Source organism: Cygnus olor, chromosome 1, assembly GCF_009769625.2.
Source record: "Cygnus olor isolate bCygOlo1 chromosome 1, bCygOlo1.pri.v2, whole genome shotgun sequence".
Taxonomy (NCBI): domain Eukaryota; kingdom Metazoa; phylum Chordata; class Aves; order Anseriformes; family Anatidae; genus Cygnus; species Cygnus olor.
The window spans coordinates 142,866,061-142,937,540 of record NC_049169.1 but is presented as its reverse complement, the minus strand read 5'-3'; the positions used below and the strand labels follow the sequence as shown (position 1 = coordinate 142,937,540).

The following is a 71,480-nucleotide window of genomic DNA, read 5'->3' as shown; positions in this document are numbered from 1 at the left end:
CCCCCCCCTTATCTCCCTGTCCCCCCCTTGTCCCCCTGCCCCCCCTTGTCCCCCTTGCCTTGCCCGGCCCCGTCCGGCGGGTGCTGCTCGGTGAAAGCCCCGCAGGCTGCGAGGCAGCCGGTGGCCGGGGTCCGATTTGGGGCCGCCGCTCTTGTGCCGGCGGTGTCCCGAGTGTCCCGGTCCCCGCTGCCTTAGGATGGGGTTAGGGCCGCCGAGGGGGAAAAGCAGAGCAAAGCCCTCCCGCCCCCCCGAGCTTGGCGCTTGGCTGTGAACTTTCCGCCGGGGTAAGTTCTCCTTTAAGAAAAGGAACTGCTCCTTATGCATATTTAACGCCGGGTGTCTGCAGTGCCCAGATGACGCGGGGCTGGAGGCTCGCAGGCAGGACCTGAGTTGTAGGGGAAGTAAAGGAGCCACCCTTCACCCGCACCCTCTCGCTGGGAGCCCCTTGCTCTGAACCCATGTAAGTCAGAACCGCGGGGCTGGGGGTGGGGGGGGCTCCCTGCAGGGCGATAAGGGGGCTCTTTGGTCATCCCCATCACAAACCTGACAATGCGCTGGAAGGCAGGACACCTCGGACTTTATTATTATTATCTACTAGCATCGTTATTCTTATTTTCCTGGGGGCGCGGAGCCGAGCGCAGGCGGGAGGAGCCCCCAGGAGCATCCCCCCCGGAGCATCCCCCCGGGACCGAGAGTGCGGGATGAGGCCGGGCAGCCTCCCCCCGGTGGCCACGTGCACTCCTGTATCCATCCGGAATGCCAAAATTGTAGGGGAAGGTCAGCCGGGAGCTCTTCCCCCTCAGATCGAGTGGGATGGAGAAAAACTTTGGGTGCTGCGCTCTCGGCGGTTTCCTGCCTTTTAAAGTGAACTTGTTCGAGTGTGTCGCTCCCAATGCGGTTCAGTAGTTGTGCCTTCAAATTAAGTTGCTTTCTCGGTCCTCACTGGGAAAAGCAGACATGTGTCCTCAATTGTATAGTATAAAAAAAAAAATAAAAATCTACTAGGTACTTTATGATTCCATCTGGAGAAATTAAAAGCCCAGAGCCGTAATGTTTATTCTTACATAGTTTACAAAAAAAAAAATTAAAAAAAAAAGGGGGGGGGGGGGGGGATGGAATGTGTGAGACACATGTCTCCAAATATAACCAAAGTGCTTTCCCTTCTGGTTAAAAAGTTGCATGTGAATGTTTTCATTTTAACACTCCCCGCCACCTGTACTTCGCAGGGAAACTTTTCCTGGCGTTAGCGGCGGAGCACCAATAGTACTTATTAATGGATTAATTATTATTATGGCTGCTGAATTGACTTAAAGTGCTTCGGAGGCCAAACTAATCCATGTTAATCAGTTACAATTAATTGTGTTTCGGCTGCTGTTTTAAACACAGTTTCCCAGAGAGGGGAGAGGAGGCTGCTCGTAGAAGGGGGGATGCTCCTGGGTTCCCCCCCTGCCCCCGGGGGTCTCTGAGACCGGCGCAGCCCATGCCCGGTGCCCGCATAGGGGTTGCGGGAAGGTGCGGGGGCAGCTTTGGTGCCAGGCTCCGGGTGGCGAAATCCGCTCAGAGCAGAGGCTGCCGAGCGAGGGGCACCTCCCGGAGGAGATTCCCCCACCCCCGCACAACCCCCCAAGAGCTCGCATTGTGCAGAGGGCAGCAGAGGTGGGGGCTTGTCGTGCTCTGTTTGCTTGGCCGCTTCGGCCTGGGGCTTTTGCTTTGTCCGCGGAGAAAAGGAGGCAGCGGTGGGCAGGAGAGTCAAGGGGGGGGAGAGGAGGGAGGAAAAAAAAAAAATCCCACAGGGGACAGCGGTGGCTGGGCTGGCCCTGCCGGGCAGGGAGCGAGCCGGGCCGGCTGGTGGCAGAGTTGGGCAAAGTTTGGGAAAGCCCCCCCCGGGGGTAGGGGGGCACGCACCGGTTGCCTGCACCCCGGGGGAACCGGCAGGCGGGGGGGGGGGCTTCCCCTCCGCTGCCAGGGAACGTGTTTTTCCCTAGGAATAACGCTCCCCCACCCCCAACCCCCCCCCCAAGCTCCCTACCAAACTTTGGGACGGGGGAAGGAGGAGGGATGGAGAGGGGCCGGCGGCAGCCGGGGGGCCCAGCCCGTCCAGGGGGTACACGAGGGGTCACCGAGGCCAGCTCGCACTCCCTAAAGCAAAATCTGCCCCCCTCCCAGCCCTAGCCTTCAATACGATTGTTTTTGTTTTTTTTTTTTTCTTTTATGGGAGTCCACAAACTGAGAAACTACACTCCTCCCATCCCTCTCCATTCCCTCTGGAATGAGGTTGTTGGAATTTATTTTTTTTTTTTTTTTGCGGTTTGATTTTTTTTCGTCTCCCACTCCGACTCTTTCTCAGGGATTCGCCCTCTTCTTCTTCTTCTTTTTTTATTTTTTTTTTCCCACCCCATTGACTCTGCTCAGCTTTTGCATAACACGGGCAAGCAAAGCACCAGCCAGCCCTCCCCTTCTACGTGCAGACGGACCTTTCTTGGAGAGCAGCAGACCAAAGAAGCAAAACAACTTTTACCTGCAAGGGAAAACAGTGTGCACCGCCAGCCCCCACAGCTGTAATTCAATGGAAATGTGGGGAAGGGATGCATTTCTCCCGGGGGAAGGGGACAGACAAGGTGGCAGCGGGCGGCCGGGTGGGGAGGGCACCTCTCCCCTGCTCGTCACGCGTGGAATCGTTTTGTCCAGCTGGAGCGGCTCTTGGTCTTCTCCCAGGGGTGCAGGAAGCACAAAAGCAGGCTGCTTTTGATGAAGCACGCGTCTTAAGCAACTTTCTCCCTCCCTGTTTTTATTTCTTTCCTTCGGCTGCAGGGACGTTGGCGGCCCGAAAAAAAAAAAAAAAAAAAAAAAAACACCCTTTTGCGTTTGTGCAGGCACTTTGTCGTCGGGGCAGCTCACCCGCATTAGATTATCGCCGGGGAATTTATTTGCATGCAGCTGCAAAGCCGCAACCCGGCTGCTGACCGCTGAGCATAAAGGGCTGCCGGGGCCGGCCCCTGCCCCGCCGCCGCGGCTCCCAGCGGGAGGGGGGCAGGATCCGGACCCCCCCCCCTCCCTTCACCTCTTCCCGTGCTTTTTTTACTCCTGGCACAGCCCCGAGGGGTCCCGAGGCTGCAGGTGTGTGCGCCCCAGGGCCAAAAGGGGCGCTCGGCGGCCTTTTTGGAGAGCCCCCCGAGAAAAGCTCCCCCAACGCGTGTATCCCAGGGAAAAGGATCTCCGAGGGCTGTTTACGGTGTCTTGAGACCTCCAGTCGTCCTGCTGGTCGTTTTTCCCCCTTACCCCCTCTCTGAAGCTCAGACAAGCAAGCTGGTAACCTTTAAAGCAAGGACTTTAGCCTCCGGCCACCCCCAGCCCCTTTCCCCACGCACACAGCCGAGTGGCGAGTGTGGGTTTGGCAGCATCCAGCGTCTCTGCGTGTCTTCTCGGGCCTCCACCCACCAGGTTTCCTTCACCTCCTCCTGGAGAACCAAGAGGTCCCCCGGACTCGGACCCCAAGGGGGAAAAAAGCCCCGAGAGGGGTCGGGGGGTCCCCTTTCTGCGTTGCAGGATGGGGTCAGGGCAGCCCCCTCTCCATCCCCCTGCCCCGATCACAAGCAGGGGGCTCCAGGGGCGGAGACCCCACTGTCACTGTGGTTTCGGCGGCCGGGAGGCAGCCTCCGGGGCTCGCCCCGTCCCGCAAGGCCCCCGTCCTCGCGTGGGAGCTGCGCGGAGCCCCCGCGTGGGGCGGCCGCGGCGAGCCCCGGGGGCTGAAGGCGTGGGCGCTGGCAGGGGAGCAGAGAGCAGAGAAATGCGAGCAGGAGTGCGGGAGCGAAGCCTTTTGGCAGCCTCCGTGCGGAGAGGGGTGCGTGGGCATCTCTGCGGAGGGTGCCTGGATTTGTTTGCCGGGGGGTTTGGGACAGCTGCCGGAGGGCATCGTTCCTTCCCAGGAGATGCTTCCCTGTAGGGGCGTCGGGATGCAGCTGGAGGCCGAGGAACAAAGCGGGCATCTCCCGTCAAGGTGACTGACTGGTCCCCTTCCTTTGTTCCTGCCATTGTTAATGACGGGGCTCGCTCGGCTCCGGCCTCGGCCCTGCTGTGCGCGGCGTTAACATCGCCTTGGCAGGGCAATTGAAAACCCCAAACCAAACCCCACTGCAACGTCAAGGGCGTCAAGCCCAAGCCTAGCTCTTCAGGTAAAAGCTGCCTCTTCTGGGCCGCTGAGGATGGTGCTGTCACCTCGCCTGGGAGCCACAGAAATCCACCTACCATTCGTAAGGTTAGGCACATTCATATCCATCGGTAACACCTAAGGGAGACGCTAACCCCGTCCTTTAGCCCAAAAGAGCATTATTTGCAAATGCGCACTGCTAGAGCACGAGGAAACTCACCACGTTTAAAAAAAAAAAAAAAAAAAAAAAAAAAATAATTATTCCTTTAATTTCGGTCATCTAAACGTAGCAGAAAACCTGAGCGTTTATTGACTCATTTTCTTCTTCTCGAGGTAGCGGATGGTATTTAAAGTTCAACATTTCACACAGCTCCTTGTTTAGTTTAATTTCCCCGACAATCTAGGCGATTTCGGCAAACTGAGTTAAGAATTTTTGTACACATTTGGGTATGGATCTGCATAAAATAGAGAAGGCAGCAGAACTGGGGAGTGGATAATTTATTATTTTAGGAAGAGAAGGAAATGCATGTTTGCATGTGTGTGGGGGTGTGTGAGAGAGAGAGAGGGAGGGAGAAACAAATGGAGAGCCTTGCACCTTACATTTGGTCTGTGGCTTTAGCGTGGTCTGTGGAGCAAATATCTATTATATTTCTTTGAGAAATGTCCCACTCGGGCAGATGGGCCCCTGTTTTGAATGAGAGATCTAGAAGATGAAAGAAATGTATGTTACTCCAGCACAATTCTTCACGGAGCCATTTTTTCCCCCCTCTTAGAAAGATTAGTTTCAGCTCTGCTTTCCTGGCCCCATTTTCTGTCGGGGCAGGGATATAATAATGATCAATGCCCAGCAGTTCTCATTTCTCCTGTACTTGGTAAATATTCAGGATGCCTTGAGCTTGGCGGGGAGGTGGAGAGGTGGACCCAAACTCAACCTCTGGTGTCCCCATCATCTGGCTCTCACCTGCAGCCACACAGAGGGGGAAAACCCCAAGGAAACAAAGAAAAACAGCCAAAAGAAACCCCAATCTGAAGCCTCCTACCACCAGGCACTTGCTTTTGGTATTTCAGCCTCGTGCTGGGCGAAGTGCTCTACCTGGCTTTATACGAGTAGCCCCGAGTGTACAGCGGTAGTGCTCCAGTTGGAAACGGAGCCTGGAGTTGTTGAGCAAACAGCCCCTGCTCGGCTGTAGCGTGCGCTCAATGCTCTACAGTCAGCTCGATGGAGCACTGGCAGGGAAGCATCACCAAGCATTTCCAAAACTAATAACAAAAAGGTTACTATATATAAAACGTTTCTACATCCCACACTGCCTCAAGTTGTTTAAATTTTGGTTTTCTGCACATAAATATAGCAGCCATGCGGTCCCCCATTAGCCAGCCCCTGCTTTTTTAAATCAATTCATTTCAATTTGAAAGGATGGCCCCGAACGCAAGACAGTCAACAATCCTTTGGCTTTCTACACTCAACATGGACCTGGGCAAGAAATAGCGTCTGTCTTTGTCATTTCACACGCCTATCGCGGTGCCTTGATGTTGGGTTTAAGAGCAGGCCTACTCCCGACGAGGGCAGCAATCCCCAGCTGTTTTCCCCTTTCTAATCCATTTCCCCCCATCTCATCTTAGGCTCCCTCTGAGGAAAGACCAATTCTGCTGGCACCCCGTGTCTGGGCTTTGGAAGGCATGGCAGAGCAGCTGGATCTGAAAGCACCATCCCCATAGGCAGAAATCCTCCTCTACACCACGCGCCTTGCAAGGAAGGCAACGAGGGGACACGTGGAGAGCCCAAACGTCTGGCATCGAGGAGCAGAGATCCACCTCGCACTGCCCTGAAGGAAAGTTTGTTCCCAAACTGATTACGCTGTGGCGTTCGGTGCTGGTGTCAAATCGGTTCAAGCCATCCCAAGTGTAAAATAAAGATCTCCGCTTGGGTACGCCCGTCGTGCCAGTGAGCGTGTCTTGCTAACCCTCCTGTGTTTGCCTTGAAGGTATTGAGCTGATGCAGCGCTGTCTTTTCACCCCACCGACGTGCGCAATAGGAACAATTCAGGAAAGTTATGTTTAGCTTTTTTTTTTTTTTTTTTTTTTTGCCCTTGCAGCTGAAGAAATGCAAGCTATCAGAAACAAGCCTATGTTTGAAGGTACAGTTTTCAACACGTGAGTGGGAAACATATGTACTGGCACAATCCTGCTGCTCTGCAAGGGCTGCGTTCAGATTTTGGCTTTTAATCTCAACTCTGTTAGGGAGAGAGAGATGCAAAATGGAAGGGAGCGTGATTATTTGTGCTGTAGCCTTGTGATAGTCATCCTATAACCGTTGGGAAGAGAAGCAAAACACTCTGCTAGAGCTCTGGATAAGCCTGAGATTCAGGGGGACTCCAGTCTTCGCAGGTTCTCACTTCACTGCCTTTCTTCCCTCAGTGTTTGTTATATGGGGTTCTTTTTTTTTGTCTGCTGTTCTATGTTTTAAAGTGAGTGGAGGCTAAACCCTGCTGAGAGAGCGAGCTCCCTCCATCACAAACTCACGTTTGAAAACGTCTACCCCCCTTGACCACCCCCCTTCAAGCCATCCTCCCCCTTTCAGGGGAGAAAAGAAAACCTCAAAAGAGAGTGAGAGAGAAGGGGGTTGGGAGGGGAGAGGGAGGGGAGACCCCCTGATTCCTCGGTGACCTGCACAGCTCGGACAGCCCTCCGAGTTCCCCTTCCCCTCCTGTGGACAAACCCCATCAGAAAAACACATGCCTGGACCTAAGCAACTTTTAATGTGGTTTGGGTTTTTACAATTCAGGTTGTGTTTTAGCACTTTCAAGGGGTAAAAGTAAAATAAAATAAAATAAAGGTGGGGATGGGGATGGGGAGGGGAGAAAGTTTGGATTTAGCCTTTTGCTGCTGAAAAAGCACCATAAAATAAAAAAACACAGCCAAGAAGAAACTAAGCGAGCCCATCCCGCAGCCAGCCTTCCCCACGAGGGAGCTGAAGGCACACACAATAGCACACAAAAAGCAGCAGCTCCAACTCTTAATACCAGCACCCTGCGCTCACCGCCGTGCCGAAACGCCCTGGCCTGTTCTTGGTGGTGCCCTTCAGAGCGGCCACCTTCTTTCCCCGCGCTGCGGCCTCCGTCCCCCCTGCCTGGGGACTTGAGGCTTGGCAGGAAAGTTTCTGCGCTGCTGCAGGCGTATATACACACACAGGGATCTATGTTATCCACACACATGCACACACAGCTTTATATATAGATACGCATGTAGGTGTAGAGTCTATGTTTAAATACTCCTATATATACACACACAGTCCTCCTAGGATGAGGTCATTCCACAAGATCTGGCTGCATCGAACGCCAAGATCTTATCTCCGCCGATCTAAGGAGCAACACAGACGACAAGCTAGCAGAAGTGGAAAGAAATTTGGGAGACAAACATTCAACAAGGTGCCCCCGGAGGCCCCTCTGCCGCCCTCCCCAGCCCAAGCACCCACTCGCTCCTTGCACGAGCTGCACCCCGCAGCGTGGGGCTGAGCCCTCCTGCTGCACCTTGAAGTTTTTCCCCCCTTTTTCTTCCTTTTTGCACCGATGCTCGCCTCCCTAACGCGCTGGTGGGCTGCAGCTTAATACATATATGCATTTTTCCCCCGTGGCTCCGAAAGTCTTGATGTTTTTTTGATTTCAGCAAACCGAAAACGGAAGGGGGGGGGAGAGATGATGCTCGGCTGAGGGACTCCGAAAGGTTTCGCTTTCCAGCTATCAGCAGCACCAGGAGACAGCTCCATTAAAAAAAAAGTAGTTTTCCACTGCTCTTGAAAAGCCGTTATTTTTTACATCGCTTTTAGGGAGATAGATTAACAAAACATCACATTTCAAGCCACTCTGATCTGTAATTAAACGGGGGAGCCGGTTTGTATTCTCCTATGGCTTTTACAGAAGTTGCAGTGATCCAAAGTCAGGTTGCTGTGTCAGAGTGGCATTTTTATTAATGAGAATACAAAAAGCTTGCATATTCTTAGCCCGGCTTGAATTTAGTTGCTAAGCAACCGCTGTATGGTAATTCATCCGCGAAATTTAAATCGGGGAGAAAGGATCGTGCGGTTTTTTGCTCAATGGGCGCCACGAGGAACACAACTTGTGGGACCCGCAGCAGCCGCAGCCGCCACCGAGCCGCCCGCCCGCCGCACCCCGGCACGGCCCCGGACCCACCGGAGCCCCCCCAAGGTCCTCAGGGGACGAGGACGGGGTTTGGGGTCGGGGTTGGGGTCGGGGTTGGGGCCGGGGAAGGGAGGGGCGACCGCCCCGTCGGGGCTGCCCACGCGTGGGGCGCCCGCGAGCGGCCCCGGCCCCGAGGGGTTCCGGAGCGCCCCGGTGCCGCTGCTCGTTTGGCGGCGGGGAGGCCGGGAGGGAGGCTAGCCTCCCCTCGCTCAGGCCTTAACCCCTCCGCTTTTTGTCTCGCCAAAGCCTCTGTCGGGCAAAGGAGAAGGAAAAAAAAAAAAAAAAGAAAGGAGGAAAAAAAAAAAAAAAAAAGAAAAAAGCAAAGCTCCCTACTGCTGTGTCATTGATACCACGGGGTCGCTCGCTCCCTTTCTTTTCGCCTTTCTCAAGCCTCCCATTGAAGGCTGCACCCGCTCAATTATCGCAAACTGCAACTGAAAATCCTGGTGGGCTCGCTGGCCATGTGCCTCCGCTGCCCTGAGCCATCCTCCTCGCCCCAGAAAGAGCGCTCCCCTCGCCCTACCTGGGCTCCTGGGGGCCTTGCCACCGCCTCCTCGCCTTAAATCCTTCCTTCCTCGCCCGCATCCGAGGCCAGGACTTGTTGCATCCCTTTTAGAGTTTGATTAATTACCCTGGAACTTAAGCAAACTACACTGCATGTGGCGAAGGAGCTCATGCCTACAGTGCTGTCCCGCAGCTGCCAGCCCCAGACGCGATTTTACGCTCTCGTGCGAACTGGAACAAATAGGACTGTGCCTCTAACGGGCTACCTGTGTAAATATATACAAGTAGCAGCTTGAAGGCGTCGATCATTTATTACAAAAATAAACGAATAAATACGACAACATGTTGTTGCTTTCAACAGGATAAATATTTTACAAATATATAATTAAAAAAAATCGAATTGTTAGGATTATTTAAAATGTTACACTCATTGATAATGAAATTATCAGAACCGATCATTCCCTAAGCGTTCCATTTAAACCCGGCCGTACAAAACGAGTTGGGAGCATTGCAATGTGCAAACACGAGTCACTACATTAAAGCAGGAGGATTCTTTAGAGATCACTTCCGAGAGGAACCGCTGCGTTTTTCAACCAAGGCAGAGCTCTTGGCTGAATCCCGGGAAACACGCGGCCCGGCAGCGGTGAGATGACTATTTAAATACACCTGAAAATGATTTATTGTACACAGACGAGACGGGGGAAGGATGGGATGGGAGCGAGAAGACCAGGGCGTAGCAGAGGACCGCAGGAGATGAGAATGTAAACTATAAATAATCACATCTCGGGATTACCCAGACTGAGCAAACATAACTTTGTAAAAGCATTTGGCTCTCCTTTAGGTAGGAAGAAAAAGATAAAAATAAAAAAAGGAAGGAGAAGAAGGAAAATGATGCCGACTCAGTCACCAAGCACAGAACACTGATATTATAAATGAACACAATTACGAAATTCATTAGGAGATCTGGCGATCTATAACAATATTTTCATTATTTACACGTGTAACAATATCACCCTGAACGCCAAACCTCTCCGTGATTATCTGCCCCTGGTCATCTCGCAGGCTCACAACCCTGAAATGCCCAAATACATCCAGAGGATTCAGTTTCGGGGAGGGGAGGAGGAGGATGGGGGGGTGATGGGGGGGGAGCGGAGGGGGGACACGAGCGCGGCCTCACTTTTTTTGTGCATGATGAGCAGACGGAACCGGGCACATTTTACAAGTCCCTACAACCGCAAGCTACCAAACCCTTTAAATCCCAGCTCCCCGTACGCAGCAAAACCGCAAAGGTTGCCTTCTAATGGCAACCAGCGCCAAGCCTTGGATGTTAGCTCTTTGTTGCCATCCAAATCCCAGGAACCGAACCCCGCCGAGAAATGTCACCAGCCCTTCGCAGTGCCCCACGGCCCCCTGGTGTCCCCCCCACAAGGTGCCAGCACCGAGTCCCTCCTCGCGTGTCCCGAGCGCCCGCAGCCGGGGCCCCGGGGCCGGTCCCCATAAGCGCGACACCGGCCGGGCTCCTGCTACAGCGAACAAAGAAGCAGCGTCCTTTACCCTTTCAGGCTTTTTTTTTTTTTCCTTTCTTTCCTTTTTCCCTTTGTGTTTTATTTTTTTAATCGCCATTATCACCATTATTATTTTTCCTTCCGTGTTAGCAGGGCCTTTCGGGTCTCACGGGCCGAACCGGCGGTGCTGTTTGAGCGGCGTTCGCATACCGCATCCCGGCACGCTCGGCTCGCCCGTGATTTATGGACTGACACCGGGCCTATCTGCGAGGAATAAATGTTTTGTTGTTTCTACGGCGGTTTTCTGGGGTTTTAACCCCTGCGTCCATAGCACGTAGAGAAGCGAGGGATAAGGGGGGGGGGGAGGGGGGGGAGCGGTCGAGGGGGAGGGAGAGGAAGGCGAGGAAGGAGCCACGGACTGGATGGATCATAAAAGCAAACCTTATTCTCCCGTACAGCGTTAGTGGGGGCGGGCTGAGGCGTTAGATGCAGCAGCTATCTGCTTCCCACCACGTCCCCGGCTCAGAATGAAGCGAGCCGAAACGGTCAGTCACTTGTCCGCACATTGCCATAAATTCAGCGGATCAATTTGACAGGCTTACCCACCGCATCCAGCGGCAGCTTCAACGCCACTAACACGCACGCTTGCTCGCGAAGAAGGTATGGCAGCACTACCGCAGAGAGAAAAACAAAAAAACTCTTGCTACACCACTTCACACCCCATTGAAAAAGCCTAAACCAACCACAAACAACAGCAGCAGCAGCAGCAACAGAAACGGTGAACCGTGCGGAGGATGCTGGAAGCATTATTCTGTATATCCTTCTGGGGAAAAATAATTAAAAAAAGCACCTTCTCCTTCGATAAATTAAATCCCAATCTTTGCACAGACACGAAATGCGTCAAAGTAATTGATAGCTCGCCCCCCTCCCCTCCCCGAGCCTTAGTTTGAGAAGAGAGAAAACAAGAGTGAACTTTAGGAAACATCCCTGCTTTCAGCATCGGCCATTGATTATCGGCGGATACACTCGGGCATCCCCTGCCCCTGAAGTGCGATCCTAAATCCAAACGCTACCATCCCCTCTCGGAGAAACGTGGACCTTTATCACCTCTAATCTCGCCTCACTTTCCCATGCCACGGGGTCCCTGTGCGGGTGGAGGACGATATTAATAATTTTGACTGAGAAAGAGCGAGGATTGTGCTGAGCACCCGGAGGGGATGCTGCCAGGCTGCAGCCCCAGGGACCCCGAGCGGTGTGCGGAGAGCAGGCTGGGCTTGGGGGAGCACCTCACATCAGCTTTTGCAGCATTTGCCTTCCGAGAACTTTTTTTTTTTTTTTTTTTTTTCGACACAGTGGTTTATGCATCAGACACAGACTCTTTCATTCTAACAAATTTATTTTCTCAATCAGCTCTTACGGAATCACTACTCAAATTAAATTACAATCAAATTATCACATCAAAAGATACCCTTATTACCTAACAACTGTCCATATTTTCATTTCATTTTGATTTGTGCTCGTCTGAAAAAAACACGTAATACAAGATCTGGGGAAAAAATAAATTACCGTTTTGCAGCAGTTCATAGGTATTCTGAATAAAATATTAAAAGAAGTCATTTAATGAAAATATAAAGCAAATTTTTTTTTTTTTTTTAGATCAACAACGGATCTAACAATTCTATATTGCCGTCTTTTTGAAAAGTCTGTTTATTAAAACCTACCAAAAACACTGCTTGGAAATGGCAGTATTATATAATCACATCCACAGCACCCATTCAATCAAAGTTGGCAACGGATTTAGGAGAGGAGAAGTTCAGATAAGTGCAGCTGCAGATGCTCAGTCCTTCTAAATCCCTTTATCTGAATCAGTCCAGAAATAAAAAATAAAAATATTAATAAAAAAAATATTAGCAGTGGATTTTTTTTTTTTTATGACTCTTCCATGGTGATTGGCAGCCGTCAGGAGCAGGACTTTGACAGCCCTGAATTATTTCCCTTTCTCTTGCTGGTTCCCTTAATTCATGCAAAGTCCTTCTACAGAGCTCGAACTTTAGGGACCAACAACCTCTCCTTCTCCCACCCTCCCCCCGGTGTCTGTCCCTCCCCCCTCTCTCCTCGGGGTCAGTTTTCGGTGTGCGGGCATTTATTTCCATATTTTTGTTCTATAGCTATACCTATATATATAGATAAATATATATATATGTATTTGCTTCCCTACGCAGTCTGCTTGTTTTTAGTGCTGTGTGCATATTTTTTTTCCTGGAAAAAGTGGCCCTTTTCATTTTTGCAGAATATATAGCTATATAGATATATATGTTTTCAGAGTGGATGTCTGCCTTGCACCAAAATTCTCCGGTTTGGCCAAGAAAAACAGGGTGCTGGAATGCAGCAGGCCCCCTCTGATTAATCAGATTATTTTGCTTCTGCTTCCCTTTTTTTTTTTTGGATTGCTCCCATTTAAGAAAAAAAATAAAGAAAAGGAAAAAAAAAAGAAAGAAAAAAGGGGGAAAGAAAACTAAAGGAGAAAAAAAATAAAGGGAAAAAAAAGAGAGGGAGAAAGGGGGGAAAAAAGTTTCTGTGATTCAGAGAAGAGAGCCCTTTTGGGGATAGGGGGGAGAGTACGGGGGGGAGGAGGGGAGAGAAGAGGTGCAGACATCAGTGGCATTCCTCGCTGCGAGAGAGGGGTAACTGGGGGAGTAAAAAAGCAAAACCCTAAAGAAACCAAACGAAAACCCACCCGGCCAACCCCTGTTCCCACAAGCAACCCCCCGACACATCTGCAGTTTTGGTGCATTACCGCATCTCCGCCCCGTTTTACCCAGCACAGTCTAAACGCTCTCGCTCGGATCCTTCCTCCACCGCTCCCTCTTGGTCTCGCTCTTATATATATATATATATATGTAGATGCACGCCTCTATCCATATATATATAAACACAAGCAGTCTGAACGAGCCTGGACCGTGTGTGTGTGTGTGTGTGTACGTGTGTGTGAGTGCGTGCGTGCGGGTGTGAGTGTGTGTGCGTGTGTGTGTGTGTGTGAGCGAGCGGGTGTGCGCGGCGCTGCCGCTGCCGGTACCGCTGCCGGGGCCGGTGCCGGTGCTGGGGCCGGGGCCGGTGCGGCGGTGCCCGGCCCGGCCCGGCCCGCGGTGCCCCGAGCTCCCCCCCCGTCCCCCTCCCCGGCCCTGTCGGTGCCCCTCACTGCACGCTCGTCTGCAGTCCGTGGTGAGGGGGCGGCGTGTCGGAGTTGACGGTGCCGACCTGCGAGTAGACATCGTCGGGGGTCTGCTGCTGGATCCCCGGGGGGGTCATCCGTTTCTCTTTCTGCCTCCGATTGCAAAACCAAACCCTGACCACCTCCTTCTCCAGCTGCAGGCTGTCCGCTAGGTTCGTAATCTCCTGGGCGGAGGGCTTGGGGCATTTCAGAAAGTGGCTCTCCAAGGCCCCCTTGACACTCACCTCGATGGAGGTCCGCTTCTTCCTCTTCCTGCCCTGCGCCGCGATCTTGTCGATGCTGGTGGGGCTGCCCGTGGAGGAGTCGGCTTCCTCCAGCCACTTGTTCAACAAAGGCTTCAGCTTGCACATGTTCTTGAAGCTGAGCTGCAGGGCCTCGAAGCGGCAGATGGTGGTCTGCGAGAAGACGTTGCCGTAGAGGGTGCCCAGCGCCAGCCCCACGTCGGCCTGCGTGAAGCCCAGCTTTATCCGCCGCTGCTTGAACTGCTTGGCGAACTGCTCCAGGTCGTCGGAGGTCGGCGTGTCCTCGTCCGAGTGCGGGTCGTGGCTGTTGACGCCGCCGTGGTGCGCCGGGTGGTGCCCGGGGTGCTGGTGGTGGTGGTGGTGGTGGTGCCCGGGGTGCTCGCCCAGCTCCGGCGTCTCGCCGCGCACCAGCCCGGGGTGCACCAGGCTCTGCCCGCCGGGGGGGGGGCTCAGCATGCCGTTCACCGTGAAGCCCCCGGGCTGCGAGTAGAGGAGCGACTGCTGCTGCTGCTGCCCGCCGGCCATGGAGGGCAGGTGGGCGGCCGCCGCCGCCGCGCCCCAGGCCGCCGGGTGCCCCTGGTGCGGGGGGCCCAGGTGGGGCGCCCGGTGGTGCAGCGCCGCGCCCGAGTGCAGGTCGTCGCGCCCGCCGCCGCCCTTCACGTCGGGCGGCGGCGGCGGCTGCTGGGGGCTGCCCGTCATGCCCACGGGGCTGCCGGACCACGGCGAGCCGGCCTCGGCGGCGGCGGCGGCGGCGGCGGCGGCGGCGGCGGCGGCGTGGGGCAGGGCTGTCACCCACTGGTGGGCATGGCTCAGCATATGGCCGCCGTTGCTGGCGGCCATGGCGCCCGGCATGAAGTCGCTCTGGACCATCTTGGCCGCCGGGTCGCCGCGGTAGCCGCCCGCCGCCACCGAGGTGACGGCCACGCCGCCCGGCTGCATGCCGCCGCCGCCGCCGCCGCCGCCGCCGCCCGAGTCCGCGTGGACGATGGAGCCGGCCGCCAGGATGCCGGTGCCGGGGAGGTAGGGGTTAGACGTGGCCGCGGCCATCCCGCGCCCGCCGCCGCCGCCCGCCGCTCGCCCCCGCCGCGCCGCCGCCGCCGCCGCCGCGCCGCCGGCTGCCGGCCGAGCGCCCTTGCCCGCCGCTGCCGGGGCCGCTGCCGGGGCCGCCGCCCGCGCCGCCGCCGCCGCCGCCGCCGCCGCCTTCCCAGCCTCGCCGGGGCGCCGGGGCGCGGGGTTCACCTGCTAGCGCTCCGCGGCGCGCTGCCGGCCGCCCGTCCGCCGCCCGTCCTGCCTCGGCTCCGCTCTGCCTTCGCCTTGCCTTCTTCTCCTCCTTCCCCTTCTGCGGTCGTGTTTTTTTTTTTTTTTTGGCTTTTTTCTCTCTCTCTTTTTTTTCTCTCCGGGAAAAAAAAAAAAAAAAAAAAAAACACACACAAATTGTATACAGAACGTGGAGGGGGGGGGCTTGTCCTCCGCCGCCTGCTCGCTGCTCGCTGGGAGGAAACCAAACAAAGGCTAAAAAGCGAAAAAGAAGCGGGGGGGGGGGGATCGAAAAGCCCCCGTGCCTTCTCCCCTCCGCTCCCCTAGGAGTACATCTCCACCTCGCAGCCTTCCCCTCTCCGAGCGAAACTTTTCCTTTTCTTCTTTCCTTGAAGGCTCGGGGCGGCGGGGGGCTCTTTTCCTCCTCTGTCTCTCTGTCTCTCTCTCCGCCTCTCGCCTCGGCTCCTCGGTCTCCTCTTTGCTCTTTTATCTGCAAGTTTTTGCTCGGTGTCCTACGAAAACTTCCCGTGACGATGATGATGGTGGCGGTGGCGGCGATGATGCATTGCTCAAAGTTGTGCTGCCGCCGGAGCACTTTGTCCCCTTTGAAACAAGAGTCCTGCCGGAGCCTTCTTGCTAGAGTCACAGGCTGGATAAGACATCTTTTTGTTTTATATATATATTTTTATATATATATTTCTCTCTACCTTTCCTTTAGGCGGTTGGAAAAAAAAAAAAAAAAAAAGAAAAAGTGGAAAAAAAATCAGAAAAAGTTGAATTTTCTCGGTACCTCGCGGATTGTTTCTCTCTCTCTCCCTCTCTCTCTCCTCTCTCTCTCTCTCTCTCCTTTTTTTTTTTTTTTTTGGTGTTTGTTTTGCTTTTTTATTTTAATTCCAGCGGCCGCTCGAGGGAGGAGGCGGAGGAGGAGTGCCTTGCCGGAGAGGTGTGCGTTATGTGCGTGTGCATATATGGTATCCTTTATACACTAACTCCGGCGGGCAACTTGGGCTGCCGGGCTCGCGGCGCGCACTGGCGGGGCCGGAGTCCCGCCGCTCGCCTCTCCCCGCCTCCCTCCCTCCCTCCTCCCTTCCCTCCCTCCCTCCCTCCCTTCCTTCCCTTCCCCTCCCCTCCCTTCCCTCCCTCTCCCGGGCCGTGCCCGCGCCGCCCCCTCCCCTCCGCCCTCCCCGTCCCCTCGCCCGCCGCCGTCTGCCCGCCGCCCCCCCCCCCTCCCCCCGGACCCCCCCCAAAGCCCCCCGGTCCCCGTCCCCTCGCCCGCCGCCGCCCCCCATTGGCCGCCGGGCCCCCTTCCGGCCGTTCCGATTGGCTGCCCGTTAATTTAGGCAAAGCGCAGTCGGGGCTGGAAGTCGCCCCCCCCCCCTCCCCGGCCTCCCTCCGCCGGCCTCTTCCCCCCCTTCCTCCTCCTCCTCCTCCTCCTCCCCGCCTCCTTCCCTCCAGCCGGCCCTCCCCTCCTCCCCTTAACTCTTCGTGCACAGAGAGAGAGGGGAGGGGGGGGGGGCACACACACCGGGGGGGGGGGGATTTATTTTTTGGGGGGGGGGGTCCTCATTAACAACGAGCAGCGCCGAGAACGGCCTCCGCGCAGCCTCCCCTCCCGTCTCTCTGCCTCCCCCCCTCCTCCTTTTGTCCTCCCCCCGTGTCCCGAGCCCCCCCCCCCCCCTCCAGCCGCCGTCCCGCCGTCGGGGGGGGGGGGGGGAGCCCGGGGGGTCCTCGTTCTCCCGGCGAGCAGCCTCGCTCCGCCGCAGGCAGCCGGCCTGAACCCCCGGGCCCGCACCCCCCGCGGTTATTTCTTTTCCCATCCAGCGGAAAGAGTTAAGGGGGGCGGGGGGAACGGAGATGGGGGGGGGGGGGGGGGGGGGAGATGCGACCGAGCGGAAATGCTGCCGCACACGGGCAACCTCAGTGAACCGAGGGGGAAAAAAAAAAAAGAAAAAAAAAAAAAAGAAAGTGGCAACAAAAACAAGGGCGAATTGAACGCTCCTCGGGGATTTCCAGCGCAATAACACAAGTCGGACGTTCAGGGGCCGCGCCGCCGCGCACACGCTCCCGAGGTGCGGGGCATCCCTCCCCCGACCCCCGCCGTCCCCCCCCCGAGCTCTTGGGGCCGAGCTCCGGGCCCCCCCCGCAGCGCCCCCCCGGCGCGGCGAGCCCCCGACGGGCGCCCGCTGGGCTGAGCCCGGCCCCGGCTGGCGAGATCCCATCTTAGGTAGGTCTCGGAAAAGAAAAAAATCCCCATCAGAGCCAAGCTCCGAAGGGCTCTGGGAACTAAAACCCTAAGCAGACCCTTTTTTAAAATTATTATTTTTTTCTATTATTTTTTTGTTCCCATGCGTCCTCCAAAGGTTTCTTTTATATATATATATAAAAGATCCAACACAGATTTCATTGAATAAATCTGAGATCTCCAGGTGCAGACGTTTGAATAGTCGGTGCCAGAACCCCATGTTTTCCTTTCCAGCCGATTTTGCTTGGATCAGGCTCAAAAACCGAGCGAGTCTCGTGGTTTTGTTTACACTGAATGGGGAGGATAGGAACGGTGCCATGGGGCCGTCTTTCATTAATATACAGTGAGGATTTTGTCTAAATTACTGCTATGAATTTCACAGTACACGCTTTCAAAAGCCGTCTCAGGTGGCCTGATGAAACGTGATAGCGCCTCTGCAAACAGATCTACTTTCTTAATAAAAAAGGAAGGGGGGGGGGGGGAGCGAGAAATCCCCCCCCCAAATAATAATAATAAAAAAATGTACACCCTCATAACAGCGGCAACAACAACAAAAAAATAAAGCTTGAACCGGAGTAATGTCTTTTATTTAAAAAAAAAAAAACAAAACAAAACACACAAAAAAACTTAGTTCTCCAACTCTTCCCACCCCCTCCCTTGCCGAGTGTGATTGTTTTGTCTGGAAAAAAATCCAAAGTATAACAAGGGGAGAACAGTTAGTGCTGATTTTCATTTGCATAAATTTTCATATATTTTGGTGAAAATAATAGACTAGTGGAGAGCGGGGCTTAGTGGAGTCAGTGCAAAGGAAAATCTTAACATGGATCGTTTCGCTGGAGTTGAGAACATGATTTTCCCCCCTGTCACCTTATTAAAATCAAAAATTAAAAAAAAATCTCTAAATCCTCGAAGTATGATCGGTAAGTGTTTTACATTTTTTTTTTCTTCTACTTTTGTTTGCTTTAAAGTCTTCTGGATATGGGGTTTCAAAAGCCTAGGACAAGACAGGGAAACCCATGGCAACTGCCTGGAAGGAAACAGGCTTAGGGAAAGGGAAAGGAAAAAGAAAAAAAAAAATCCCACCAGCAACAAAAACCACCTTAGTGAAATATTACATAAAAAGCGTGGATTCATTCCAAAGCTCGAGGCAGCAAAGCAATTCTTCAGACTTTTCTGGGTCCCTGCTTCACTTTCCTGGGCACTCTTAATTATCGTAACGCCGGGGCTCGGGGCAGGGGGTGCGTGGGATGGGGGGGGGGGTGGCGGGGTGGGGGAGAAAGCTCTCGAAAACCTTTCGGGGATGGAAAGGGGGCTCGGGGGCAGGGGAGGGGGCCGCTCCTGGAGGGGGGGAGCCGGGTGCGGGGAGCCGGGCACCTGCTGGCGGCGGCGGCGCGGGGGGGGCCGGGCGCGGTGCGGAGCGGTGCGGAGCGGTGCGGAGCGCGCACAGGGTTAACGCTGTAGCTAGGGAACAGCCGGCTGGGCTCAATATCCCGGGCTGGAGCGGCGCAGGTCCGTCGGAAAGAGGATAATCAATCAAAACTAAGCAGGGCATCCCTCCGGCTTCTCCGAGGGGAGAGGGGCCGGAGGATTTACAGGGCAGGTTGCACTTTGTTTCTCCCTCCTGCCCCCTCGCTCCGCTTTTTCCTCCCCGATTCCGGCTAATTGAGAGGTGGAGGCTTACGAGCCGCAACTCTTTTTTTTTTTTTTTTTTTTTTTTTCCTTTTTTTCTAGCGGTGGGGTCAGCGCGATAAATAATGTGATAAATAATGTAGGCTGAAATTAGTAGGCCAGCTCCCTCTCCTGCAAACTTTACCGAGGCTTCAATATCCCATGCCGCGACTTTCATTTATTTTCATTTCGCCGTCCCATTTGCATAATATACATATATATATATATTTTTTTTTCCCCCCTCTGTCGCTGCTCTTTTGGGCACACAATAGCTGGCGATCATTGTGATTTCCTAGAATTAGTTACTTCTTTGCAAACGGTCGATCGTCGAATCAATAAAACGGCTTGTAAAACTAGGGAGGGATAGGTTTCAATTTGGGGGGGGAGAAGAATCGCTCATTTTCCACTTCTTGTTGACGTGCCCGGCGTCTCTTTTGACTGGGGTTAACTCTGTGTGCTCCATTGGAACAGATGCCGTATAGAGCTGCTCCCTCAAGATCATTTGTTTCCTTGATGGGGGAACATTTCTGAGCAGAACATATTGGTTGCCATAGAGAAAGAAATAAAAGGAAGAACACTAGTCACATTAAGCTATATGTTTGTGCACTGGGCTTTAGATAAAAGGGCCCTAGTTCAGCCAAAGAGAGCGCGGCCAAAGCCGAGCTCCTTAGCCTCACCAAAACTAGCTTTATTTTGTTTTGGACTTTTACAGTTGAAACATGTAAGCTAATTTTATTGGCTCTCGTTAATTTTATACGAGGCGGCTTGCTGAACAAAATAAACTTTTTAGAGGCTGCCGGAGGACGGCAGGGGGCGCCCGGGTGCCCTTCCCGGCACCGCTCGGCCCGGCACGGCCCGGCGGGGGATGCTCGGGACCCCCGGGCATCGCCGCCCCCTCCCGCAGCGGGCACAGCCCCGTGGCCGGGAACCCCGGGCCGGGGGAGCCCCAAATCTTCAGGGGGGGATGCTGGAGGCTGGAGGGCAGGGGTCCGACGGGGCGGGAGGGGGGCGGCGGGGAAAGGGGTGCGGGCTCCCGGGCCGCCCCCAAAGTGTCCCTGGCGGTGCGGTGCCTCCAGTGGAGCCGAGGCCTGCGGGGGAGCCAAATCAGCTAATTAAACTCAGGGCATCCTGAGGTGCCACGCAGGTTTTTTTTTATTCTTTTCTTTTCTTTCCTTTTTTTATTTTTTTTATTTTTTTTTTTTTTAATTTTTGGTCAAACAACGCGCTTAAGCCTCTGGAGGTGCAATAAAACGACTCTTTTTTTTTTTTTTTTTAGATCATTTAATATTTAATTTCTGTGTTAAAGCTGGAAAAGTAGCTCTTTTTTTTTTTTTTTCTTTTTTTTTTTTTTTTTTTCCCCACTGGCCCCTCCCTCTCTCCCCTCACGCCTTTTCCCCACTGGCGAAGCCCCCGCAGCCCCCCTTCTATCTAGCCCCCCCATCCCGGCCACAAGTTGTCGCCAGCCGGGACGGGACACTGGCAGGAGTTAACCCGAGCTAAAACCAAGCACATCGACGGCCGGCACGGCTTAGCCCAGCACAGCTCGGCCCTCCGGCCCTTTGCAAAGGCGCAGTGTCAGCTTTCTGCCCCAAATGCCCTCCGTCTCCCACCAAGCCCCCCAGCTGTCGCGATAGCGGACAGCAGCGACAACCGCGTCGCTGTCGCTCCCCCCATGTCGGGGAACAGGCTGGCCAGCGGGGCTGCAGCAGCAGCAGAGACACCTGCGAGGGGATGTCCCCACGGTCCCGGGGGAGACACACACGAGGGCACATTGTTCCCCCCCTCCGGGCTGCAGCCCCAGCGGTTTCCGTGTGGCTGGGAAAGTTTGATTCCTCGCCTCCATAAAGGAAAGACCAATTGGAGCCCTGGAAATCACACAGCCCATAAATATGATAGATGCTGGCAAGATGAACTCCCCGCCTAAAAACCTAACGCATACCTAAAAAGAAAAGAAAAGAAAAAAAAAAAGCAGAGAGAAAGAAAAGTAGGCAAAGAGGGAAAACGACCTACGAGAATACATCCACTTTTGATTTAAAGTGGTGCTGGGTCTTCCTTGGGAAAACGGAGTCAAGCCTCGGCGTGCGTTGACCGTGCGGGAAAATGCTCGAGATATTTGCGTGGACAAAACTTTCCACCTACCGCATTTGGCCAAACAAGCAAGAGCAATATTCCAGCCCAGCGAAACACATTTCCAGAGCGCAATTCCCACCAGAAAGGCGGTCGCTTGCTGGAGCTTTGCCGCACTTTTAGTGAACATTTCCCTTGCCTCCGAGCGGGCGGGTTGGAGTTGAGGAGCCCAGCAAAGTTCAGAGCCTCGGGCTGGGGGTTCAGAGGCTTCCCCCTCCCAAAAATCTCCTCTCCCTCCCGCTTGCCCCAAACCTTCCCCGTGTACGAAGCAAACCCCGAGTTAGCAGCCGAGCTCCTCTGCTTTCTGCCCGCGGTGGGCAGCAACAGCAAGACTTCGGGGCAACGCAAGCAGCAAAGCCACCGCTAAAACGAGCAACAAGTTAGCTCGGCGACAACTTGCTGTCCCGGCTGCGATTCTGGGGCTTGTGCCTCAAGTGGCCCCGATAAGCGCCTATTCGGGACTCCTTTGTAAAGTGGGTGTGTAAACGGAACGGGCACCGAAGTGTGGAAAAGAAAGTGCCTGGCGACTGTCTTGAGTAGTCATTTACTCAGAGTGGGAAACGCTTAGGTATCTCCTAATATAACGGCGGAGACCGACTGCCTCATTAGCATTTACAAATGAAAATGTTAAACATCGAGACATATTCCGTATACAGCGTGCTATATGTAAAACACAGCCGTGCATAATCCAGCAGTCAGCTGAAAACGCCGAGTTGACTGGGTTCCAGCTATGTGGCATTCTTGGCTAATGTGATTTGCTCTGTGTTTTTCAAGCTTACCCATGCTGTAGTTCAGAGTTCTTATGACCACGTTGATAGCTGCACTAGGGATATTAGACTAACCAATCTGGAGAAAACAGGAAAATACACATATTACTTTTAAAGGCTTACAATAATAACGATAAACACAATAAGCAGGCGGCTCATTTATCCATACCTTTTATTACGAAGGCTTCGCTCCCAACCTTATTTATTGTTTTGAGCATAACAAAGCGTTTCTGGTTCTGTAATAAATTAGAACAATAACACAGGACCGCACATGCAAAGCTGGATAGGTTTTAAAATAGAGGTCCTTTCTCTCCCAGCTGCATAATTCCGATATTACCCAACGTGTCGTGCTTAGGGCTCACCTCGTACGCACTGTAATGAAAGTTGCCAAATGAATGGAACAATCTATCTGTTGACTTGAGCTCAACGCAGACGCATTACATATGATAGAAACCTAATGCTCCCACCGACGTTAAAATCACAGGGATGTATAGTTACAATCCGGCTCCTTGAACATGTAGATTTTTATTTATAAGAATAATCGTGCATGTAGCAACATAAAAAGGGGATTTACAAGTTGGAGTCCTTTGTAAAAGACTGTGAAAACCTTAGCCCCGCTTTTATTAGACATGATATCATTCTGATTTGCGTGCTTGCCATCTCAATAGCGTTTCACACGTGAAAAAAAAAAAAGAATGAAAGAAAGAAAAAAGAAAGAAAGAAAGATCCATATGCATTACATAGATTTTCTTTTACGCGCATAAGGACTGGCAGTCTCTTAGTGGATAAGAGGGTGAATAATTGTGCTACACCAGAAAACACTTCGTGCAGTTTGGCAGCTCTGTTTTTTATTATTAGATTTTTTGACATTTGAACTTGTCTATTGTCTGAGGAGCTCAGTGCAGATTGCAGCAGGTCAACCTTAAGGCTGCTCTTTTTGGCATTGCACACAAACATGCACTCGCTGTCTGTTCTCCTTGCGTGAATGCAGCAGCTACAGTTTTACCGTGCATTTTTTTTTTTTTAATGCACATGTATTTATATTTATTTAATCCGCTTGGGGTTTTCACGGTCGTGCGGTTAGTTTGTCCGTGCGATCATTTTACACCAGTTCCTCCCCATCTATGAGTTTTTTCCCCGGTGCTGGATACTTTTAAGCACTCAGCCGCTTTTACAGCAGGGTAATTCCAGCATCACGATGCTTGATAAAAGGGACTTCAGTAGCCCCGGGATTAAATGACATATTTCCCCGCAGCTTCGCTCAACTCTATCATGACTCCTACAGTCAAAAGTTAACATTATTCATCATGTCCTCGCCTTTCTTTTCTCCTCCCCCCTCCGCATCCAGCCCCGGTCCGGCTCCCCGAGCCTTTGCGAGGGCTGGCGGCGGCCGGGGGAGTGGGGGGGGGGGGGGGTGCAGACGAGGGGACCTGGTGGGGCGAGGGAGATGCGAAATGGGGGTCGTTGCCCCCCGGGGCCGCAGGGGGAAAGGGAAAGGGAGTGGGATGAGGGTGGAAATAACTTTTCCCGGCAGCGATTTGCGCCCCGGTGTGCTGGGGGTCGGGCTGGTTTTAAAGCGGGACTCTTCCCTGGGTGCGGGAGGGGGGGGTCAGGCCGAAGAGCCGACCTCCTCCTCTAGCAGGCTTCCACTGGAGCATATACCTTCAGACATATAGACGTAGACACGCTGTGAGCCCATCGGCAGGGACACGAACCCCCGGGCACGGCCACGCACCGCGAGGCTGGGTTCGCCCCCGCCCTTATCTTCACACCCCCTCCCCCCCCATCCTTCCCCTTAACAAGCGCCTGATAACGCGTTTAAGGCTTGTTATTTGAACTCTCCCGATCAGCATGCAGAAACGTAATTGCATCGTTTTTCATCAGGAAAGAAAAGAGGGGAGGAAGGGGGGGACCCCCCCATGCGCCCTCCTCCCCCCCCAGCTCTCCGTAACCGCTGAGTCACCGCACCGGGGGGCAGCGGGGACGCGCAGGAGGCAGCGGCATCTCATTGCCCACCCCGGCTCAAAACGCATCCCTCCTCATCTCCAGCCCCTCAGGTCCCTCCCTCCTCCTGGATTTAGCAAGACAGACTTGGAAGAAAGTGGCCCAAGTGCGGCCAGGGCCCTCCTTTGTCACTGGGTGTCCTCCTCCGGTGCACTGGGACCTGCATCATTGAGGCGGGGAAGAAAATAAGCCTTAAAATAGTGTTTTGGGGGGATTTGGGGAGGAGGAGGGATGGATAAGCCACTTCACCTGGTGGACAGAGGACAGGGAAAGCATCTGGGCACCTTTATCCCTACAGACTCCTTTAAAGGTTATTCTTGCTGCCAGGCTTCGGCACAAGCAAAATGGGGGTGCTGGTGTCTGGGAACAAAGCTGGTGGCAACCAAGCGACCCCCCAAAAGGGGGAGGAATAGTCCCTTCAATTCCCTGTCGAAAAGCATGCGGCATTGCTTTCTCCTGGGGGCTGTTTCCTGGGGTCCCCGCACCCCCAGGGTGCTGAGCAGGGTGTCTGTCCAGCACCCCCTTACCGGGCCCGCTCAGGGAGGGGTGCGGACCCCCAGGTACGTGCCAAAGGGCCTCAGGGACAGCTTCTGGGAGTTGGTGGGTTGCACGAGCAGCCTTGAAATCAGTTTGCAGCAAGGCCTGCAGTGGGAAACAAAGAGGCAGAAAATGTTGGGAGCCCAAGGAGAGCCTGAAATACAGAGAGAGGCACTGAGCTTCCCGGAGATGCTTCAGCTCCTCAGTGGGGAACAGAGCGGTATCCTTTTTGGGCTGGCTCCGTGCAGCTGAGGGCTGGACTGTACAGCCCACACTGAATCAGAGGCATTGTGTGCAAATGAATAAGCACACATTGTTTTGAAATGCTGCTATTGTGTTTGGGCTAGGGGGAGGAGGTGGCTGCATTTTGCGTGCGTGCGTGTCTATGGGCTTTCTAAAGGTGAGTGCAGATTGCAAGAGTTGCTGCTCTGTTTTTGTTTGTCAAACAGGGCCCTTCTCTTGGGAGAGGGGCATGTGGCGGATCCCAGCCCAGGATTACATTAATCAAAGCATTATTTCCCCAGGGATGCGCAGCACAAATGATAGTAAATCCTAATAAAATTGGATCGCTGAGAAATTGAACGCTTAAAGTAATCTGCTCTGCCTGATAAAAACTTCAAATTTATAAGATATTATGCATCCCCACCCCCAAACACCTCAGGTATCACCACTGTGTGTGTGCATTACGCATCTATCTGGAGGAGAGAAAACACTGCTCAGCTTAACAGGCCCCTCACTATTGAATATATATATATATATACACAGATGTGTGCACGTGTGCTTGCATGCACACATTTCACGCATGCACACACACGTGCAGAGCTGTAAACTAAGCTAACACCTATACGCACGTAGCAGTAATGAGGACGGTCAATATTTGGCTATTCCACCTTTGCTGTGTACGAGGCCGGGACATGGTACTGTGCCGGTGCCGTAACATGGCCTGGGCACTCTTTGCTCTTGCTCTTTAGCGATGCTCACCACGGGCCTCCATAATAGCATCTGCGGTCTCAGCCCTGCTCAGAGCAGCTTGGCTTCTCATAGGGGTGGCAGGGAAATAAATAATAATAAAACACTACATGGACATGAATGTCCAAAGCTGAGCTTAGAAAGCCTGTGGGAGGATGAGTGTCAGAGGGAAACTGCCTTGGACCAGGGGCACAGGTGAAAGAAGGGGAGAGGTTGCCAGTTTTTCCCTGGGGTGCGCAGCACGCGGCACCCGCAGCCCCCGTGCCCACGGCCGTGCCACCACGGCCCTGCCCTTCGGTGAGGGTCAGCCGAGGCCTGGGTAGCCGCTGGCAACTCGCTTAGCTTCAGATCCTCAGTCTCAGCTACTTCCTCTCTGCAGAAGGAAAGTTTGTCTGTAATTGCGGGACATTACAGTACGCTCAAAGAGCCCCACTGTCCGGCATGGAAAAAAAATAAAAAAGGGAAAAAGAAGGAAAAAATTTGTTTTTTCCCCCTCCTCCCCCTTACTGAGCTTCCAAACGTGGAAGGGGCAGAAGGCGTTGCCACTCGCCCAGCTGAAACTCTTTGAAGGGCTGCGCGTTTCAGACATGCCGATCATTCCTCCTCGCCCCTACCCTCCCGGGGACCCCTGAAATGTGGCACGGCGACCCCCCCCCCCCGTGAAGTACCCCCACGCGTGACCGTGGCCGCTCCTGCCCCCTGCCCTGCGCCCCCAGTGCGCCCCCCGCTGCCCCTTCCTCCCCTGGCACCGCTCCTGCCCCTTGCGGGGGGAGTTTCCTGCCCCGTCCCGGCTCCAGGGGCTTGCAGGGGGGTGTGCGTGTAAGGGGGGGGGGGGGGGGGGGGGCGGCCTCGCAGCGCCCCGCCGGAGCGGGGGGGGCTCGCCCTCTCCCAGCCCCGAAATGACGCAGCCCCTGCTCCAGCATCGGCTCCCGTTCGGGCTGGCTCCATTTCAGGAGCTCCGTCTCCCCCCACCCTCTTCTTCCCAGCCTTCCTCCTTCCTCCTCCTCCTCGCCCCACCGTCACTCTCAACCCCCCCCCCCCCCCAAGCCCCCAACCCCCCCAACCTTCCCCCCCCCCCTCCCCGCCGCCCCAAACTCCTTCCTCAGGACCGTGGGATGCTGGCGAGCCCTGGCGAGAGTTGCCGGTCTCCATTTCCAAGCGGGGAGCCGCCGGGAGCGGTGAGGCAGCCGGCAGGGCTTGGGGGGGGGGACGCGGAGGGGCTGCGCGGGCCCGGGGAGGGATGTTGGGGGGCGGGGGGAGAATGAAGGATGGGGGGGCAGCACCCCGAAACAACCCCCTCGCTGCCGGGATAGGGGCAGCGCCTTCCCCTGCCCGCCGCCGGCACCGCACAGTGGCCCCTCCGCGCCCCTCCAGGGCTGTCCGGTGCCCCCACAACCCCCCCCCGCCTTTTTTTGGAGGGGGGATTGGGCTCCCCTCTGCCCTCCTCCGCGCCGGCAGTGGGGGGACCCGCTCACCCCACCGCCGCCTCCCCTCCCTCTCCCCTTCCCTAAAAAATAATAATAATAAAAAAATCACCATTCCCTTGCACACCACGAGGCACCCTCTCTGGATTCCCCCCCCCCCGCCACCTTCATTCCGCCCCCTCCCGGACCGACCCTCTCCCCCCCCACCTCCCCCGCCCCGCCGCCCCGCATCCCGGGTGCAAGCGGATCACCAAAATCCAAGCTGGTTCCAATTTCCCCCAGTTGTCTGCCTTTGAAACACTCAGAAGGTAGGGATGGCTCATCGTGGGATAATGCGCTCCCACTCCCCATGTGTTCAGGAAGGTGGCTGCCTCCCCACCCTCCCCTCCCCGCTTTCTTCGCCTTAATTGGCTCTATCTTGATGTGCACTTGTTTTGTTTAGCCTATTTTAACATTGCGGACGAGATAGGCAGAAAAAGGAGCGTTTGACTCGGTATGTCTCTCTGATTTTTTTTTTCTCCCCCTTCGGAGGTTAATTTGCATTTGAGGTCTAATTCATATTGCAAAATCCTGGCGTTTGAGGACTGCAGAGGAACAGGGCATTCTTTTCTGCTTCTGAGCAGGAGGCTCTCCTGTCGTTCACTCTTCTGAGTATAATTTCATTGTATTCACAAGTGACAAGGATTTGCATCAGTCATTTTTCAAGCTATTTTTTAAAGAGTTGGGTCAAATGTTCTTTTTTTTTTTTTTTTTTTTTTTTTTTAAATTGCAAAGGGAACAAATATCAGCATGAAAACAGAGGATGCCTTACTAACAACGTTACAAACTTAAAGTTTAAGGCACAGGCTATATATTAATATAAGTATTAATCTGCATTCCTTGGAGTTGGATTTCTAACTCTTGAACATCTGATTTTGATGGAAGTCAGGGAAAGTCGACTATACAAATATTGAAGTATATTTATAGCTTCTTACATCTATTCACAGGTGATTTTACTGCTGTTTGCCACTCTTGCTCCAGCGTTTTGTAATTATTTCACTCCTGAAAAGCATTTCATAGGATTATATGCTGCTTTACTTATTAAAGGTTTTCAGCCTGTCCAGCTATAACTTTCATTCACATCTCTGGAAATAGTTAAGTAGCCATGTGGACTTTATGGAGAGATTATAAAAGATACATGGTCATATAAAAAGATTCTGTTTTATATCCCTGGTCTTTTCGTTCTTTGGATGTGATGAAGAATCCACCTACATTTAGGCCTTTATAGCTCCTTTAAGGAATACCTTCACATATTTTATTTATGTATATAAAATGAATTTTATTTATATATATATAAATATAAAGTGATTACATGAATGGCATATGTTGTATAATATGCATATGAGACATTTCAAGCATCTCTACGCGCACACCAATTTATTTTTCATAAACGTATATGTGTGTGTACGTGCGTGTATATACACGTGTGTGATGATACACATGCTGGAAGATAAAACTACACAAAGTAAAAAAATATTCATAAAGGAAAAACCTGTAAAGGTTGTTCACTGGGAGTTCGCATTTAGTCCCTCGTAAAAAATCACCTAAGTTACAGACTTTACTGTAAATACCTACTTACACCCCCACCTCAGCATAAAAATATTTGTGCATATATATTTGTCTTAGAACAAACTAAACAGGGCTATGAATTATACCTAAAAGACAATACTGAGATTAAAAAAAAAAAAAAAGCAAAAAACAAAAACAAACAAAATAATAATGGAAAATGGAATTTTATATAATGCCAACAACTTTAGCTTGATTCTTGGCATAAGCAATTTAGTGCAATTTCATTTGTCTGAACTAGAGTGATATTACAAAGTGAATTAATAGAACATTAGTACTGAAAAAAAAAAAAAGAAACAGTTCTTCCTTTGAAATATGAAGTGCCTCTAACTTGAGATGAAACCTGAAAGTCGGTGAATAATATATGGGAAATATTAATATTTTAAATGTATCATATTTAAAATTGCTATGAACTTAAACAAGGTTTCATAGCAAGAAAAAACAAGTAATTCATTTTAGATTCCAATTTTATATGCACCATTTTACAAATGAAGCAATTCACTAAAGAAGTGAAGTCAGGTATGTAAGCATATTTTGTTATTTTGCACATGAAATACAGTCATTATGGAATATAAATTTAATTTGTGAAATGATAAAAAAGAACATTTGTTTCATTTTCTACTGCACTGCAAGGAAAACATTTTTAAGTAGCTGATTAATGAGATGAAATGAAGTGATACAGCCCATAATACCTGCATGTGTTTTTATACGTAGTGAAACTGTACCACAACGGGACATTTATGAAAAGTATGAACTCAAGTAATGCAATAAAACTTTAAATTTAGAATGGGAGTTTATACAATTCAGCCTGATGTTGTAAAAAGTGAGCCCTGTGGCATTTGACTTTGCATTACTGAAAAATTACTCCTGCAAGAGAAGTCAGTAGAGTGTAGCAGAGTTGAATCCTGCACTTCAGCGCGGGCAAAATTGAGGTGCCACTGGCTGCCTTGCCGCTGGTTTTAGTGGGAAGAAGGTGCAGCCCTCAGTCCTTTCCCTAATACGAGGTCTATCGACTTCCAGATTTCATTGCCCTGCTCCAACCCAAGCGAGGAGGTACAGCTCAGCCTCTGGGAGCCAGCCCTGTGTTCCTTCAGTTGTGCCAAATCCTACTTGCCCTGTTCACTGAAGACACCTGGTGCTTTGTCTTACTGAAAAGAGCAGAATCTGGCCCTCAGTCTTCCCCCTGGTGTAATTCCTTTGGACCTTAATAGAAACAGAGGGATTATTTTCGCTTGTTTCTGATGTCAATCGGAATTCTGCTGGGGTTAGGTCTCAGGGCTAGGTTGACCTTGCACTTACTCCTAAGAAACCTACAGTTTACACCCTACCTACTTTGGCTCTGGCTTCAGTGAATCAAGCCAGCAATAATTCGAGTTGATATATACAATACATAGGATACATATGAGTGGGCATTTGGAACAGCTAGGCAAAAAAAAAAAAAGAAAGAAAAAATAAAAAAGTGTCTTTGCACCAGTGGAAAGCACTGGATGTGTATGAGCTTAGTGAAGAGGGAAATGACACCTTCTGGCAAGTGCTATGGCTGTCATGAGGACTATAAGCACCTAGGAACTGTCTTGTTGAAGGAGAGCGAAAGTCTGGGTAGTCTGTAGCTTGGTTCCCAGCAGGAGTTAGTCACAGGTGCCACAGAAGAGGGCAAAAGTTGGTGACCGAGGGGGAGGTAACACGCTTGTCACCCTCCACACGGCAGAGCTCTTTCTCACCACTTTTGCCTGAAGCCCTGGGGCATTTGCTATACTTCTCCAAATGACTTCCCATTAATTTCAGTAGCTTCCATTTTTGTTATAAATGGCCAATTCACTTCTGAAACTCACTATAGTTATTTTAAATTCGGAATAATAGTGACGAGAAAAAAAAAAAAAACTTTTAAAACAGTTTTACCACTCTTTGTTTAAATATACATTTCTCTGCTGTGAAATAACCTTTCTTTCCACATCTATACCTATATGAACAATGCTAACTCGTACCAGGAACAACATTTTAAAACTGTGTCATACTTATGGGATAATTATTAATCTTGTCAGAATAAAAAGCATACTAAAAGTACTCCATACAAAGGTTTGTGCCTTAATGTTTTTGAAAGTTTTTTTTTTAAAGTAATCAGACATGTCATAACAGAGGAAGAAACTATACAATATATAGCACATAGTAAAAGTATATGACTCCTACAGGACTATTTAGAAATATACAAAGATTAATTTTTCTCCTTTTGCTTAGAAGAATACTTGATGAGCAGGTATGTTTTTATTTTTATTCCTGCTTGTGTCTTACAGTTCTGTGAAGACGATGTGGAGCTACAAATCCAAAATTTTAGTGGCTATAAATGATATAAAAATAAGCAAGAGAAATGCTCATGTTACGTATCTGGAGGGATAAATACACAATAATCATGCAATTTGGTAGCAGAAAGAATAACTATTTGACAATAAAACCAATGCTAAATACAAACAGGATAATATTGTTCTAGTGAAAAATATAGCAAATAAAAATATACAACAAAAAGATGATCTTGAAATTCTCTCTGTTGTTTTCTCTCTATCTCTGTTGTTTTCTCTCTCTCTGATTAGATCTTTTTCAGTTGAATGTAGATTTTGAATGTTTTGTGACCGCCGAGACCCTGTTAGTGAACAAGTTAGTCAAAACTTTTCCATCTTGGTTATCATATCCCATGTCTACAAATCCAAAATGTAACTGGTATCAACCCCACTGAACACTAGGAAGGTGTTTTTGCTGTTCATTGCTTGGGATTTGCTGATAGGTCTGATTTTGCATATGCTTACTCGTGTGCTAAAATTGCTGGGTTATGTGAGAGGTATTTGTAGGTTCATCTATTTATTTTGTGCAGGAAGGCCGGCACTTTCAAACTGGGAGGTTGTGCATGCACAAGAACAGGATACCTACTGCAGGAGAGGGGCCTTTTTTTCAATAGGCATGGGGCATTTTCAGCTTCGTTTGACTTCAGTGAGAATTGTGAAAACTCAATATTTTCTAAAAAGACGGGCCACTTTTCTTGAGAAAGTCAAATGTGGATATAAAAATCTGACTTCCTGTATCTCTGACTGAAAAAAAAAAGGTAAAATGTTGGTGTTTTATCTTCATATAGGTTTAGCATCAGCCCTACGGATATAAATCACAAACTTACCTTTTCCCATGTGATAACTGTTTGCTTTGCCTTTCGTTTCACAGAGGTAGGAGAAACGATTAAACCACAACCACCCTGAAAAAAAAAAAGACATCAATAATAGAAATTATTGTTCATTACTCAATTAAGAAAATAAGAAGACTGGAATCTGCATTGGGGGAATTATGATTTTACGTGCTGATATTTTGACTTTTGGAAATTAGGATGTTAGTACTAAACATTGCCACGTATATCTTGCTAGCAATAGGAAATAATCACATGCAAATTTTAAAGGTCTGTTCGAGGGACAGCTTCCTGCACTGTGGCACACTGAAACTTGAGGAAAATATTTCTAACGTTTGGAGGGGCTGCCAACAGCTGGAGAGGTTACAATATGCCACCGGCAACCTCCGTGTTGGTAAAGCAGGCAGCAGGTGTCCTTACCTGGCTTTACGGGCCCGTATTCAGAAGAGGAGAATTAGGAGAACTGAAACAAATGAGCAAATATTGGCGCAAGTCCCCTCGGTACAGCATGACCATTTTTGTGGTCAGTTTTGGCTGGAGGGTGTTGAGCAGAAAGCAGGAAACGGGCCCAGTCCAAAGCCTCCTCTGCACACACCCAGTGCTGGGCCTCTGGGCACTCCCGCTTTGTCTGCAAGTTAGGGCTGAAACAATGCAAACGAGTCTCCCGTCCCAGCAAAATCCCTAAAATTAGTAAAATTAGTAAAATCACGTCCCCTGTTTGTGAGCTGTACCTTTCTTTGTCCTGCTCCTGGGCAAAGGCCTTTGCTGGTCGAACCAGTCAGGTTCCAAACTGTGGCCCGAACTTTGCTCTTTGGTTTCATCCCAAACCAAGCTTTGAGCTTTTTTTTTTTTTTTTTTTTTTTTTTTTTTTTTTTTTTTTTTCCAAATCTTTGCTTTGTCTAGAAATGATTGGGCTTTGCTGAGAACCAACTGTCTTGATAGGCTCGAAGTCCCTGGGAAACCTCAACACTCGCATTTTATAAAAAACAGTAAGCAAAGCACACTAGCATATTAATAGGTGAAAGGCATTTTAAAGGGACACTCTCGCTTGGTAATTCAGTCCGGTAAAATATATAAGCTGAGAGCAGTTTGCGGGAGTTGTAGCAAGCCACAAGTGTTCTTCTCAATGTAAGGCTTCTGCATTTTAATTATTATTTCTTTTTCTGTCACTGTGGCTGTGTAAAAGATCCCTGGAGACAATGGGGACTGTGACACTGAGGGACAGGTTGCACTGACGCCACACAGAGAGCCATAAAAAGCACAAAATGGGCACACAGAATAACGTACAAAAAGAGAAAAGAACAGTTTCTCTAATTTTTCCCGTTTGTAGTAGCTATGTTACATCAGGGGTGGGTAAAAAGAAAAAAAGCAGACAGAAATGCGATCCCTAAACTGACAGAGCCTCTTTAAATTTGCTTGAAGAACCATCTCAGGGAGGAAAAAAAAAAGAAAAAAAAAAAGACATACTACACTGTTCTGGATTTTATTTGTTTAAATGCAAATTTATGGAGCTGGCCACACACCAAAAAATGAAGAGTTTGGTACTGCAGTTGCTTTGGTGTATTTTTCAGCATTGTAATGGGCTACAGGGAGACAAAGGAGAATATGAATATATGGCAGTTGATATTGAGATTTGGGTGACATTTTTGCTTGTTGTAACTGTCATTTTAAAAAATCCATTTTCATTCTATCACGTTATTGAATCGCAGCAGACGTTGATATATAAAAGCTGGAATTATTTAATAATCAAAATTAGGAGTGATTTTTGTACTATATTTCTCATTACCAACCCCACGATTGATCACAAATCCTAAGGTACAGGATCACGAATCCTAAACTTGCCCATAGGGTAGAGTAGACTGTTCAAGAAGGAGATGATAGAAAAAGTAGTTTCTTTTTAAAGCTGATCAAAGCACACTGTTTCATAGGGCATCAAAAAGCAAGCTCAAGTGTGACATTACTATCACACCTTTCACAGTATTCTTTTTCAGGAGTCTGTCCCCAGAATTAGTCCGAAAGAACTGCTTTGGGGAATTGCGTTTGCAGTCCTGGTGTTGGCCTGCTAAGGAAGAGGTGTGCCCTTTGTCCCTACCTGCAGATGGTTTGGATGATTTTACTCTTCGGAGGCAAGCACTTCCAGTGGGCTGCGTTCAGAAACTGCTTTTCATAGCATTAGTACAGAACCAAGTTACAAAAGAATATTAATCTAATACATTCCAAAATTCAAATATGTGTGATTAATAAGCATTATTATCTATAAATAAGGCTCTAATGATACTTTGGCAGTGTTGTAAACACAAGAATCAGAAGCAATTATTGTCATTATTGTTCTGCAAGTACTTTCCATGAATACCAAATGGATATTACTGTCCAGCTCCTTGGCACATAGAAATCCTGTAAAGAAACAGTTGTCAGTCAGTAAGGTCTGGCCGGCTGCTGTTAACTACATTTGTCTAAAATGCAGCGTACCTAAAGACAAAGCAGGCGAGGTATTGAAAGCAAGACAATAGTTGATTTAAAAATTCTTCTTTGTCTTTTTCAACCCACCAAATTATGTTAAATAAAGCTTATGAGAAAGTTTTCACATCCTGTGAGATGAACTGTTTGTGTGATGGCTGTGATTAAAAATGGAAACGGGTTCTCTGCCAAAAAAGCTACCCTTCCTTGTGTGAAACCTACAAAGGTGAGAAAATTCCAGATGAAAGGTGGTGTGAAAATAATTACAAAGACCCCCCTCCCCAGCCATTAGAGGTAACCCACAGATTGTTTTCAAGGACACAGGATAAAAGGGACATTTGTCTCAATCATGTTTACCTATCTCCAGTTTTCACAGGTCCCATAGACCAGAGTCATGCTGGTGGCCGGGTCCCACTCACTGTGACACCCCCACTTGCCTTCCTTTGGCAGTCTCACCTCCCTCACGAAACCTCACCACTTTAGACAGCGCCAGCCAACAGCAGCATTTTGTGGTGGGTGTCATGTTGTTCTTCGGATGCCAGGGTGTCATCGCGAGCGGGAACAGTGTGGGTCTGACTCTCTGAATCTGCAGAAAGAAAAAGGAAAAAAAAAGAAAAAAATAAAACCAAAACAGTAAGCTTTACTTTCCAAATGTGTTCAATTCTTCTTTCCTCTCCTTGATATTTGGGGTGTGCAGCACCCTATACCATGTGGTTTAACATTTTGTTCTCTATTTGTAGGTCAACATTTCCATGATTAAACTTCATCCTTTATTCAGCCTGTTCTGGCTAGGCTTTGCAGCACATGTGATATAAGCTGTTTTCACAGCTAGTAGGCCAAATCTTACTCTGGATAAGTGAGCCAAACATATGTGACTGAGTCAGACACTTAAATCAGCTCACTGGTAAATGGGAGATAACTCCAGGTGCAGTGTTGAACACTGAGAACCAAAAAAGTGGGAAGGGTGGCCAACGTTCCTCCGTGTGGGAAAGGAGACATCCTATGCACACAGACAGTGAAATCATAGCCCTTCCCAAATCTCTCTCTCTCACATTTGCCTGAGTATATGGAGCCTTCTTCACTGAAGTCACTAGGCATCTTTCCATTGACTTTGGTGGGCTCAGGACCAGGCCAGTTTTGGGTAGTCTTGGTGGCAGCTGGATGTGGTACGGGAGAAAGGAAGACTCTTCTCACTTTCCCAATATGAAAAGCCATCACTCTTTGAGAACCCACCTTGTACTTGCAATACACACCGGGTGGTTTCTTGGGTGACATGGAGCACCACACCTATGGAACCCCATTTCTTTCAGTCAGTTTCTCTTCACTGCCCTTAGATATCAGGCTATCAGACTCATTTGCTGAAAGAGGCTGATGAATCTTTCACATTGTGACAGACATCAGTTGCTCTAATGTGTGGTCGGACTGGGTGACCTCTCCTCATAAATCAGTGGAACAATTCCTGGAAGTGCTCATAGCCTTGAGTGAGCATTACCCAACCCTGTCATCTTCAGTGCTGAGGATTTGCATTAAAGGACTCTTTCTGGCTGTGTGGCCAGCAGTCCTGCTTCTCTTGTCCTTCTTTTCCACTGCCTGGTAATTCTGGTAAGCCTGTGCAGCTAGTTAAGTGAAAATAGAAGAGCCAGATCAGCAGGCAGGTGTCATATGTATGATTCAGAGCTGCCCTATCATTGCTGTGTGACATTCTTACTTTCATCAGGGCTGGACCGGTCTTGATTGTTGGACTGCTAGAGGACTTTGACCCTTTTCCTCACATTTGCACAGAAAATGCCACGGTTGACTAGCTAGAGCAGCAAAGGAGAGCTCCTGCATCAAGGCCAGGGAGGACACATTTTCCTAAAGCAGGCAGAGCTGTACCTGTAATGCTGCAGAGAGAGGAGTGCCCTTCATCTATACTTTGGTGATGACTTGCGTCATCGCACAAAGGAGCTGGCAGAGAACAGTTTCCCTCAGGAATGAGTCCCTCCAGAGCTTTGCTTGGGCTGTCTCCCTTAGCTAAAGGAAGTACTGGGAATGTAGACAGCAGGACTTCCAGTGATTTTTGCTTTTATCTTTTTTTTTTTTTTTTTTTTAATGACACATCTTTCAGCTTTTGTACATTTGCTTTGAGTATTTCAACAGCTTTTTTTCATTTAGAAAACAAACAAACAAACAAACAAACAATAAAACATCTCCTGCTCCAAATTAAATCTACTTGTTAGATCTTCAGTGGATGAGCTCAAATAATAAATGATGATTACCTGTTGCTTTCAAAGTCCTGTCCTGATAATGCACTGTGACATGTTGGATGAAGTGCCTGTACTACTCTGAGGACCAGCCCCATAGTTGGGCAGATCCCTTGGCATGCACGTGGGCGTCTGATTGATTTCCCTGCTGTTGTGTTGGGAAGGAAAGCCTGCTGGGAACAGCAAGAAAGTTGCTGAGGAATTAATGGAGGGCAGGTGCCATCAGCTCTTGGCATGTGAGTGAATAGCGGGCCAGGAAGAAGGGCATGCTGTCCTGAGGTGAGGCACAGAAGTAGGTGATCTGGTCTGGTGTGCCTGGGGACATGAAACGGCACAAGACAGAGGGAGAATTTCCTGTACACTTCCAGAAAGCAACAGGGAGAGTACCACATTTCTGCTCTCACTGGTGTGAGAGTTAATCAAGGATATGCTGGAATAAATCCATTTGTGCTTCAAAGACATGTTGGTGTCAAATTAGTGGAAAGGAGCAGGGAATTCAGGCCAGTAAGATCTGCTGATAGGGTCAAGTGGCCTCCCTGGCCCTGGTTCTGCCTTTTGGAAACACAAACTGCACTTTGGATTCACTTTTAAAAGTGTGAGCCAAATTGTGATGCTTACAGAAAGCAAGAGGAGAGGAAGAAGGTGGGGAAGTTGTGTGCTCAGAGTACGAGAGGAACATAGCATGCTTCAGTGAAGTAAAGTTGAGGAAAAGCAAATTAAGCTTTTTTCTTAGTGGTTATTTAGACAAAGGAAATTAACTCACCATTTTCTCATGCTTAAATAACAGTCTTCCTCTTCCACAGCATAAAAGATCTCAGGATCACACTGGAATGAATTAAGACTATGTATGGTACCAGATGTAATTTCAAGTTAATGAAGAGACAGCGTATTTTGTGTTATCTTTTCTCTTGTTTCTGATTGTCTTTTTTGGGGTTGATATTACTGTAAGTAAATACATTTGTCTTTTGTTTCATTTTCCCCTTGTGACCTATTTCATTTAATTAGAAGGAAATGTGTAATAGGAAATGAGTAGCATCACACTGGGCTCCATCCAAAGCTTGTGAAATCACCGGGAATCTTTCCCGTGGTTTTCACCAGCACCGAATCAGGCCCAGCAGAAATGAGAGGATATTTCCACCTTATCTGGAACAGGAGGAAGAATGCACTTTGCCAGTGTAAAAATATTACAGTCGTCATTTTAAGATCTGGCCCAGATCCTAGGGAAGGATTTTGCTACTGCATCTGCCTCTCTGTGCCACATGTTTCACATCTGCGGCAGCACGTTAAGGATAAAGGTTCCTAAAACCTTAACTCTGGCTATAAATATAAAAAGAAGATACAAATTAAGTAAAAGATAAAAGATATTGATGGAAGTATATGAGATGCTCTTTAACATGCATATTATTGACTCAGTAGATTGTTACGGCTTCAGAGCTATTAGGGTCTGCTGTGTCAATGTGTACTTAGGGACTGTTTAATATGCAGATGGTTGACATGACAGACCGAAGCCATTACAGTCTATCATGTCAGGGGGGATACATGAATACGCACTTTGCCAAACACTGTAAAAAGTCCCTTTAAAATACAGTTGCTGTGCATACTTAGCTGCTTTTTAAAATCCTTTAATAGGTTTGGTTATTCTGATACCCAAAGACTATGGAGTCTTGATTTATCAGCAACAAATTTTATGTCCAAATTAAGCCATTTTCCATGTGGAATGTGCAGTCAGGAGGACAGGGTGTAATCTCAGATCCACAGCTCCTATCAAATCTTGTAAAATTAGCAATTGCACTTGTGAGTGTGTATAAGAGATCAGAATCTATCTGCTGGCATGTGTCTTTTTGAAGAATATAGTTTTGTCTTTTTGAGGGGTAAGGGAGAGTGTTGTCTCTTTTTCATTCAAATAATCTTCAGTAGCAATTAAATAGCTTATGCTACCTAAGAGATCAGTTATTACAAGATAAGCAGCATGACAGTTTGGAAAAACTGAATAAGTCTTTGATTATTTACTAAGTTTTGATATCTGCTATTTGCCTCAAAATGCTAAAAAGTGAAGTATAAGATACAAACATGAAAGGCTCATTTGATCATCATAAGGAAAGGAATCAGTAGTTTTGCTTTTCTTTTCCTCAACAACTTATTTTTTATTAAAATAGCAAAGCCAAGCGTTGTGTTTAATAAGATATATTTTTTTCATTTGAATATCAAATGGAAAAATACAATTAAAATATTTCTGCTTTTACATTAGTTGTAGGCTATATTTCAGCAATGCATATATCTAAGAAGCTCAGCATACACATTTGGTATATATTAGATGCTTCTAACAGATGCCCAGACCTCTTCCCCTGATTTTTAATGTTCTTTTTTATGGCAGTGATCCAGGGACATTTTAATTTGCAAGCCTGTGAACTTGGAAATAATACTTGTAGTGGGGCATTACAGCTAGTCCATTCACTCTAAGTTTATTGTCATGTGTCACCTAGCTCTGATTTTTAGCTTATTTGCTGGACCGAGGTGCGTGGCGCAAATCCAGCACGAAATTCACCGAGGAAAAAGCACTCTGCCTTTCGAATAATAGGAACCATGCAACACTGTAAAGGCCTTCCTTCTTATTTGTGGTACAGCTGGGGTGCAAATCTTGCAAAGGAGAGAAGTGGGTTTTCAGACAAATGTGCTGGTTTCTTTTCTGATGGCTCTTTTTACCGCCTGGTGCTGCCAGGGAGGCCATGGCTGCAGTCGGGATGTGGCGATGGGTAGGTCAAGTGCCGGGAGGTAGAAAGGGAGGAGTGGATGTTTCCCATTACCTGCCACACACCTTCTCCCGGATCTCCTACTAGATTTCTGCAGCAACACAGGAAAGGCAGGAAGAGTTTGGGGGAGTAAAAGGGTCTAGAAAAGCCCACAAGATGAATGCTTCTTACAGCCAAATTAAGGTATCCTGTGCTCCATCTCCCACGGGAGATGTCTCTCTTTGTGCTGAGGACCAAGCAGCAGGAGCCTGAGCCACAGAAAATCATATTGTAGCCTCATACAGCACCAGTGCTAGCAGGAAAGATGTGCTGGTGACCAAAGACCCTGGGATCAGCAGCCCCTGCAGCCCTTCCCACCTCACCTTGGGCTGTCTGTTGTGGCCACAGGGGCACCTCCAGGTCTCCAGGTCTCTGCCCTCCTCCTTCCCCAGTGTGTGCCCCTATGGATCCAGTTCCAGGTCTCTCTGTGCACCCATGTGCACAGAAACATCATCTGAAAATGGCCCATATGAGCGTGCGATGCAGAGCACTGCATTACCTGGTGCTAATCAATAAAGCGAAAATGTCGCTTTTGACAGCGCTTGTAATTTTGACTATTGCAATGGTGTGCCATTTCTTTGAATGCAGCACGCTTCTGTGCCCCATTAAAGCATGGCTGGCATAGCTTTCAACTATTCACAAATGCTGAGATGTTGAAAAATGTAACATTTACAAAAGATACATCTGGTGTATATTTACAAGGCTCAGGAATCATTTAAATAGTGCCTGTGCCATCACCATATTAGGAGAAAAGTTAGTCCCAGCCCCATATGTGAAATCAGTAGTCAAATGTGTGCTGGTTTAAATTCCACTGATGTGATATGGCATTTTGGGGTATTAAACTCGAACGTACCATACCGGGTGTAGCACCCAAACAAGGTAACACAGAGCAAAGTATAGACCTGAATAACACACGTGATAATTGCCAATATGCATCAGTTTCAATCAGTGTGGTTGGAAGATGGTTATGGGTTTTGAAGGGACAAATGCTTGATTTTTTAATTAAAGAAGAATCTTTGGCTACTAATTGTGAATTTTATTTCATTTTATTTCATTTTATTTTATTTTATTTTATTTTATTTTATTTTATTTATTTTATTTTATTTTAATTTCATTTCATTTCATTTAATTCTATTTATTTATTTTGATTCCACAATGGGAATTGTGAGATATACCCAGGAATCAAGGGGAAAGATGTTGAGCAGCTTCTCTTATATCCTATAACAGGCTGAGGACAAAAAGTGTTTGGCTTTTCCTGCCAGTGTGATATGACTTAAGCTACATTTGAAAACTATTTTTTAATTAATGTAATGGGTCATGTTTTCGCCACACTAGGGCAGGAAATTCAAGATAAACCAGATACTCTCTCAGTCACACAAACATGAATTAAGCATGTAGCATCAGACTTAATTTCAATTTCTAGGTCTGTAATTGAATCTAGCTAAAAGTGAACTTTTTTTTTTTTTTTTTCACCATCACATTGATATCTGGATGTTAGTGACATTATTTAAAGCAACAAATCAACCTATAGGACTGTGTTCAGCTATACTTTCTTTATGTCATTTGACAGTAAATGGAATAAAAAAAAATGCTACTTTTCTCTAGGGGAAGATTTGTTAAAGGGTTTTCGTCTTTTGTCAAGATATTTAATCTTACAGTGTTACCAAAAAGAAAAAAAAAAAAAGGCACGGTTTGTACAAGTGCAGAGTTTTGCATGCACAGTTTGCCTGATTGCTAATTTGGATGAATGCTTTTAGGCTTAACACAGGCAAATGAGAGAGGAAAGATAATTTTTGCATATATCCTCTGAGTCAAGTGTGAGTCCCTGGACTATAAGGGAAGCAGGTATCCACTTTTTGGGCTGAAGGCTGTCACTCTGGATCACCTGATACATCAGTCTTAGTTCATGCATGCCAATGAGAACAAATCCTAACAATGAGCTGTTGAGTGATGCCAACAGAAATGAATGTTTCTGAAAGCTTCAGAGCTTTGGAGAAAGCAGCTGAAGCTAACTACGCGGCACTCTCACTCCCGCTAACTGGCCGAAGCAGGGTGAGATTTTGGCTAAACCCTCCCACATAATGGACAATTTTGAACACACCTTTGTTTTGCAGTGGGCTGAGTAAAGCTGATATGGGATCGTATAATTAAGCCAAAATACCCAACCGTGTTATTTCCTCGGAGGGGTTCACTATAGAATGGCCTATCCAAAATTATTAGCATTCCTAGTAATTATTATTATTAATTCCCGTTTGTGAGCCTGTCGCTCCATCACGGCAGCGATCACATGCTGGGATATCCACTGCTCAGGACATAACACGCCTTTGGAAGTGGGTGATTGTTTAATTGATAGATTGTAAAGATGGGCTGACCTATTGCCTTTCCATGTTTTGCTTTGCTTCAGTTGCCTGAACTCTTGCAGTTCCTTAGTGCCTTTTCTGATCCATCATGTCAGCCTGGCAGCTGTGCCTCTGCGCTCTGCCTGCCTGCCCACCGCAAGCCAGATTTCAGTCTCTGATGCCTGGTACACACTGCTCCCTGGCTGTCCTCTCACCGGAGAGCTGATTTTGCCTGCACCTCTATCAAATGGCTTTCTTTTAACCAGCACGACTGCTTTTCCCTTGGGTCCTCTCAGCCCAGGGCACCAGGTACACCAGGACGGAGGAGTTCACGTTACCAGATAGATGTCCCTACGCGTGTGCTGTGCGTCAGAGATCGAGCTCCTGCCTGACACCTGTGGGCTGAACCTCCCCACCCCAGTGAAATGTGAACCATTTTTACTTGGAGGTGTTTCCCATACACCTGGTAACTTCTGCCCTTGTTGTGGACTGACTCTCTGCTTTTCTCAAATTTAATTTCTTGGGGGCATGCAGACCTGCAAAAGATAGTGTCTCACACTGATAAACTTTTTGACGGCAGTACACCTAGAAAATTGCCCTAGGACATCTCCACCCCCCTTCCCAAAACTGGGGAAAAAATGATTGGAAAATGGTTGAAATTTGATGAGCAAATTTTCAAGTAGGAACAGATTTTTTTTTTTTTTTTACTGCCAAGATATATAATAGGTGTTTTTGAGAGGTCGTTAACTTCAACAGCATAGTCAAAAACAGTGTTACACCCCACACTGCATCATTCGTTAAGCAATTAAGTTACTGATAGGCTTTTACATTTATTTACCTTGATGGAAAGATATGTTTACTCAACCTGAGTACAAATCAACATGAGGAGGCAGAAGTTCAGAGTAAATTTGACTAATGATGTTATGTTTTCATCCTTAAAAGAAAGAAAAAAAAAACCCTCCCTGCTTTTGATGCTATTTTATCTTCATTGGAAGGGATCCGAAATGATCCCAACTGTCATGTGAGTGCTCAGGGAGGCTCAGATCCTCTTTGATTGCCTCTGAATGTCTCTCTCTGTTGGCTCATACCTTCCTGTACATGAATACAGCGTGCAGCTCTCCAGGTTGTTTGCTGAGCAGTGCTTTAACTCTTCTCCGTGAAGGCTCTCATGTCATGCGTACAACAGGGGCTGTGGCCACCTTTGCCTGGGGGGATGTTAGAGCAGCCTCGTGCCTGCTATGAAAGGATCATTTCCTCTCACTTTTAGAAAACTCCTGACTGACTGGTGCAAGTCACATTTCTTTCAGTGAACTTTAATTATCTCTCATTTTCTTTCAGGCCCCCTCTGTTCTCCAGCCTTATTACATGGGGTTTTTGTCTCTCCAAGTCATTCCTCAGCATCGCCTTGAATGGCATCTACTGCACGTGAGCATCCTCCACCGTCTCTAAGATACTTTTGTTGTTTCTCTTTTTTAAGCGTTTGTTTTTTAAGATGACATTGATAGACATGAGGCCTAAGTCTGGAGATGTTCTGTGGGTAGAGCTCACATTTATTTCAGTGTGTAGAGCAGTTTTAGGATCTGATCCATGTGGAAGACTAGCACTGCGTAACGAGGCCTGGGCATATAAAAAAATATGTATTCTAACACAGCTCACTCAAAACAAATATGTTCCCTTCTCTTCAGCTGGTGTAAACAAACAATCCCCATTGTGCTCAGCGTGGCTCTGCTGTGCTGCCTTACAGGAGACCAGAGCTTGGCTTCCCAGGTCTTGTGAGCTTAGTTCATGACAGTGTATTGCTGTCCACAATCCTATGATTTAGGATGCCAGTTCTAAAAGCCATCTTCAAGTTTGGTATTGTTGCAAGTGCTTTCTGGGAAGACCTTTTCACACTACAGATGTATTTACATGGGGTCTCACTTCTGAATAGTGGTCTCCTCAGTCGAACTCAACTGGCTCCAAGTTCCAGGAGAGTTTTACACTGTGCAAAAGTAGAGAATTGGTGCAATAGTTGTAGCAAGATACCCTCATGCTGACCTGCACAATGTTGTACACCGATATCTAAATTTTCTTTTGATGAAAATCGGCAGCTGCACGAAAAATCTGTGATGACTTGAGGCAGAAGCATTAGCAGGGACTAGTTCAAAACTCCCATGTGATATCCACTGTCCATGTGGACTAAAGTGAGTTTGAACCCAGGTGTTTGTTCTTCAACTGAGCTCAGATTTTGTGCTGTTCTGCAGAACCATTATACTGCTCTGTAACTTGTGCTGGAAGCAGAGTGAGCTGCTTTGGCGCTGAAATGATTTCATTGTTAGGCTAAGTGTTACACAGATGGCATTCTTAAATGTAAAATTCTTTTTATGATTCTTTCAATTTCATATTTATTTCATTAGATCATTATTTATGTTAAAGAGACACCATTAATATGAAACGTGCTCAGCTTAAAAGAAAATGTTGAGAGGAGTTTCAGGTATCTGATCCTCAATCCTTTAGTTTTTGTGTTTCACATTTTCCTGCTTAAAATGTTTTTTTTTGTGTCTCTAGGTGCTATGTGACAGATCCACACAAACAACAGAGGGGAAAGAGCCTCACTTAACTGATTAGAGGAGAGAAGCAGTGAAAGGGAATATGCACAAAGCGCTGCCAAGTTCACAGACCAAAGGAAAAGATAAAAAATAGAATAATTTCAACAATCTTTTTTATTATTATTTAGAGTAATGTGAGGTATTGCTTATAATAGCAGCAGGAAAACAATTTTCAGACAAAAATGTGATTTCTTAATCAAGGGTCTCTAATTCAAAATATATTTATTTAATAAACAGTAATTATGATAGCTGCAACTACTCATTCATACCAATAATTCATTCAGAAGTAAACCATATCAACATATTAGCATTTATTTTTCCATTTAGTAGGCTGTGATTTAAGATAAATGTAAATCGTCATAATCATTCAGCTCCATATGCTGGGAAAGGAAAAGTCACCTTAAACCAGATGCATACCGTGAAAAAAAAGGGAAGAAAAGTTGTTCGAAAGAAACAGCATATGGGGGCAGATTTTAAGCTGGGGTAGAAATGCTCTGCTTCCTAGATATCAGCATAACTCTGCTGATATACACCAGCTGAGACTGGTCAGTAATTTTTAAGAACTGGAAGTTTTAGACGATGTTCCATGGAGATATGTAATGATTTATTTCTATAAGAAAATAGATGAGTATAATTGCTTTCAGTTTTCTTTTCTTTCAGGAAAAGGCAGCACACATGATCAAGTAAATTCTAGTTTGAAGATTTTTATACGCGGAAACAATAGACTCTTTGCCTGAGTCGTAGGCTGGCACTGCACATATATGAGTGTGTGTGTGCTTGTGTGTGTGGAGCTGCATTTATTATTTCCTGTCCCTATTTGGTTCGCCAGCCCCTCTCCTAACTTGTATCCCTCCCTACCTAACTACCCACCTCATTTTGACAGCTCTTTATTTCCTAATCCTTTAGCCTTCCTTCAGCAGGCTCTGTTGAAAATATTTTTCTGAACCTGGTTTAAGGTCCAGAGAGCGTTGTTTGGAGGCTATGGAGCAGGGTTTCATGTTAGATTTTTATTTTATTTTATTTTATTTTATTTTATTTTATTTTATTTTGCTTTGGGCACAGGGAAAAAGTGGTCTAGGGCTAGACCCTCAGCCAGCATGTGTTACTGCTGTTAGAGCATCTCCGGCGCTCAATGCATATCTTGTCTTACAATGACAGCTCTTTCTCTTTTGCTTTCAATAGGTGAAGCCAGAGATTGTGGCTGGGAGATACACGTGATAGGGATGAGCCTGGAAAGCCTTTGGTACTCCCTGTGTGAGCCCACCCTGCTCTCATGCACAAGCAAGAGACGGCAGCATGCCTGCCAGGCCCTGCTGCAGCCTTAGGGTCGGTCCTCTTGTACTGCCATGAGCTAAGCCAAGCCCTTTTCCTCCTCCACACAGAGTGCCCTGTGTTCTTGCTGAGGAAATAAGACCACAAACTCCTTCCCCCCAAGTCCTGCAGTGATGCTTTCAGGGGATGGCTCAGGGCAGTGCCTGCAGCACAGCTGAACCAGAGAGCAGGCAGGCAGCAGCATGGCATGGGACAGCCACAGCACGAGTTAGCCTGGCAAAAAAGGTGTTTTCACAGCCTCCCAGGTGAGTTTTGTCACCCAAAGGACTGTGGCACGCAGCTAGCTATTATCCCGTTCTTCTTTCAAGGCTGGCCCTGCCGTGACACTGTCCTTCACCCACAGCTTGCAACTGCAATGGGCATATAGCTATAGGGCAGCCAAATTAAGGTGGTACTCAACCTTTTTTTTTTTTTTTTTCCCCCAGTTTCTGCAATGTTTTACATTATTACATTCCTCCAACAGTTTCTGAGGAGAAAAGTGAGTCACGTTATTTAATTTTCCCCATCTTAATAGAAAGGAGCCATGCTTTTTCCACAAGTTATTGCATTATTCCTCTTTACGGTGTGGCTCTGATTTAGTGCTGGATGAAGCTCAAAAGGAGGATTAGTGTAGATATACTCCCATATGCTTGGATGCATTTCTGAACCCTGTCTGTACCATCCTCACTGCTTTTGATGGAAAAAGCTGGGCTATAAACCTGATGAGAACAGGCTTCTATGCAAGATGTTTAGTATTTCCTGCTTCCATTCAGGCTAGCAATATGGCACATCCAGCCCCTTTTGGCCCTGCAGCTCTTGGTCATGGTCTTGTCTGAAATTCAGAAAATCACAGTGGCAGAAAATGAATAGGGGAATAAAGGGAAGTTGATTTTTCTCAACTTTAATGATGTCTAGATTTGGGTTTAGTTCCACCTGTGGCTGAAACTTTGCTGGGGGTTGGGCACAGGTAGAGTGTTTTTATTATTTTAAGTGGAATTGGTTCATCCATCTCTTAGATGGTGGCATTGAAGTGTGAGCTCTGAGAGGAAGAACCTGTGCTTCTCTATAAGAGCTGTGCCTTCTGGGAAAATTAGGGCTGGATATAAAAACCCTGACTGTATTGTATTCAAGCAAACCAGGAGCACAGGAAGAGGGAAAGGGGAGCAGAAAGAGTGAAAGAAGGAGACAAAGGAGGCTTTTCCAAAGATTTGTTGCTACAGGGAGTCGTGCTGTGATTTGGTAGCGCAAGCTTCACCATTCCTAATTCTTGCCTGGCATTTTCTGGCTGGTAATCTAGTTGTTTAATAGCTGAACACCAAGCCACATTGAACTTGATCCTAAAACTGCTGTTCTATTGTAATTCGGGGGCTCTCTTCTTTAGCTGACTTTTTCTAAAAGAATTTCTCAATAGCACTGTAACCAGTTTTTTTTTTTTTTTTTTTTTCCAATTCTCCTCTCTCCAAGAGTTTCCGAATTTGTGAAGGAGAGGCTATGTTTTCTCAGCCAAATCCTCCACTCTTAGGTCTACTAACAAACTAAGATTAATTTACAAGATATGACTGAAAATGCAGGATCTTTACATACCTGCGTAGCCAGCTGGAGGCGTGAGGCGTCCAATCCAGCTAGGCAGACAGACACCTTTTTCACATGCCCCAGGCTGGCTCCTGCATTGCTCCATGACTTTCTATCAATCCGTACAATGGCTGACATTGTCTGCAAGAAGCAGCTCAGATTATGGCCCCTTCCAGCTGCGCTGTCCCTGACCCTGAGCCTGCCCCAGGCTGCCCACGCTCTGCCCTCCCCACCAGCACCGAGACTTCAGCTGCAGCCTGCTGCTGCCTGCGAATGTTGATCCTGGTCTTGAGGGTGGCCTTGGATGCTTTTCCACAGCCAGCACAGGCACTCTGTGGGGATAACACAGAATGATTATTTTAGGGTAGATTTTCCCCTAAAAAAAAATAGTTCTACATGCACACAGTTTGATCTTCACACCGAGGATTTATATAAGAACTCACTTCCCTCTGACGGTTATGAAAAAAAAAAAAAGCATGCTGGTGGGATTTAGGGAAGTGTGCAAGCTAGAGGATAGCTGCAGACAAAAGAGAATTTTTCTTCTAAGAACAACTGCACAGCTGGAGCTCTGGCAGCGCTGCAGTCAGAAAGCCTAGGTGTTACCTGGCTGAGACAAGGGACAATGTCTGCTCAGCACCTTCCTAACACACAGATTTGGCCAGCACTTCTCAGATTCCTGTCCACTGCCATGTACATACGTACACATACGCACTGTCTAGTCATCCAATGCCCACTTTTTGGTAATCTTCCACCCTGAATGTATAGTGTAAACAACTGGCCTGAAGGGAGTAAGGGTGAAGGAGGAAAATCTTTGTGACTCCTTTACATGCTAAATTAGATGTAAAAGAGGCCCAAAGCTCACCTGATCTTGTAGGAATAGTGTTGTTGCAGTGGCTATAACAGCCCAAAACCAACATCCCAACTCTTAAACGTCATACAACAATATACCTTTAGCTTACACTGGAGAGACTTAATGACAGATCTGTTGTAAAAAAAAAAAAAAGAAAAAAGAAAAAAAGACCCAACAGGATGGGAATAATGCTTCCTTTTGGTGCTTGCACCCACCAAAGTCTGTCTAAGGCCAGGCCACCACCTACAAGTGTAACACCAGCTGACTGTGTCCAATCTGCTTTGTGGTGAGAAGGAGATATGCACATCAGTCTGAAGTTGCTCAAGTTTTGTCCATCTTGGGCTGGCCCTGTTCAGATATCTCTGCTCTCCCATGGAGCGAGTCACAAATGCAAAAACAGAGCCTAACAATCAACTTGTGTGCTTGCCCTTAATGTAGCATGATGCTTGAAACTGAATATAAACAGGGATGAGGCTTTAGATCTTACTCAATTCTCAGTGTAACTTTGAGGTTGTCAGAAAGTACTGAAGTGAGAGATCTGGAGTCGGAAAATTAGTGAACACAAAAGTCATGATATTTACTCAGTTTATGCGAAACCTGCATAACTGGCGTGTAATTGTTTTGCTAAGTGAGCCTTGAAAGCAAAAGTCTTGATAGCTGTCAAATATCTTCTTTGTAGTAGTGTGTTGTCCTCAGAAGCTAATCAGTAGAACTTGCTCAGAAGAACTTAATCAGCAGAACTGAGCACATTGTCAGTGCTTAACAAATAATAAATTATAATAATAACAACAGTTCCTTCTGACACAACCTATCAAACTTTTGCTTTATTTCTGGGAGTGCCGCCTTTGCCTCTAGTTAAGGTATGATACCTACTGCTGCTCTGCTTACTTTGGTTGAGAGGATTGGTGATACAACCTAACAGGGTGGAAGTATTGATCGAAATGAAATTTTGACAAATGGCTGAAAAAGAATCCTGAGAAAGTTCTTAGACTGTTCCTTTTCACTTATTGATGTTACTCCTAAGACTCTAAAAGAGAACGTAAGAGTATATTTGATCAGTTCAGTTGTTAAAATGTAACATGCTATGCTTACATGTTAATAGAATCACTTTTGAATTTCCTGATAAAAAAAAAAGAGAGAGAGAGACTCATTAGGCTTTCCTTACAGAAAGGTGAATGTATCCAGCAGCACATCTATTATTATTAATTATTATTATTATAAGGGGAATGGATAGCTCAGAGGGCTGTTAACAGATCTGAGGCTATCACTTCTTTGTCACCATTGTAATTTGGCCCAGGCTGGGAGTTACTGACAATCATTTCATTTTCTGATTGTTTGGTGGCTTATATGCAATTAGTTGGTGGGTTTTGTTCACTTCCAACAAGACACATATCCACATTATAAAGAAAACCACCGGGTCAGCTCTAAGCTGCCGCTAATCGTCGCAGGCTTAAATGGAGCCGTGTCATTTTATCCCAGTTGAGGATCTGACCGAGGATCACAACTGGCATTAATTAGCAGATGTGTTATCAGATGCCGTGGAGATGCCCCGGGTTGAGTGACAGTGGGCAAGCGCCGTGCCATTGCAGCCGGTGGAGCAGTGCCCAGTGCTGGCAGGTGGGAGCTCCAGGTCACCCCTGACTGGGGCACCTTGGTGGCTTTTGCTGCCATACAGCCATCGCTGTGCCACCAGCCCTTGGGCAGAAGGAGCCACAGAGCTGGGGGTGGCCAGTTTTTAGAGCCCAAGCAATGCAAGGCAGCTACTTAAAATCTGGGAGGGGGAAAGCATGCAAGGGGAAAGGGAGGAAGTACTAGGGCTGAGCTGACTCCTCCTGGAGCTGGATATGTATGTGACTGTGCTGCTAAAGCTAAATGAAAGCCCCTGGCTCTGATTTTCTGGAGGTATGTATGCACCATCTGAGCTAACACTGTGATGCTGGCTGCATGTATGTGACAGAAGGGTGGAGAGATGCCACTGAAAATACAGGTACACAAAGTCCAGAGGACAAATCTGGACTTCACATAGCTCAGGGAGTAATCTTACCAACCTTCACCAGCTACTGACACTCTTTAAAAATTAGCTCCAGTTCATAGCCCCCATGGTTTTTGGTGCACTTGGAAAATTTTCCTTTTCATTCTGAGACCTTTTCGTAACTCACAAAAGGGAAGAAACAGGAGAGTGGGAGTTCAGTATTAGTGGAAATGAAGAAGTTATTACACTGATCTAGTTGATGGGAAGATACAGAATATCTGAGGAAGGTGCAGTAGTAACTGCCACCTGCAAACTCTCCATCTAACTTTCTGCAAACTCTTTATTCTTATTTTAAACAAGATATGAAAAGATGTTCAGGTAACTATTTTCTGTGGCAAATCTGGGTCCCTCTCTGAATAGTCATCTCTGGGCCTAAAGACACAAAAGGAGATGACTGAGACTCGGGTGGGATAGAGATATTCAGCTTAAAGATACCAGTCCACACATCTGCAAAGTTCACCACCCATATTTTTGTTAATAAAAATATCAACATCTAAAATCCTTCTCCTGCTTGTGCCGGTTGGCCCGGCAGTCACCAGCTTAGCTGGGCTGAACTTCTCAGCAGCTAACCCCTGATTTGCTTCCTCAAACTATGCATTACTTTGCCCACAGCTCTTAAAAAAATGACCTGGCAAATCATGTGTAACACACAATCAGGATTGAGCAGCATACAAAACACAGCAGCTGTCTTCACTTCAGAATAAATACCTTCAATGTCTACCTGAGCTTCAGGGGTTTCAAGCCCTTGTCTGCAAATCTGTATCTCCAGGAAGCTACAAACTAAATATTCTCAGGGGTAGATATTTTCCATACTTCCTGCAGAAGTGGCGCTGGCACACATATGGTTTTCTAGGAGGAGTTTAAGGCAATGAGGTGGAGAATAAGATGCCTTTTCCAGCCCTCCTCTGCTGACTTAGCTTGCTCTACACTTATTTTGGATTGGCACAAGATAGAGGATTTCATTCAGTATACTCATTGCCATGTACGGCATTTCAAGAGTATTGGCTTCACAGACTAATAAAAATACAATGATTTTTCAGAAAAATCAGTAGAATATATCCTCAAAGGATATATAGATGTGATGATTATTGGAGTTTTAATTAAAATAGCAGGTAAAATAAGTATTATGGTGTGTTATTATTTCTAAGATAACAACAGAATAAAGGTGCCCATTTCTTTCTCGAGTGCAATTTCCTAAATGAAAAAGTAAACATTAATATCTTCAGAGATCTTACTGATCTTGTACGATAATTTAGAAAAATATCTCTATTAGGGATAGTTATATATGCTTTTTGTTGGAAATGCAATCACAGAATATGCACATAGCTGCAATCTGTAGACAGATTAAGTAAATTAAATCACTCAATGTCTTTTTTCAATAGCTCTAAAGTTAAAAGTAATTTGCAAAGAAAATACTCAGTTTCAATTGGTTTGTAATATCTGTTAATGATCTTTGGAAAAATTTCTGATAACACACGGGAATTCCCTCAGGGACAGGGTTGTGAATAAGTGGATTTTTTTAAGTTTCAGATGTCATTAGCTAGTGATTTCTTTGAAGTAAAAAGCTGTTACAGAATAAATTGCAGAGGTATACAAGTGAACAGGACAATCATTTTTATGAATAATATACATTTTTCTTTTCCACCGTGCTTTCTGCCCCCAAAAGAAAAAAAAAACTAACTTGTCATTGCAAACATACTGGAATCACAACTGCATGGAGATTTTGTTCTTATTTTATGTGTATACTCTGTCTTTACATGAATGTACGGAATGCTGGTGTAAAAATCCTAGTGGAAGGATCTTTTTTGCTCTTTTTGATGTGGTATTTATTTATTTATTTTTTCCCTGGCAGATAACTTTTTCAGCCCACAAGGCTGAAACACTTCCTGTGACTGAAATGGCTCCAACACAGCTATTTCCTAGAAGACATTCTCCCTGATTTCTTGTGGTGCCTGTAAGATAACTGGAGATGCAGGTAAGTGCAAACATGGAGAAAAAGGGCCTCTATTCTCATGATACCTTGTTAGCATGAAGTCTCTACCACCTTATTGACAGTTCAGTGATAAACCAGATATCCAGATACCAGATACCAGAATAAGGTAACATTTCTCAGAAAGGTCAATGAGAGATCTCCTGACCTCTGCCCCCATCTGAGGATGTCTGGAGTAGAAAAGAGCAACAGAGGCATACTACACCTGCTATGACTACACCTGCCTGTGGGGAACATTGCCCTGCCTCAAGGTTCAGCTGTACAATTCAGCCGTGTGCAGATGAGGATGAGCCTTATGTCTCCATGAGTTCCTTGAGTGTGGGTGAGGTGTGTGTGGGTTTAGACAGAGACTGGAGACACTTTGAGGGGATGCTGTTCTGGGTGATGGGGGACTAAGACTCCTGGGTATACTGTCACACAGATAAGCCTAGTTTCAGCCTTTGAGCCTTTGGTTTCCTCACTTTCCTTCTAACCTCTTTTCCCAAGGCCTTATTTGACTTTCTGTGCTTTTTCCTGGTCTACACACAGGGCTATAAAGCATACCATGCTAAAATGAGTATGGTTATTCCCTTCACACAGGGCTGGGGGAGAAAGATTTGCCCAGCTTTAGTAAGAGAGGTGAACAGCTACAAGTTTGAAAAGTCTCCTAGCCTTCCCTGGGTCTCTGAAAGCCCAGCATAAGAGTCCACACTAATCCTGATTATCCATAAGTAGGTCAGACAACCTCCCATTTCCCAGACACCGGTGTTCAGTGATGCTCTGCAGTTACTCAAAGAATAATGAAATTTCCTCCGGCGTGTTCCAATGACAGTCACTGGCATTGGTAAACGCTAAGATGCCTTGACTGTGACAGAGGCCAATACCAGATGATATGGAAAGGGACTACTCCTCCTTCCTGCCTATTTAAGTGTATAACAGTTTACCAGGGAGACGATACCATTCTGACTCCTTCTATTATCTAACATATATCTAGAACTACTGACATTATTGCATAATACCTGGTAGTAAAATTCTCACTTTTTTTTTTTTTTTTTTTTTTTCTTCTCAAGGCTAGGAGCAACCATTATTATCATCTAGTCTGATCTTCTGTATAATATATGCTACTGAACTTAACCCAATCTGAACTTTGTGTGAAGATTTGCTTTTATGCCTAAAAATGCCGGCTCATTTACAAATATGATGCTGTTTCTCTGAGTACTATCTATGCAGCAGCAAGTTCCATTAATTAACTGTACATTGTTTGGAAAAGCAATACCTCTTATCTGTTTGAAATTTGAAACCTCTTCATTTCACCTTGCAGGATAGGAAAGGGTTTTTGTTCCTTTGCTGCTAATTAGGTTGGAGGATCATGAGGACGAAATGTTATTTATATTATAGTCATGCTTAAGTAGAGCTCTGACGAAGCCTGGGGATCCCACTGCACAAACTGAGGGAGACTGTGCAATTCCTTTGGGGCTGAGACTATTTGAATAGACAAATGGCACATTTTTGAAAGAACTGAATGATTTCACAGAAAAGAATGTTAGACAAGTCAATGGATTCATACTTCTGAATCACCTGTGCATTTCTGAAAAATGAATCCAAAGTCTGAAGGAAAGAAAGGTATGGAAAAATGAAGTTTCTGAAACTGAGACTTAAAAATGAGTATGGGATGTAGTTGATGAAAATAAAAAGGTGTTGCTAATATGCAGCACTGCCCATAGGTCACTTTGGCTTCCAGAGGCTCATGCTCTGAAAGTCCTCCCTTTAAGAGAGCAGAATGTACTGAGGAAAGAATTTGCAATATCTGTTTCATGCAAGGTCCCTAAACCTTCCAGATAGAGGACAAGGGCATCTTCTAGGTTAACTCAGGCAACAGAGTTTGTTCCAAGTTTATGGAAAGGTTTCATGTAAAATCTGCAGTCCCATGAGGGTTAATCAACCCTGAGAGACAGGCTGGGTCTTCTGTTCTTTATCTTTTCTCAAGAAATTCCACATCCTTTTGGCTTTTATCATTTTTATTGCCATTCTCTGGACTTGTTCTATTTCTACTTTCTTTTTTTCAGGGATGAGGTGACCAAATTTGAAGACAGTATTCAAAGTGAGGATGTGCCACTGATTTATATAATGGCATTATAATATTTTCTGTATTATTCTCTAAAACTCTTTTCTTTGTACAAACCCCATAAGATTCTTTTTAATTCTTTGAACTATAGTGCCTTTTAACATCTGTAGTTTACTCTGATCAGATTTTGACAAAGGAATAAAAGGCTCCATTTTTCACATAGAATTTTATTTATTGTTTGAACTTTAGCGGAGAAATTGGTTAACTTACAATTTAAAATTCTTGGCAATGTAGACCATTGGGCAAGGATTTCGTTATTAGTCCTTCTATACTTTCTAGTAAGAAAGTGCAAGGCTGAAAGTTGGTGTACAAGGTCTTGGTTCAAAAGACTTGAATTTCGTACTATAAACAGAGCCAAAGACTTATTTGGAGCTGCGAGATTGCCCAAAGATATCAGACATGTCATTCTTCTGTACCCCCTTCCTGATGCAGGATGCTGAGGCTGTGCACTTACATGGCATCCAGGCAGTGCCATGCATGTATGCAAGCAATAACTGAGCACTGCGGTCTCCTGTTTACTGTACCTCATACCTCCACCCTAGGTCAGGGGAAGACCCCTTTGAAAATGAGGCGCTTGATGACTGCAGAGGGTGAAGATCTTGCTGTCATGTCACAGCTGGGCATGATGCCTTCATCAAGGTGTTACAAAAGGCTCAAGGAAAACAGCTACATACATTCTGTTGCCTAAGACACTTCCCGCAGCTACCGGCTTGCCTTAGAGTTACCAATCCAAGTGCTGACCCTGCCTGACCCTACTTATCTTGTAAAAGCTGACAAGATCACAGCCTGAAGCAGTATAGCCACAGGCTCAATACTGGCTACCAAAATGTCTGTTTAGTGTTTTCAGGAAGCATTGCTCTTAAGATTTACAATACCAGCTGCTAGAAATATAGACAACACCAAAACACAGCCCTGACCCCTGAATGTTCAGCCTCAGACAGATATTTGTGCCTCTCAAGGGGCCAGCACTGAGTTGCTACAAAATAGTTATTCCCTACCTTTAAGTGAGCTGGAATTGAAGCATCTTATGAATGTATACATGCAGATACTGGGGGGAAATATTTGAAGACTACAGTCCTGAGTTCAGAATTCGTTGTTAGCTTCTTTCATCTGTTGCATTACTACTTCTACAGTAGAAAGAGCTCTGCCATTTATGTGTAATATCTTTTATTTATTTATTTATTTATTTATTGGTTTAGTATAGAAAATTGTCTTAATTCTTCCATGACCAAAGCAATTTTTCATCAGAATTTATTTTAAGATGAACTGTAACTTTCTTCCCTAGCAAACATTTTGCTTCTCTGTATGACAGCAAACACATATTTTCCTGAATATCTTAAAGGATAAACACATGTTTAAATACCCAAGAAATATTAAGGGACCAATCTGGTTTAGTTGTTTGTACATTCATACACAATATAAATTCATAGTTCTTGCGGGGTGGGGTTTTGTTGTTATTGGGCTTTGTTTTTGTTTTTTAAGAAAACCAAAGACATGGAAAAGACACTGAGGTCTTATTGCTCCTATCGGAAACTTTTGCTGACTACAGCAAGAGTTGGATTGGGCCCAGAGAAACCAAATACACACAAGGAAGAATGAGTTGGCCATGCAAGCAAGGAAAATCACAGATAACGGATGCACACAAATTAGCAATGTACCTTTAAGGTCACCCAGGAGAGCTTGCTGACACCGTGAGGTTGTTTCCTATGGCATATTTTTTGGTTGTTTTCTGTGCCTAGATTAAATGTGCTAAGTGAGGCCATGTCCCTAGGGAGAGATTGTGCTGTCTAGTGTATCTTGTTAGATTTTTTTTTTCTTCCCCTTTCTCCACATCCTAGTTATGTTCCTTTGCAAACCCCCTTCTTTTCCTTCATGGATGCTATTTACCTCCAGTGTCTTTAGATTACAATGATGTTGCATTTAGTTAACATTAAGTCAGCCCACACCTATTTAGCTCATTTAATTTTCTCTGACAAATCACTCCTTTCAGTCCCCTGATTCTTCTTCTTCTCCTGTTGTCCCATTCCTGCCTGTCAATATCTTTTGTGGTTATCAGATTTTAAAGATGTGATGTATTTCTCTTAACTAACGACAGACCTGGTATAGATCCGAGCACCCTCAATGTCTTCTCAATGAAAAACACTCCTGATACATCCAGGGGAAAGTCATTGGTTCTTTGAGCAGACACACAGGTATAGCATCCTGTTCAAACCGTTTCCTTGGTACCACTTCTTCTACTGGTCAAACAAACAAACAAACAAAACAAAAAACAAACAAACAAACAAACAAACAAAAAACTATAAAAAGAGTTAATATAGTGGTTCAAAATCCAAATACTTGAATACTTGTCACTATGGATTTATTTTATTTTTCACAACCTTAGGAGATAGATTAGCATGGATGAAAAGATATTTGTTGCTGTTGTTGATGTTTTCAAACCCTTGGTCATGGACATCACAATCTAAAATTATGGAAGATATTGTCTTGTAACTATATTTAAGTGCCACTAGAGTACATTGTAGAAAGTAATTATATATATAGTCACAAGCTTAGCTGTTCACTTCAAGCAATAAATTCTGATCAACAAACAACACTCCTTTAGTTCTAAATGAGATCTTGGTTGTAATTGAATGTCTTTACCTTTGTGTTCTGTTGGATTGGAGGAATATCATTTTAATCTGCTCTCTTTAAATTTTCATTAAGGAACGTTTCAGCTACCTGCAGCCTCATCTGATGATGTTTAATGATATCAGCTAGCTCATTCTTCCATGCACCAGCAGGGGCTTCTTTAAATTGGTCAACTGTACAGAACATTGTTTTTGAGTTTAATATATTTGGAATCAACCTTTAAAAATAATGACATCTCTACAGACAGTTTATATACACGGTGCACACACATATGTGCGTGTATTTATGTGTGCATGTGTGTGTATGCATATATATGCATAACTGCACACTTTCATACAGAAACATTGATCCTATTCACCTTCCTGAAAACATTTCAGCTAGTATTAACATAAATGTGCTGTTAAATTGGCAGTGTTATACATTTTTGTTAGAGTTTACTTCTGTAACCTAAAATAAGAAAGATAAGCTGTGAAACTCATGCAGCTGATGACATAATCCTAGGATCTTGTGATGCTGAATCTCATATTTCTAGGAGTGTAGGATGGATGTTCCTTGCTGGATAATTATGCTGCCTATTGGAATATATGTTTCCTTGTTTTCATGTGGGCACTGAGATGTTCAAACCATTAAACATATATGGTATAATGAGTCCTGTGTTCCTTATTTATTCTAAAGAAGGCATTAACTTTCTATGGTTGTTTTATTGTATAATAAAGCCAACTACTCTAAGAATCTGTGATGAACATAGCAATAAGCTATGACAATATGCATATTTACATTTAATACTGATGTCCAAATGTACATATGCGCATATAAATATGCATATATATATGTACAAAGAGTCAAAGAGAGACATATACACAAATTAAATACAACCAACTAGGATGTGGCATAAATAGATTCAAAGCTTACCTGTTATGGCTATGTAAAGGGAAAATCTGAGCCACAAAGACTCACAAGAAAGTAAAGCTCAATACACTCCATTGGCTCGTTACCATTATGCTCAACAGTGACAGGCTGTATGCTAAGACGGGGTACCAGCAGACATTCGCAATGACAGCTGGTTCAAAACAGAGCTTTCAAAATAGTGCAACACCCCTAACTTCCTTCCAAATCCTGGTGTTTGCCAGCACTTAACTGAGGCTGGCTCTTAAGGTCAGATGTTCAGATAGAAGTTATTTGGAAAGAATCTGCTTCTTTGGATTTGAACTGTTTATATGTTCAACATACAGGCTCTTCATTGCCCAAGAGTTTGTATTTGAGCTAGCACCTGGGTTGTGCTTGGCTGTTACCTGAAAAAATGATGGACGTTTCTCCCTGGTACCATGACTTATTTGCCTGAGATTGTCCTCTATCAAATTCTCCACTCTTTTGTGGGGTACATAAAGTGATAGTCATACACTAACTTTTTGTTTTTACTGGGGGAAAAAAAAAAAAAGAAAAAGAAAAAAATCTGTTGAGAAATAGAGGAAAAGTGCCTTCTTTTTAATATCACCTACATTACATGCACTGTGTTCAGCCAGTTAGGGACACAAGAAACAAACAAACCCCAAAATTTGGTTTGTCCTGGGTGACTTTTCCCAGTGGATGAGTGTAGAATCTGGAAATAAACACACTCCTCCTTTGGAAGGAAATACAAACAGGGTTTATCTATTTGCATTTGAACTCAGTGAAAAATATCCAGGCACAAAAAGCAAGCTTGAAGATAAAGACATGAATATAAGCAAAGCAAAATTTCACCAAGCTAAATTCCGCCACACTGTTATAATTGCTACACAGAACATGAGCTAATTCATTGTTATATCGTGCTGGTGAAATAGGTATGTATTACATAGGGAGCAAGCAAAGGAGCTTACACTGGGATGTTATTGACTTTGCTGAGCAGCCAGTATGTGGGGAGCATGCCACGAACAACCTTGTGAAAATGAGGCTGGTAAACCAACTTGGTCTTGGAAATGACTTCAGGGTGGGTAGAATAATATTTTAAAATTATGATAAATTGCAGCTGCAGAAGAGGAATATTAATTGTGTGCAGTTTATCATTTACCATATCACCTGGGGACCCCAAGCCCTAAGCGTCAGATCTTCAGGGGAATTCAGACAGCTAAACATGCTGCTCTTTGGGGATCTTCAGTACTGCCCAGACACGCCTCCTAACAAAATTAAGGAGACCCAGCTATTGGGGCTCTGCAGAAAAACATTGTTCACTCCTGGGGAGCTTTCTACGTTCCCAGACTATTGACACTGCTTCAACTGGAGATGCCTCTAAGGAGACGCTGAGGGGAATAGGATGAGTCTGCTCATTTCTGGGGGAGGTATGGCTCTCTTGCAAACCAGAGGCATGTGCAGCACTGCTTCCCTGCAGCATGTGTGCTTGGCTTACCAACATCCATCCCATCAGCTCCAGAGCAGCATGCAGTATGGGCTGCACACTCTGGCTGGTGATGCTCCGGTTTGCCATCAGCCTTCCCTCCTGGATCGGAGCTGCTACCAGTTGCTGAGGGGTCGCCAGGGGCAGCTCCCTCTGGTGAACCTCTTTTGTGCTTTTATCTCCCTCTTCTTGGCAGTAAGCTGCCACTGGCTCCCAGCCATGGCCCTCTCGCCCTCCCCAGTGCCCAGCCTGCATGCTCAGCCAGTGCCTACTTCTCTTCCAGCAGCTGGCCCTTCTTTTCCTCCACAGCTGGCTGCTGCCCCCTACTGTGGTAATTATTATTTATTATGGATATTCAGTGTACATTATGTGTCTGGAGTCCAGTATTGTCTGAATCTGTACCAGGGTCCCACTGTGTGGGCAGAAGCATGCAGCAATACACTGTTGTTCCACTCGACTCTCACGCAGGGACAGACTGAGGGGGAGGGAGTCAAGGTGACTGTTGGCACCTATTAGCACTATCTGATGTGACACGTACTCTGTGTCCTGTTACATGACTCTGGCGACAGCACAGCTGAGTGCAGAAGTGCTTTTTCTCCACCTTGCTATCAATAGCAGGTCTCCTGCTATTTGTGCTATCTAGCAGGAAACACTTGAGGTGTTTTCCAAGAGTCATGGTTGCTGCTCAGCCACAGCTTAGCTCCGTGTAGCTGTGAATGCAGATATTGTTTGGTGCTTGGTTGCCGTCAAGAAGTGATGCCCTTAGACCCCAGCATGGCTTAGCTGGGCATCATTTCCTTTCCTGTTTCTCTCCCCCACCCTCTTCTCCAGGAGTCTCTGTTCATTCCAGACACTTTCTGCATGTGTTTTTCTTCTTGCACTTCAACCGTCCTCCACATCTTGCCTCCCTGAACATATCACCCTAAGGTAAATACAGAACAGCTTTAGTTCTCACAACTTAGCGTACAAGCAAAAGCACCTGGAAGAAGCAGCAGCTTACGTACATTCAGAAAAATACAGAATCCTAAACATATTTCAAACACGTACATGCGTGAGAACCAGGATCTCGGCTGTAGTGGTTAGGTTTAGCTCTGTTCAAGATGATGGAGTAATACTGTTTTGTGGCAGTTGAGGATCTGTCCCAGTATGTAAATGTAAATATCTATTTTTACAAGCCCTCCTACAGTTTGCATTAAAAGAAAGCTTTCTTTTTAGACACTGAGAGCATACAAGCCAGTCAGAAATGTCCCAGTTTCTATACTCTGTTTAATTCCTACCTCTGACTTCCTTTGAAATCTAATGAATTCAAAAGAGACAGAATGAATTAAAACTGAAGTAGTTCTGCCTCCAGTGCACTGGGCCTGCAGGAACTGAAAAACAAAACAAAACAACAAACAAACAACAACAAACAAAAAAACAGAAGAGAAACTGAAAGAGTACATGGTCATGTAAATCCAAATAATTTAAAATGTTTAATGGTAAGCAGGCTCACCAAACCTAACAAAATTCACGCTGTCCTATTGCTTGTGGTCTTCTTCCCTTTCAACTAGCTGCAGCAGGTTAATGTCGAGAGCAAATACTCATTTATGCAATCCCAGTATCAGAGTACTATCTGCTGTGAATCACTTTTAAAATTGTTTTGAGTTTACATCAGATTTCTTCCTCTGCATGCTATCCACACAGACACCCACACCCTATATTTCATATGTATCTACCAAGTGGGCTGGAGCTACAGTCCTTGGATATGGAGTATTCAAACCTCAGAGCTTTACAAGTTTGAATCCAGGAACTGATTTGTCCTTTTTTATGATAGGAACCACATGTGCGACTTGGATTCAGATCTGGAGTAGACTCTAGATATGCTAATTTAAATACATTAGGATTTGGGATCTAGACTTGTTTATTCATAATAAAACTAGTCCTAATAACCCACTTCTCGGTGCTCAAGTTTCCCCTTACCAGAAAGAGGAATATTCATATATTTACTTCCTCTGGATTGATTTGTAATTAATTCCAGGAACACTGCATCTTCAAGATCTTTTTCCCATATTTATTTCTACTATCCTCTATAACAATTGCTTATTAGTGACCTCTGCAAAACCTTTTGAATATTTGGATCACTTGCACATGGTCACCCTCCTCTGACAAGTCCCTATTATCCCACCATCCCTCTGAAGGCCTTTCCAATGGTTCCTCAAAATATTCCAGTCATACGGAGAGGTACTTGTCCCCTGGTACCAGCCTCAGTCATTTGAAAGACTGAGGAACACCCTCATGGGATGTTCCTGTCCAACAAACTGTCTCTTTAGCTACTGTTCGGAACTGGTTTCTTGGGCTCCCTAAAACTGTGGTAAACTTCAAAGCTCTTCAATTCCCAGGATTTTCCTCGTCTCCTTTTGAAGACAGGCAACATAATAGGCCTTCCCAGCCTTCTTGTGCTGCTACATTTTTCAAGGGAAGAAGGCATCCCCTTGTCAGTATCTTGGCTTTTTCTCACTTTATTTCCCCTCAGAACTCCCAGATGAACACCATCCGGTTGTGGTGATTTACTGCACTTGAGTTTCTCAAGTTACTCTACAACTTCCTCCTCAGAGACTTCAATCTGTATAAAGGCCGCACTCTGATTTTCTTTGCAAAGTGCCTTTGGCACAGGAATTTCTGTGCGACTCTCAGCAGCAGACATGATGCAAGAGATTCATTTAACTCCTCTGTTAGCTTGTTGCACTTGTCTCCTGACCCACTTTACACGGATTTGTGGGGATCTCTGGGGCATTTTGGTGCATAACCCAGCATAAGATTTATATTCACCTACAGGTGAGGCCTAGCTCTCAGCTGGTATTCTCTAGCTGCTCCCCTGAAGGATGTTTCTGCACGTTGCTGCAGCCACTCTCATCAAACCTTATTCAGCTGCCTTATTAAACCCAGTATCACTGCTCTGCACCGCATCTATCACAGGTGGGTTAAATGCTCACTGATGCAAACCAGTGGTCCCCCTGGGAAGATGCTGTGAAGAGGAGCAGCTCCCTGTAGGAGCTCTCTCCTCCAGCGACATGGCAAGTGGCCTCCCGACATGCAGCAGCAGAAGGACAGGCTGGGTGTTCAGCACCACAGAACGGGAAGAGCAAGACAGGATCCTAGCCCACAGGCTGACCATCAGCAAAGCAAAGGACCATTTGATCTTTTACCTTTGGTGAAGCAAAGTCAGAGTGCTGTGGCAATCTTTTCTCTTTCTCATTTTCCCTCTTTCTCTTGTGTATATTTATTTCTGTTTCTTCCCACTCCTTTTCTGTTTTAAGAAAGACAGAAGCTGCCTTACGGCCTATCCAATCTTTAATGATTATGAAGGACAGAACTAGAACATTAGAAATGGGGCGAATATTCTCCAAGTCCTCATTTATTCTCTGGTCATTGTAGGCTGGCCTTAAGTCCAGACATTTCAAAAGAAGGTCAGTTTTATAATGTCAGCCAGAAAACATGGGTTTGCAAACACTACTGAGCTTTGCGACATAAAACTTATTTCGTTGAACTTTGATGAACATTACTTGGTCTGTTTACAGAATTAGACTCCTGATTACTTTTTTAATTTGTATTACAAACAGTAAAGATATATCTACCTGATTTGAAATACATGAAAAATTATGTTGCCCTTTGATATGGGATGGATAGATGTCAACTATAATAGCCTAAGGCACTGGTATGGAAACTGCCTAAAAACAATTCCTTGGCTTCATCTGTCAAATGAAAAAAGTATTTCTGCTATGACTGGGGTTGTCCCCACTTTCAAACTGGTGGGGATTATTCTTGTTTCACTCACTTTCTTATTTCAAGTGAAGGAGAAGGAAAATCTGACACAAGGCAGCTCTGTTTCTTCATTGGCTTTTGGGAGTAGATAAAAGACACTGAACTTCCTAACCTTTTTGTGTTGATGTTAAATACGTTTCAGAATCCACAGTTCTAGAGATGTCAAAGTCCAGTCCAAGAAATCCATATCAAGATATCAACAGGCATGTTTATCCCTAGTACATCTGTTGAAATGAATGAAAAAAAAGGCTTAGAAATTTATTTGTGTCCTTAATTTCCTAAAGGATGGGAATTTACATACAGTGCAGGATTCACTACAACTTTCTTTAGTTGTCTTAGAATTAGCTATCTAGTCTCAGGGGACTTTTTTCTTTCTCTGTCCTCTACACATGTCACTTCCAGATCTTACTCAGTTCAACTAGCTCAAGTGGCCACTTTAGGGTGGTATCTCAGATTGCTATAATAAAAATAGTTCTCCATTACTGGTAGAGTCTCTCTCTTTTTCTTTCTCTCTTTCTCTCTCTCTCAACTACAGAAGGAGTGCAGGTGATTGCCTTAGACCAAATCACCAAGGTGACATTATACCACTGTCAATGTCTTGGTTCATTACCATCTTTAATTTAAATCAATTTAGTGCGATACTGGTTTGATATATATACATATATATATTGTCTTAATGCAGTAGTCTGCAATAATAATGATGCCCCCTAAACATCCCAGTCTTAATCTCTTTTCATTGAAATGATTTTCAGATTTTCTACTTTATATGATGTAAAGAGAAATGTTACTTTCTTGATCTCATTTTCATCAGATGAAGATGTTTTCATTTTATCTTTCAATACTGTCTGCATATCTTTGTCTGATATACTAGTATCCCACTTAACAGTGCATGAGCAAAATCTCAGCAAATGGCCTTGTACTCCCTACAGAAGTTAGGATGCAGAGAATGAACTGATGAGATGCGTCTTTTTAGGATGTTTCATCTGATATTACCAATTTTGTACAGTTATGATATTACATTGACATAATATAACACAGTAGATTTTCAGATCAGTTTGAAAGCATCATTTCAATGACCAGAACAAATATAATGTTTGGATATGGCATTTATAAAATGTGCTTAGCAATAACTAAGTGAAGTAATTGAAATCGTATTATACAGTACTTAAGGCCATTCCTATTTCTCCATTCTTGTACCCTGCCTTCACACAAAATAAGTGGGTTACACAACTCCCTAAACAGTAAGTTTCTGTAATGTCAGAAATCTTTCAGAGGCCTTTGGGAAGGGACATCCAAAAGTGCACAAAAAACAGATGGAAAAGTATCTCTTCATATTAGTAAAAGAAAGACAAATTTCCTAATAATAAAGCAAGGCCTCTTGTTTTTTTACCATGTTTCCAGAGTTTAAAAAGCCACTTACACGGGCCTGCTGGTGACAGAAGAGGATGTCTTATCGTTAATGTTATTGGCATGGTGTGAAAAGCAGTAGGGCTTAGCGTTGGGTTTTGTGTTACTTTTGATGCCTGCTTAACCCGTGCAATGTGCACACTGTCAGGACTCAGGCTGATAATTTTTCTCATTAAAATCTGTACACTATTCTCTTTCTCTGTCGCCTTCCTCCTTCTTTAAGAGACTGAGGTTATTCTTTCTGTTTTGGGTTCTGTTTCACCTGTTGACGGTCTGATCATTCTCAAAAGAAGCTTTCTGAATGCCATTGTAACACCTCGCTTTCTACCTATACTTACTACTTACTATGTGCACCACCTACTTCATGAGATTTTTGTTGGGACTTTGCAAAGCCTTGCCTGCCCACAGGACAAGACAAATGGAAGCACTGCCTTATGTGTTAACAAAACTTGTACCATTCTCTATCTCTAAGGAAGCTAGACAGAATATCTTGTGTGCCTTCTTTGTGCCTTCTTTGCACTGCTTTCTCTGCACATATCTTATAGTCCCATGTAGTGACCCATATTTTTGTTTGGGATTTATAAGAACTATTCATAAACAAATAACAACTATCACCATCTTCTTTGTGGCTCTCAAACAGTGTTTTTCAGGTGAATCAATACAGATGGCATATTGTAAATTGATAGAGGTTCTGTCAAAAGGAGTAAAAACTATGTAGAAACATCTCACAACTGATAACATCTGCAGAGATGAATACCTCTTCACTTCACAGTAATCAATGTGCTACTCACTTCTGTCAGTAGTAGCTACTTTCTGGGGGAATACTACCAAGTGGAGGAAGTCTCCCGTGACATAAGCTCTACTGTTGATGCATTCTGTTAATGCAAAATGAGTGATAAGTAAATATCTTTCAGTTGGTAGAGAGAGTGCTGAAAACAGAGATGTGCAAGAAATGAACCTTGAACATATATGAAATTAGGTTTGGTTAACATTCATCCTTCCAATGGGGTGATTCATGTTTTTCTTGTGTCTGTGGAATTTTCATCAACAGAAGAAAATTTTGCCAAACTATGATGATGTCAAGACCTTGACAGAAATCTGTTATTTGCTCATGCATTTGAGTGTGGACAACAATTTCTCCTTTAGTCACACACACACACACACAAAAATCTTCTTATTTATCTATTAACTCTAGCCTCCTTCAGGTTTTAGGAATGTTCTGACATGAATTTGGACGAAGAAATGAGGTCTTAATGGCAGACGTACATAACTCTGTAAAGAGTTACAAAGCAAACTTTTGGCTTGCAGTTCTCTGTTCTAGGAGGAATTTTGATTGAACTTGAGATGTGAATGTCACAGTTCAGGGCCATTTATAAAATATGAGTCTTGCAACTGGCTCTGAACATTAGTGTACTTGGAGGAACCTATGACACTATGTGTGATCTCAAGGTGGAATCTTGGAAGAGCAGTTTTTGTTCTTTTTCTCCCTGCAGATCCTTAAAAAATATGCAAATCTATGTGATCTGCTTCTCATACAAAGAGTTGCAAATTCAGCTATGGATCAAAGATTAGAGCATATGCTTGTTATTGCGGCTGCCAGTTAACCAGTCCAAATGTTTAACTCTTAAAAGAAATAGAGGGTCAGCAGCTTTCTGAATAATTGTTTCCAGACTGTCTTCTGTTGGTTGTATTTCTATATCCCATTCAACTTCAATTGGTGCTGTAATTTATCTCCACTCCACACACTCTAACTTTACTAAATTCACGTGTTAGTATTTGAGTTACTTGGGCTTAGACAAATCCAGAGCATGCTCTATGATATCATTGTTTGCTTTTTTTTTTTTTTTTTTTTTTTTTTTATGGTGCCTCATAGATTAAAGGGGAAAAAACAGTGCCATCCAGACACCTGCCTCTGGCCTTGATGTACTTAAGTGCAGAGAGGAAGAAACCGGGCCAAAAAAGACTCAAAAATAAATCAAGTCAGGATGTGTACTAACTTTTTGGTAAGTTTATCTTCACTTGGATATTGACAGTCTAAAGAGGGGGTGTTTTGCTGACAGCCATGGTTGCCAGGGTAGTGCAACATTGTGAGAATATATTTCTTCACCGGATTTTACTGTGTTTTCCTTTCTCTCAGTCTTTCATTGTCTTTGTGAAGAAAAACATTTTATGGTACTCTAATTGTGTCCTTTGTCCCATTCCAGTGGGTACCACCTCACCTTTGAAAAGGAATCTTGTGTTACTGTCAGCAGAACCAGCCATACCTTCAGTGCGTCCTCCTAGAAGGATATTGACTGTGGTCTACTGCATGCTCTCACACAGTCTCAGTCCACTTCACCATCTTTTTGCTGTCTCATGAAGTCACATACCAACCAGCTATTGTCTAAAACAGTGGTGAAGATAATGGAAGGATTTTACTTTTAGCTGATGTTAAGCTGAAAAATAAAACACATTCAAGCTTGGTTCATATTCTAGTTTTGGTCTGGGCTATTCAATGTCAGTCAGTCCTACTTCATCAAATAACCACACCTTAAGGTAAATATTTTCCTCAACCGACACTGGGTTTTGAGTAATAGAGCAAAGTGTGAGTTTAAACTAAAAAGGGCCAAGGAGATGAAATGGTTAAGGACATGCTGTAGACCCTTAGCCTCTCCTCAGAAGGAATGATAAACACCTCTCCTTAAACAGGTCTATCTTCCTACACCTTTCTGAGGAGACTTAATGGAGAGTGCTATTTATTATGTGTTGGGATGTAGGTAGGGAGTGTTTTCCACCATTTAAAAAAATAAAATCCAGAATTTATGGGAGTTTGAAAAGCAATTTCCTTTTAAGGTGCAAATTCCTAATTTGCCACATAAAAGTACAGGAATTAAGTGCTAAATCCTTCTTTGCCAGTGAGACCTGTGAAAGGAGGTATGAAAAAAGAGTTACTGTTAGGTTTCTATTCATGTCTCCTGAAAGCCAATGTATGCAAACGTGCACTGAAACAGCTCTGATTTTTTCAAAGCCTTCCTGCCGTTTTGACTGACTTAAAAAATGAACCCTTGTCCGGTTTTATTTGTGTGGTGGGTTCGGATTTTGTTCTGCTTGTACTGTATCACTTTTCTCTCCTCACCATTAATCTTCCATGAATGTTCCCCAGGGCACAGTTCTCCCTTTTCTGCATGGAGAGTTTCTATTGAAATTAATGGACATTCTTCTTGTGGGTGGAGGGAAGAATACACACTTATATCAGCCTTGCTGCAAGAGAAGATTATTCATTGAAAGGAAGTATTAGTCTAACTCCTGAAAGTCCAGGGTCTACTCAGGCAGATTATAGTGTGAGATCCCAACAGAAGGTCTAGTACAGAAGAGAGAACTGCTCATGCAAAATCAAAACAAAAGCCAAAAGGCTTCTTAAATGTTGAAACAAAATGCAGGGAAACTCAGTGGCTGTACTCCAATGAAGTGTACTGTCCCAAACCTTGTTTTAAGGCAGGTCCATACATTGGAATATGGTACAGTGAAGAACTAAGCTACCTGTAGAACCAGGCACAGTCAGGAGAACAGAATGGTGCCCAGGCTAATTTGATCTGCAAAGAAGTGTTGCAGATTGACCAGGATGCTGGACCACACAAATAAGGGTATATTGTGTCGTGCAGATGTATCACCTCGTTTGGAATATGGGTTTGGGAGCTTGGGCATCTTTAACACAGTTGTGGATTGCACAATGTAGACAAGCTAATAATCTCATTCCCTTTAGAGGCTTAAATGGAAAAGTCTTATGTTCCTTCACAGAGAAGCCTTTAATGAATTAAAGAGGGTGTTGACAACCTTCAAGAGGAGCTGCATAAATTCTCATAAGAGGGATAGTAGCTGCAATGTGAGGTCTTGAAGCAGGCGGATGACCTTATAAATGTACTGCAGTATCTAAGTTTAGTAAAACAAACACGCTATGTTTAAGTAGGGTATGGAAAGGTAAATATGCTCCAGGAATGGCCCTAAGAAGTTCATCTTACAGTAATGTTACTGTCATATTTTGGACATATCATTACTGTAGATACTATAATCTAAGGATAGGAGACAGAATTTAATATGCACAAGAGAAAGCTATATTGAAGATAGGAATCCCTCTTTCCTCAAATGTATTTTCAGGAATGGACCTCCACCTTGTAACTCAAAAAGAGATCTTGTCTAAGCAAGCATTGTATGGATGTGCTAGGCTACTCTATTTTTTTTTTTTTTTTAATTCTTTCGGTTATTTCACAGGGGAGACCTACTTGCAAAGATAACTCCTTCCACCATGCCTGTTTGCTTCCCATGACACCTCATTCTGTGCAATGATGGAAGGGATGTTAAAAGTTGGAGAACAACAGTGCTGGACAAAAAAGGATTTCTTGTGCGCTTGTGGTTTGTGAAGCCTTGATTGTTTAATTAACGTGCCAGTTACACTTGGATTTTCAGCTTCAGCAACCAATGTGTTTTTATGTTTAAATTTGATTTGAGTGTCCCTGACAAAGCTCTGCTCTTCATTTTTTGTGTATTTATATTTTGGTTGAAGATTACGTAAATATCTATCATGATGATTACTTTAAACAGTGCTCTATCTGCTCCTTCCACCAAACCTGGAACACTTGCTTTAAGATTAGCCTTGTCAGATTTGCTTAAAGTGACCAGGCAAATATGTACAACTAATTTTGTTATAGGCAAAATTAACTAATGCTCTTTTTCATGGTGAGATGCTGTAATGATTTTATATAGCAGTCAAACTATTTAAATACTAATGCTGCCTTCATGCTGTAATCACCATTCCAGTCAGATGTCAGTTTTAGTAGCCAATAGGGAATTCCATCCCTTAATTATTCTTCAATACACAAACCAAGCATTCTTTAATTGGTGTAAATTGAACAGCGTTCCAATGCAAACAAGGAGAGGACAAACTAATCAATGATTCTGTGCATGTCTATTGGAAAGCTATTGCCATTAGATCAAGTAACAAATCCTTGACTCCATTAGCTTCAGAGAGAGGAATGGTGGGGGAAAAATACTGTTAATTCTACTCCTTGTTATCAATCTGTAGTGGGAAGCATGAAGCAAATCATATAGCGAAACTCCAGCTTTTCTTGAAAGTACTCATGGAAATTTAAAATATGAAGATATTCTGACTTCAGAATCCCCAGTCATACGTCTTTGGTGGGGGTTTGTCTGGAAACAATGTGTTTTTATCCTCTGCTGCCTCTAGTCATGTGGCCTGTTTTTTATTTTTCTCTTTTAAATAAACAACTCTTGAATGATAACATAACTTTTTCAACTTGTCAGGAATTTTTTTTTGGTGAATTTTCTTGCTCTCTCAGGCTACGCTCCATATATTCATATGTATTCACTACTGCAGCACAACAGAAATTGGGTGGCTCTCCCGTTTCTTTTTTTAATATGATCTGAAATAAAGGTGCTATATTTAAGAAACAGATGAAAAATCCGTCTCATAAATGTGTCACACTCACTTTTCATTCTTGTCTCTTTTTATCAATTCTCTAAAACTGATTATTTATCACTGGAGAGGGAAGAAAAAAAAAGCAAAAGGCCCATTACAAACCTCTGGCCCAGATCTGCCAGTCTTACAGTTTTAGTTACTGTGGAAAGCGAAACTCTTCTGGAAAGAAATATACTGGCTATGGATGTTCACTTTTTAATCTATTTGTTTTTGATATAATATGCTATTTACTGTTTAAGGACCTTTCATGTTGGTTTAAATTGAAGTTTTTAAAACCAGTCTAGCATAAAAAGCTCTAAGTGACATAGACTTGGTGGAGAAATAAAGCATCTTCTACAGACAGCCTTTGTTCAGTACATTATAGTTGAAAGAAGCGTAGAACAGGCTCAGTAGACAACCTACCTTCTTAAAACAAGAGGGCTTCTAATTTCCACATGTCGTAATCACAGTCACATTACTTTGCTCTCTGTGCTAGACCCCTCAGGGCTGGCTCTAGGTTTTGCTGTGAAGTCACGTGTGGGGCCTGAGGCACTTTTCCATGATGCCTGAAGCTGGGGAGCAAAGGATCTTTCTTTCTTTTTCTTTCTTTATCTTTCTTTCTTTATTTCTTGCTTTCTCACTTTCTTGCTTTCTCGCTTTCTCGCTTTCATGCTTTTTTCCTTCCTTTTTCCTTCCTTCCTTCCTTCCTTCCTTCCTTCCTTCCTTCCTTCCTTCCTTCCTTCCTTCCTTCCTTCCTTCCTTCCTTCTTTAGCATAACAAGGTTACCTGAAGTTGGAAAGAACCATTTGCAGTCATATCCTAAATATGGTTTGTGCCATAAGAAAAGGCTAAGGTTTGTCATCTTATATTTCTGAAAAAATGAGCAAGGCATTTTTATTTTGGTTTCTTGTTCAAAGAAAAGGCCTAGATTGCCAGGAGAGTTTCAGCAGAATAATTATTTAGACACCTTTATATTCTAGGCATAACTGGCCTTCAAAGCCCATATTCAAACTCCACACAGATCATGCCCTTCAAAACAGATGACGGGAAGAACAAACAATCACCAGGCCTATGCCATTGCTTGGCACTCTTAAAGGAAATACCCTTCTGATCCCCATAAGGAAATACACCATCACCATTTTGCAGGATAAAGAAAATCTCTTGGTTCCCATGAATGACAGAAAGAGAAAAAGGGAAAAATACAGGATATGGTGATGCAGGATGTGTTGTTCCCTGTTTTAGACAAAGAGAATTATAGTATACAAGTAGTCAAGAGGAGTGAAGCTAGCAGAAGGCTTTTGTAAAACAGCTAGATTATTTAGTATTCTCACATCAGTGTAAATAGATACAAAACATAATATCTTGAAATATCTTAATTTTAGCATGCGACAATATTTTAAAATCTTTTGTAACTTACTATGTACTTTAACACTTATGTAAACTCTTCCAGAGGTCATTTAGGTTTGAAAGATTTATTTTAAACAATATAACCTATGAAATTTGTTATTATTATTATTTAATTTAAAAGGGAATTGATTTATTAATATATATATATATTTCATGTAACAGATACTATCTGGAAAAAAGTAATCATTCCCACTTAAGGTTGCATTAATCCAGTTGCACTGTGTGTATCTTTCTGTAATTGCCATTACACTAATGCTGGGACAGAGCCTGAGATTGCTTTGCCTTGTACCTCTCTGCTTGGTCACAGTTGTTGTGACTCTAATCCTAAAAGCTGATGAATAAATCTCAACTTCCAGGAAGAAGTTCTGGCATATTGACTTCCTTTCTTTTATAATATTTAATGCCTGCCTACTAATCACTGAAATTGTTTATTAATCTCTCCCCTCCAACCCCCCCAATTTTAATGAGATAACCTTTGAACATACAGACCATTCTGTCTCACTGTTGTTGAGCTGTCCTGTAGACAAACCACATCTCCAATTGCTCC

The 71,480-nt window shown here is 45.4% G+C and overlaps 1 protein-coding gene and 2 long non-coding RNA genes across 9 annotated transcripts; 2 read left to right on the top strand and 1 right to left on the bottom strand.

Annotated features, from left to right (window-relative positions):
- The first annotated feature begins 286 nt into the window (after window positions 1-286).
- Window positions 287-8,334, top strand: LOC121059611. Of its 2 annotated transcripts, none has more exons than XR_005814596.1 (3): window positions 287-460; window positions 5,771-6,285; window positions 7,440-8,334. It is a non-coding gene; the product is annotated as an uncharacterized LOC121059611 (long non-coding RNA). The 2 variants fall into 2 exon arrangements; XR_005814595.1 differs by lacking the exon at window positions 7,440-8,334 and having other exon boundaries at window positions 297-460; window positions 5,771-6,132; window positions 6,244-6,960.
- A 5,184-nt stretch (window positions 8,335-13,518) lies between these two features.
- Window positions 13,519-14,876, bottom strand: POU3F3 (POU class 3 homeobox 3). The gene has a single exon (XM_040536510.1). The coding sequence runs from the start codon at window positions 14,874-14,876 to the stop codon at window positions 13,551-13,553; it is 1,326 nt and encodes a 441-aa protein (XP_040392444.1). The 3' UTR covers window positions 13,519-13,550.
- Window positions 14,877-18,015: 3,139 nt separating this feature from the next.
- LOC121059601 lies at window positions 18,016-70,069 on the top strand. 6 transcript variants are annotated; one of them, XR_005814591.1, is made up of 7 exons: window positions 26,469-26,578; window positions 42,759-42,845; window positions 51,626-51,748; window positions 55,963-56,059; window positions 65,948-66,077; window positions 66,279-66,609; window positions 68,323-70,069. It is a non-coding gene; the product is annotated as an uncharacterized LOC121059601 (long non-coding RNA). The 6 variants fall into 6 exon arrangements; XR_005814593.1 differs by having other exon boundaries at window positions 53,809-56,059; XR_005814592.1 differs by lacking the exons at window positions 26,469-26,578; window positions 55,963-56,059 and adding an exon at window positions 18,016-18,248.
- Window positions 70,070-71,480: the final 1,411 nt, after the last annotated feature.

Coding starts and splice junctions, on each gene's coding strand:
- POU3F3 (XM_040536510.1), bottom strand. CDS start 14,876: ATGGCCGCGGCCACGTCTAACCCCTACCTCCCCGGCACCGGCATCCTG.